The sequence below is a fragment of the Callospermophilus lateralis genome, chromosome 7 (genome assembly GCF_048772815.1).
Source record: "Callospermophilus lateralis isolate mCalLat2 chromosome 7, mCalLat2.hap1, whole genome shotgun sequence".
Taxonomy (NCBI): domain Eukaryota; kingdom Metazoa; phylum Chordata; class Mammalia; order Rodentia; family Sciuridae; genus Callospermophilus; species Callospermophilus lateralis.
In genome coordinates, this window is record NC_135311.1 from 15,056,240 (window position 1) to 15,128,328 (window position 72,089).

Below are 72,089 nucleotides of genomic sequence, written 5' to 3' on the forward strand. Positions count from 1 at the left end.
TTTTTAAAGTGATTAGTAGAAATAGAAAATTAAGTCATATGCCCTTAGGTAAGTCAAATCTGTATATCATTAAAAGGTAAAAATGATCATTCCAACAAAGATATATGAGAGCAAATATAGGAAGCTAAAGATTACTTCAAGAGAGAGACAGAGTATCTGAAAAAAAGTCAGAAATCCTTGAAATTAAGGATACAATAAATTGAATAAAAAACTCAATAGAAAGCATAACCAACAGACTAGATCACTTGGAAGAAAGAATGTCTGATAATGAAGACAAAGTATACAATATGGAAAATAAAGTTGATCACATAGTGAAGATAGTAAGAAACCATGAACACAACATACAAGAATTGTGGGACAGCATCAAAAGACCAAATCTAAGAGTTATTGGGATAGAGGAAGGCACAGAGTTTCAAACCAAAGGAATGCACGATCTCTTCAATGAGATAATATCAGAAAATTTTCCAAGCATGAAGAATTAATTGGAAAACCAAATGCAAGAGGCTTACGGGACACCAAATGTACAAAATTACAACAGATATACACCAAGGCACATTATAATGAAAATGCCTAGCATACAGAATAAAGATAAAACCTTAAAAGCTGCAAAAGAGAAAAATCATATCACATACATGGGGAGACCAATTCATATCTCAGCAGATTTTTCAACCCAGACCTCAAAGCCAGGAGATTGAGGAACAACATATACCAAGCCCTGAAAGAAAATGGATGCAAACTAAGAATCTTATATTCAGCAAAATTATGCTCTAGATTTGATGATGAAATAAAACACTTCCATGATAAACAAGTTAAAAGAATTACAACTAGAAAGCCTGTACTACAGAACATCCTCAACTAAATATTCCAAGAAGAGGAAATTAAAAACAATGATGAAAATCAATAGAGGGAGGTATTACACTAAAGGAAAATCTAATCAGAGAAGAAACCAAGTCTCATTAAATACCAAAAATAAACAAAAATTGCTGGGAGTACAAGTCATCTCTCAGTAATGTTAATGGCCTAAACTCACCAAGCAAAAGACATAGACTAGCAGATTGGATCAAAAAAAAAAAAAACAACAATATGATGCCAACAATATGCTGCCTCCAGAAGACTCTCTTATAGGAAAAGACATACACATACTGAAGATGAAGTGTTGGGAAAAATCATATCACTCACAAGGACAGTGGAAGCAAGCAGAGGTTTCCATCCTCATATCAAATAAAGTAGACTTCAAGCCAAAGTTCATCAAAAGGGATAAAGATGGACATTACATATTGTTCAAGAGAACCATACAAAAAAAGAAACAATTGAAAAAATTGACAGAACAAAAAGTTGGTTCTTTGAAAAAATAAGTAAAATTGACAAAAACCCTTAGCCATGCTAACAAAGAAAAGGAGAGAGAAATGGTAGTAGGACTTGGAGACATGACCTGCCTGGAACATGCTAAGCAAGTACTTTGCCACTAAGCTACATCCTCAGGTCCCAATGTAGCAAATAAAGAATTTGACACAATAAGTGAGATTTCACATTAAGCCCACCAAGACATCTCAATTTAAGAAACAAATGGAAAAAAAACAATAAAATAATAACAGTTGGTGGTAATTCAGAAAAATTGGCATTCCAATAAATTTCTGGGAAATGTAATATGGCATATGGTGTATACAGTATACAGTGTATACTGAAACATTCAATGTTTCAGTAATGCAACATAGAATTATCACATGACCTATCAACTCTACTCTCAGTTCTATACTCAAATGACCTAAAAATATACACACAAACACTTGCATATGATGTTCATGGCAGCACCATTCATGTTAGCCAAACGTGAGAACAATCCAAACCCATGAACAAAAGATTGGATAGTCAAAATGTGCTCTGTATACATATACATGCCATGTAAACTAAGCAATGCACATGCTACAACATAGATAAATCTCAAAAATGTTAAACTAAGTAAACAAAGCAGTGTGAAATATATATATATATAGCATAATTCCATTCAGGTGAACTATCAAGGATATGTAAACTCACAGACTCAAATGAAGTGCTGGTTGCCAGGTGATGGGAGGGCAGGGGGAAGAGTGTTCACTTAATAGATACATGATTTTGTTGTAGTTATTAAAAGATTAATAAGAATATAAAAATATTCAACAGCAATAACATGAATACTATTATCAGACTTTAAACTCAAAATCAAACAAACAAACAAAAAACCCAGAAAATAATGAAAAAAAAAAAAGCACCTGAAAGTCTACTTAGTTGTAGAGAATATCAGCTCTTGGTGAAATAAAGGCACTGAGGATCTATACATTCCCTTATGTACTCTGGATCCCTGACTTAAATCTTGGCTGGTAACTCCAGGAATTTGAAGCTTACTATATATCAGGACGTATTTCAGTTTCCTTATATAATTTAATCCTTACCTTTCTCCAAGGTCTTACATTCTGCTTGGAGAAATTCTCACTTTTTATATTAATTTGCTATCAGTGATTGACCTAGTATTACTTAACTACTAAGTCAATCCATAGCTCTTTATATTTTTCACATTGAGACAGCCTCTTAATAAGTTGCTCAGGGACTCACAAAGCTGCTGAGGCTGGCCTTGAACTTATCATCCTCATTCCTCGGCCTCCTGAGCCACCTGAATTACAGTCCTGTGCCACCATGTCAGGCAGAATCATGCTTTTACAGATAACTAAATTAAGAGAGATTTTTCAAAGTTTGCCCACTATGCAGACCAGGGATATGACTACTTATATAAATTCCAAATTATTCTTTCATCTATGATGATAAAAATTTTGTTCTGGGTTGTTTCTATATAAAAGAGGAGGGAAGAGGCAATATTTCCAAAGGGGCACAAGGAACATTTTGGGTGTGATGTCAATGTTCACTGTCTTGATTATGGTGATGATTTTATTATTAGATATAAATATATAAAAACTCAACGTATTGATAATTCTATATGTGTTGTTTATTGTATGTCAGTTTTACTTTTTTTGTTAATTAATGAAAGATCTGAGGAGTTATACCAACAAATATCAATGACAAACAAGGACAGGAAAACATGTTCAACATCGTGGATCACACTGAATTGCAAGTAATGCACCCATAAGCATGGCTGAAATTCCAAAATCTTACAATACAAACTGCTAGGCAAAGGAAGAGGAACAAGACCAATTTTTATTTATGGCTAAGGGGATCACAAAAGTGTACAGTCCACCTGGAAAGAGAGTTTGGCAATTTTTTTTTTGAGAAGAAAAGAGAAAGTTTGAGTTTATTGTTTATATATTATCAAGCAGACATTTGATGACCTGTAGAATTAAAATCATTCAACAGACATTTCCGGTGATAGGCACAGAGTAGGCAGCTCTTCATGAGGTGATTTTCTACTAAAATGAACAGCTTAAGGACAGGTTGCCTTACTGCAGGCTGGAAGGCCCTGCTTCCTCCCATGGTTAGATCTCAGTGGACAGAGAATTTGGGATTGCACATTGCTGATCTTGGTAGAGCAGAGTCAGGCTTCTGCTTTAAGGACTGAGGTTCAGGGCAGGACAGGTCCATGGTCTTCAAATAGTGGTGCTCTGTGTTTTTCTAGACTTCTTCTATCTTACTTTCTGCCCTAGGTTGTGTGGTAGGGGATGTTGATTAGTTTGCTGAACAGACACAAATATTTTCAGCAAAGTTCATGGCATCTCATATCCCACATTTCAGCCAAATGTTTACATCAGACTCTGGCTCCAGGCTGGGGCCCCCTTTCAAAATGAGGCACTTGGGACTTGCCCTTATTTCTTGTGCTTCCCAGTGAAGACTATGTGTCCTCCTCCTTCTACAAGAATTGAGTGTCCCCTGGGAGCAAGTAGTCTTACTGAATATGCAGGAGGCACTGAGCATGCTTTCTGTTCCAACCCAGAGAGAGGAGACTAACTTCTAACCCTGCTTTGCTCTGAGATTGGCTCACTGATATGGTGGGCATTTGGCTTCACAGGAGACTGAAGCTGTCTGAGCCAGGGATATTTCTAGAGCATTCGCTAAACTTTCTGAAGTTATCAGTGTGGCACAGGCACAGAGGGGTGAAGATAGAGAGGATCTGGAGATCAGCAAAGAGACAGTCAGCTCTCCTTGCTAAAGAGAAACAATAGTTCTGTGCTCATGAGATTTGTGTCCACAGGACAGGGAGCTGCCTAGATAGCAAGTTCTCACTTCCCTGAACGGACATAGGAGGCTGACTCTTCAGACAAAGAAGAAAACATTGGAGAACAAAGTGAACCAGCAGAGGAAAGATGACAGATGGAGTAGAGCCAGAAAACTAGAAACAGTTAAGAAATTCCTGTCCCACCCAGGCAGTCCTATATGCAATCTGATGGTCACAAAGCAAGGATACATGAAAAGATACAACACTGGGGGAGGAAGCCTATGTTTTATTCTATGTAAGGAGAAACTGTAATGAATAAATGGACCCACTATCTAACTCAGTTCACTAGAACACCCAACAAATTACTCTGACTTTTGAACCCTTGGGCAGTGTGCTGTCAGAGCTCTTCCTTCGGAAAGTGATCTCTCAGGAGCTGCCTATAGACCCTACCCCTCCAACTGTCCATCTCCTGCCCAGCAGTGGGAGGAATGGGTAAACCAATGGGCTCCTCTTTTCCTTCAAGCTTTTTTAGCATTTCTTTTTCAGAGGGAGATACTCCCAGTGAATATTTTTATGCTGCAATACAAATTATGTCTATACACGTTTAACTCTGACCCAAGTTCACCTGCTAAAAATCTTTCCATTGTTGGATGTTTGGAAATGCCATAGCCATCCTATCACTACGAGGGCAGTGACCAAAATCCTGAAGATAGCACAGCAGAAAGATGAAAGAAGTTGGACAAGCAGCTCATGGAATCCTCAAAACTCAATGAGCTCTTCCTGTATCCATCACTTCCAGACACAGTCGTTCATCTATAAAATAACAAATCTCCTTAATACAGGGGGAATTTTTTTTTCCCCAGAAGAGATCACTTTTCCTAAGAACTATATGCTTCCCATTTATTCTCAGTCTAAACTATATTGAGACATTAAGATGTGCTGCTGTAATCTAACATTGCCAACCTTCATGGCCATCCCCTAAACAGTCAGGAGAGAAAGGATGCATACTGGGTGGAGAGGCTCCAAGTCTCTGCTAGGTAGGCAGCTGGGTCTGACTACAAAAAGAACTTTCCTACCTCAACCACACCCTTACTTAAAAATCATATCTGGCATGCTCACTCTCCCCTGATGAATGACCTACTTTGCAAGCTCTGTGATAGTTATTTTCATCTTCCATCTAGCAAAGTGTATGATGATAGTTAATGAGCACTTTTGAGAAGATTTTGTTGCATAGCTAAGTGGAGCCACCTGCCTTAAAGTTCAGGAGAGATCAAGCATGAGAGTATCTGAAGTAAATCCTTTGTTTTTAAGCTCCTGGAAGATTGCTAGGCTTTTACATTGGACACCGACCTGCGGCTGACCAGATGCTTGCCTGGGAGGCAATAGGGAGAAGAGAAAGGAAGATGATAGGAACCAAGCAAAGAAAAGGACAATGGAAATAAAGACAGAGAAGAAATGAATATTGTTTTAGCATCAAAGAGGGGAGTAGTTGCCCTTCAGTACTTGTCATTTACTGAACTGGAATGTGTTAAGATCATCATCTTTAGCATCCAGGTAGCATTACTCAGTAGTTAATTAACAGAACATTAAACCTCTACTGGATTTTGGAACAGGACCCTGGACAACCTCAAACTCAGCCGCTCTTATAGCTTCCATCTCCAGTTCTTTTAATCCTGGCCAAGACAGTGGCCTTCGATACTTTCTTCCGGTCATAAGCCAGGCCGAGGACAGCCATGCAATCAATGAAGAACGTGGTAAAGTTGATGTGCCAGAGGTACTCACTGGCAGAGTAGTCATAGGGGAAGGTGTGGTGGTAGTTGTGGAAACCCTCGCCCACAGCTCCCAGGGAAACCAGGATATTCTCCCGGGAGTTGATATTCTTGTCCTAGGGGCGGTATCCATAGAGGTGGGCAGCACTGTTCACCAGCCAGGTGGCATTAAGCACTATGGTATATCGCAGTAAAGAGGCGACTTACAAGCTGTGTGCAAAGGTTTCACCCCAACAAAACCAGGGCACCAGTGTGGGCAGGGTGAAGCACATCAACAGAACAGCGGACTTGTAGTACCTCCTCTGGAACATCACCAGCTTCTCAGCTTTTAGGTCAGACAGGTCCAGGGTCGCCCCCTTCTCTTTGACAGCTGGGTGTTTGCGCACCAGCAGCCAACCCACGTGAGAGAAGAAGCAGCCGCGGGAGAGTTGGGAGGGTCGGCATGTGTTTCTGAGAACTTGTGGTGGGCGCGGTGATCTCGGGCCCATTCATAAACATCATTCTGGAACGCCTTGGTGTTGGCAATGATCAGGAAGAGCCTCAGGGGCAGCCGCGCTTTGTAAGTTCGGTGGCTCCACAGGCGATGAGCTCCGGCTGTGATGCCCAGGCCACTGATTAAATAGTACACATAGGCCCAGATCCAAGTGTAGAACTTGCAGGTGGGAACCAGTATGACCCCAGACAGGGCTCCCAGGTGCAGCAGGCCCATGAGGATGATGTTTCTCCAGACATACTCAAGCTTGGGTGTGGGGCCCTCGGCATCCTGATAGCTGTGATCATACAAATCATCTTTCATTTCAGGGCGAATGTCTTCTGCTGAGTAAAGGGACATCTTCTCCAATTTCTGTTCTCCATCATGGAGACCCTCATTTGGAGGTGCTCTGATGGTGGTGGTGGTCACATAGGAGCTGGAGATCTCCTGCAGCATGTGGGCGGGCATCTGGCTCTCCGGTGCTGGGATCGCCCTCCCAGGGCTGAGGCTGCGGAGCAAATTTGGGGCAGCTGAGACAGAGGATGGACTTCGGCTCAGGGTCCGCTGGTGCCGGGCGTCGCACGTGGATGGCTGTGCAGGCCCGACCCCTGTGCGCTGATCGCTCTGGGCTCGGAATTTAAAGGGAAGAGTTAGCCTGGGGCGACCGTTTCCTCAAAACTCTTTGATCTGCTGCCAAAAGGGACCAAGTGAGCAGAGCTGCCTGGCCGAGACAGCCCCGAGTGGAAATAAGGGCGGGGGAGGGGACAGAAAGTCGAGTAGCTCAGCCACCGGATCGGCAATTTTTTTTTAAAGCCGCAGTATTGCCATATATCTACAGACCACTTCACATACTAGGTATTTATTTATTGGAGTTGAAAGCTGGAGTCCACACAAAATTCTGCATGCAAAGGCTGATGATTTTTTGATTGGGGATGTGGCTCATTGGTAGAGCACTTGCCTAGCAAGCATGAGAATTCAGGTTTCATTCATCCCCAGTCTCTCTCTCTCTCTCTCTCTCTCTCTCTCTCTCTCTCTCTCACACACACACACACACAAAATGTAACTTATTTATTTATATTTTGCAAGAACAGAAAGCAATAAAGTTATCCTTTGGTAAGTATTTACATATTATTAATCAAAAATGTACTCATCAATAAATTGAAACGATTCAGCCATAAAACATTAATAAGCAAACAAATATGGAAAGATGAGGAGGCATCTTAAACACACCTCGATTAGAAAAATAGCTAGGATAAAATGCCACATCTATGTTATTCTGAGTATATGACCCAGACAATAATGAGATTTATGATTGCCAGAGACTCAGGGCAACTAGGAAAGGGAAAAATTGGAGGTGTTTGGAGTACTGAATCTATTCTGTAACATACTATAATGGTGGCTATTCTAGATTAGGTTTTTTCCAATACTTAAACAACTGCATAGCTTGGCATCATTGTGAACAAATGTAATCACAGCAGATTGGGAAGCTGAGAAGAGACAGGAAGATCACATGTTCAAGGACAGACTCAGCAACTTAGAAAGGCCTTAAGCAACTTTGAGAAACCCTACCTCCAAATCAACCAGAAAAACCCCATTCATCATGAGTTCTTTATTGTCTTCCTCATTTTCTCTTCTGCTTTCTTCTAATCTCCCACCATTGCTACCTTCCTGGCTTTATTTCTAGGACAAGATATCCCACAACCCTCTCCATATTTTCTTCTCACAACCAAAGTATTTAGACATCAAAACTCATTGCTATTGGGATTCATTACTTGGAGCTGCTTCATCAGACAGATCTGAAAAATTCATATTTCCATGCACGAATAACATTAGTTGGTTTGCTTCAGTTATTTTATGTAAGATCATAGCTATTTGGGGTACATGAGAGCCTTTAGACTTGTTTGCTATGAATGCTGTGCACAGTAGCCCAGGTTCCTCTGACCTTAGAAAAGGAGAGCTAGAAATTGAGAAGGGTTTGATGTGTGTAGATGCTCCATTGTTTGGGGCATAAATATTCATGATTGTTATGTCTTATTGATGTATAATTCCCTTAAGCAGTATGTAATATCCTTCTTTGTCCCTTCTAATTAACTTTTTAAAAGTTTTTAGTTGTAGATAAACACAACACTTCTATGTGGTACTGAGGATCAAACCCAGTGCTCCACACATGTGAGGCAAGCATTCTACCACTGAGCCACAACTCTAACCCCTATTTCTAGTTTTTAGTTTGAATTAGTTTCTCACTTGATTGACTATTCTTTTAGTGTAGTTCCTACAAAACCAAAAATCAGGTTTTCAATTTTTTTTTCATTTCATCTTTATGGTATATTTTGTTTAGAATGTTCTGTAGTGCAGGCTTTCTAGTTTCAAATTCTTTGAACTTTTGTTTATCATGGAAAGTTTTCATTTTATCTTCAAATTTGAAGCTTAATTTTGCTGGATTTGGGTAAACCCTTCTCGATATCAAGAATCAAATAGACCACAATTTAATAATACTGGGTAAATTTAACATGCTTCTGTGACCACTGGATAGATGCTCCAAACAAAAACTAAAGCCAAAGAACTAAAAAATACAATTGACAATGTAGACTTAACAGACAGACTATTTTGTCCATCAATGACTGAATACACTTTCTTAGCAGTCAATGGAGCCTTCTGTAATATAGACCATGTTATGTAAGCTATCACATATGTTCACATACAATTGTAATATTACCTTAATATATTTTTAGCATCCATAGGATTATTTATATAGCTCTCTTTCCATTGATATTAATTTTTGGGTTCTTGCTTTTTTCTTGATTAGATTTGTTTATCAAATTTTAGCTGTATTATTTCTTATTTTATATATTTTAAAATAACTGACATGTGGGGGTGGGGTTTTATATATCTTATGATGATTGATTTCTGATGTAATAAATCACACAGAAAACTCAGTCCTCATGATTTCAATTTTTTTTAAGTAATGGGAATGCTTTTTATACTAATTATATTGGTTACATACACGTTGAAACTGATCAAATTGCATACTTCAAATTTGTGCATTTTATTTTACTTCAATTTTAATAAAGTTATGAGAAAAAAAGAAAAGGAGAGCCAGAAACACAAAAAGTTTTTATCTAGATGCTGCATGTTTACCATTTTTTGAGAATGGAAGAAGTATTATCCTTTCCTTTAGGAATGCCCTCTGAGCAAGACAGGCTTCATATACAACACCAAAATTACCAGTCTACTGAGAGATGAGCTAAAGCTCTCTGTCCATATAACCTCATCTTGAAAATCTCAGTTCCAAATCTGAGTGGAAGAGAAGCAGTGGAGACTCTAAGGAGGCATTGGAGGAATGCATTTTGACATCTGACTTTTACTGCTTCATAACCAAGAAACAGATATTTATTCCTAATGTACTACAGGACTTCTCTAAACTTCCATAGTACAACGATTCATGTGAATTTTGATTATATTATTTTTAATTTATATTATAATTATAATTTATAATATCACAAATGTTATTGTCTTAAATGAATGATTTTTCCAGAATAAAGATTCATAAGGTGTAATAATTTAAAAGGTCAGTATTTTCTAGCTTTACATTACTTTTTAGAACTAGAGATATTTAAAAATCACTTTTGGAAATTCCTAAGCTTGGAGACTCATCTGCTAAAACACATGAAATAAGAGACATTGCATTCTTTAAAATGGTTCTTGGTACACTATATCAGAATTACTTTATCTTGCTCTTTACTACATCTTAGATATTCAATGGAGGTGTATTTAAATTTTTAAAATATCCTAGTGATGCAGGGAGACAGAAAAATAGTATAATAAACTTAAGTTTGTAATAAAATAAAATATACTATTTTTTTCATGGTTTGGCATACTGATGATATTAGAATATACAACCCAAAATTCTGGTTACAGTTTAGGATTTCATATATCAGAAAACATTGTTTATTTATATCTAATATGGATCTGGAATGCCAATATTTTAGTTGATCTTGTAGCTTTAGTGTTTTTCCTTATGAAGACACAATCCTTGAGAAAGAACATAGAATTTGACAACAGAATTTTCCAATACTAGTGTTTGCTTTTATGTAAATACATTGAATTTTGTAATTTTAAAAATACCAAATATATGAATACAGAGTAAAACACTAGAATAAATTTAAATTTGTGATCAAATAAAAACATGCTACTTTTTATGACATGACAGAGTGCTATTATCACAAACAACCACAGGCTCATTTAAATGGATATTGCTAACTTCCCCCTCTATTATAAAACTTTTTTTCTTTGATACCTAAAATTTTTTAGAATTCTTTTCTTCTACCAGCTGTTTTATGAGCTTTAGAGTTATTCTTTACTAATGTATAATCATGTAAATATTTCATAAAATTCTGATAATTTTCAATAAGCAGAATTAACTGAACATAACTTTACTAGGTACATATATAAATCTACCACAGTGAAGAACATAATCAAATAAATTAACAAAAGTGGGGTCCCAGTTAGAATGAGATATATTCTATTCCATGCTTGTATAATTATACCAAAGTGCATCCTCCTGTCATGTATAAGGTACTCAAAAATAAAAAATGCTTATTTTAATTTTTAATAACTTTATTTATTTTTTTTAATATTGTGCCAAGGATTGAACCCAGAGGGTCACAAGTCTTAGGGAAGCATGCTATCACTGAATGATAACTCCAGCCCCTTGCTTATTTTAAATTTATAAATGCTTCTAGAACTAAAATTGATTTAGTATAATTTTAATGAATTTTCTGCAGTAAAGAAGAGCAATTTACAATAACCTAGAGAAACTGTATTTTCTTTTTCCATGAGAACTATTTTCTCTTCTATTTTTCATCCAAATATTAACTGATGGTGTTCTAAGTTAAATTTTTTTCAAAAAAAAAAATTTTCCAAGTGCAGTTTCAATCCAGTCACATTTACCTATTCATGATGGTACATAAACCAAAACCTTCAGGAATTTGTTTGATTTAGATTAAAAAGAAAATGGTAACTAGATCATAAGAGTGGAGATATTTTGCACACTGGTTTGCAACTATCTAAATACAGCCATCGGTAGGAGAATGAGTCTAAGTGTGAAAACATGGGCAGATTTTATAAAGAAGAAACAATACCTTGGGTGTTTCAGTGCCTCAATGAATACGATAAAAAAAGAGTCACATAAAGAATGTCATACAGGCCGCGGCCAGGCTCTGAGTAGCTGCGGCGGGGCGGCCCCGGGTGGGGACGGGGCGAGGGCCGGGCCGGGGCTACAAGGGGAGTAGGCGCCGCCCCCTGCCCACCCTCCGCCGCAGCCGGCCCGGCCCGCGCCGCTCCCTCGCAGCAGCCGCCCCCAGCTCCGCCGCCTCGGCCCGCGTGGACGCCCCGGGCGCCCCCCGACGACGGCACCGGCCCACTGGCAGGCGGGCTAGCTGGCGGCCGCGCCCGCCGGCACCGCGGGGGTTCAGTGGCCCAAGTAAATGGAGCTCGGCGATCGGCGCCGGAGATTCGCTAGCCCAGCGCCCTGCGCGGCCGCCCGCCGCCTCCCGCCAGCCGGTCCCGACCCGCCGAGCGACCACCGAGCCGCGCCTGAGCCAGCCGCGCGGCAGGAAACGATGAAGGGGGACACCAGACACCTCAGTGAAGGAGAGGGCGCCAGCTGAAGGGAGGACTCCATCATTCTCACCAACGGGGCCAGCAGTGACCAGTCCTCAGACTCCAAGGACGCCCCTTCGCCCCCATCCTGGAGGCTGTTCGCTCACCAGAGATCAGAGGCCGCAGATCCAGCTCCCGCCTGTCCAAGACGGAGGTCTCCAGCCTCATCAGCTCCACTCGGGATCTGACAGGGGAAGCAGATGGTGAAGGAGAAGATGGGGACAGCTCTGAGGCTCCTGTGATGCCAAGACTCTTCCGGGAAACCAGGACCCGCTCTGCAAGCCCAGCAGTCCGGACCCGAAATAGCAACGACAGTGCCTCCAGTCGGGAGAGGTACAAGTCCTTCCCACATCCCACCCAGGGCCGCCAGGGCCGCAGTCACGTGGACGAGTCTCCCGTGGAGTTCCCGACTACCAGGTCCCTAAGGCAGCGGTCAGCAGCCTCGCCAGGTACGCCGTGGCCATCCCCGTCCACTCCTTACCTCACCATCGACCTCACGGAGGACGATGTGACACCACAGAGCAGCAGTACCCCCTGTGCCAGCCTAGCTGAGAGCCAGCAGGAGACCTCCCAGGTGTGCGAAGAATCCATGGCCGTTGGAACCGTGAAGCACGAGGGCAACGTCAAATATGTGAATGACGTCAGGAACATCACCAAGAAAAATATGGAAGAGCAGGGTCCATTTGATTTGGTGATCGGTGGAAGCCCATGCAATGACCTATCAAATGTGAATCCTGCCCGGAAAGGCCTGTATGAGGGCACTGGCCGACTCTTCTTCGAATTCTACCACCTGCTCAATTACTCACGCCCCAAAGAAGGGGATGACCGGCCTTTCTTCTGGATGTTTGAGAATGTTGTAGCCATGAAGGTCGACGACAAGAGGGACATCTCAGGGTTCCTGGAGTGCAACCCAGTGATGATTGATGCTATCAAAGTTTCTGCTGCTCACAGGGCTAGATACTTCTGGGGAAACCTACCTGGGATGAACAGGCCTGTGATAGCATCAAAGAATGATAAGCTCGAGCTGCAGGACTGCTTGGAATTCAGTAGGACTGCAAAGTTAAAGTGCAGACAATAACCACCAAGTCCAACTCCATCAAACAGGGGAAAAACCAACGTTTCCCTGTTGTCATGAATGGCAAAGAAGATGTTTTGTGGTGCACTTAAGTGGAGAGGGTATGTCACATTCCTCATTGAACTATCTGTTATCTGCAGGAGAAAATCAGTCACAAAATAATGTCCATAAGAGAAACCCACATTACCTTGAAGAAGGGAATTTCTGTGACTCTCTCCACATACCAGATTCTGAAAACCAGGGAGATACAGATATTTGTTTATACCTCTAAAATCTGCAAGAATTATGGTTAAGAATCCAATGAGAAAAATTTAAAGCATTCCCTCTAAAATTCAAAAAAAGTAAAAGGATGCCCTTTTATGCCACTTCTATTCAACATCCTCCTTGAAACTCTATCCAAAACTATTAGAAGAAAGAATTAAAGATAAATGAATAGAAAAAGAGGAACTCAAACTATCACTATTTGCTAATGATATGCTTCTATATTTAGAATATCCAAAAAAATTTCACCTGAAAAACTTTCTTGACTAATAAATAAATTCAGCAAAATAGCACAATATAAAATAAACACCCATAAACCAAATGCATTTCTATACTTAAGCAATGAATCCACTGTAAAAAAAAAAAATAGGCAAACCACTTCATTAACAATGACCTCAAAAAAGAAAAAGAAAGAATAATATAAAATACTTGGGAATCAATCTTAAAAAAGAGGTAAAATACCTCTACAATGAAAACTACAGAACAATAAAGATAGAAATTGAAGATCTTAGAAGATGTAAACATGTTCCATGCTCTTGGATAGGCAGAAGATCTTGGTCAAAATGGCAAATCTAACAAAATAGTTATACAGATTCAATGCAATTCCTTTTAAACTCCCAAGACATTCCTCATAAAACTAGAAAAATCAATCATGAAATTCATTTGAAAAATAGAAGAGCCACAATAGTTAAAGCAATTCTCAACAAAATGAGTGAATCAGTAGGCATCACAATACTAGACCTTAAACTATACTACAGAAAAATAGTTTATAAAAAAAAGTACCCAAAGACATGTAGACCAATCCATACTAGTTAAAGGTGCCAACAACATAAATTGGAGAAAAGACAACCTGTTCAATAATTGGTGCTGGGAAAACTGGAAATCCATATGTAAAAAGATGAAATTAAACCTCTGTCTCTCACTGTGCTCAAAAATAAACTCAAAGTAGATCAAAGACTTAGACAAGAGAACAGAGACCCTGTGCCTAACAGAAAAAAAAAAAAAAAAGAAGGTCCACATTCTCATCATATTAGCTTAAGAACTGATTCTTGAAGAAGACTCCTAAAACACAAACAGTATAATTAGGAATCAATAAATGGGATGGATTCAAACTAAGAAGCTTATTCTCCACAAAGAAAACAATCTATAACATGAAGAGAGAGCCTACAGAATGGGAAAATAAATCTTTACAACACACACATCAAATAGAGCAGTAATATCCAAGATATATAAAGAACACAACAAACTTTAATGCCAAAAAGAGACATAACCCATCAGTAAATGGACTAGGAAACTGAATAAGACACTTCACAGAAGAAGAAATACAATTGATCAACAAACATAAAAAAGACCATCATCTTTAGCAATTACATAAATGCAAATCAAAGCTATTTCAATATTTAATTTCACTGCAGTTATAATGGCAATTATCAAGAAAACAAGCAATAGTAGTGTTCATGTGGATGTGAGAGAAAAGATACACTCATACATTGCTGGTGGCCACATCAATGTAGAGTAGGTCAACTCACAGTAACTAAACTATGGAACCAACATAGGTACCTTCAACAGATTATTAAATAAATAAGATGTGATATCTTTGCCACCCTGTAGTTCTTTTTAGTGGTTTTCAGAATAAGAGGTTCTGCCTTTCTTTTTAAAATAATCTCTTCCAGAAATCCATGTCATTACATTTCCCTGATTTTCTATCTCCTTAACTGGATGCCCTCATTCTCTGTCTCCTTCATAGACTTTTCTTCTCCATTGCTAAATATAGGTTTCTCTGAGCTCCAGCTAAGAGAAGAGCTCGCTCTACTTGTATATCTTCACCCACACTCAGGGTCATGCTCAGTCTCATGGCAGTATTTTCTGAATTCCCCTCCCTCCCAAATATACATTTTTTTCCCAGTCCTCTCCTGTCACCTTCAGACATGTTCATGTGGATATCTAGGAGAAATCACAAACATCAACACAAAAGCCATCCTCAAGACTAGCACTCTTTTCCCTGACTCATGTGGTCTTTCTGCCCCATACAGGATTGGGTATCAGCAACTACCCTAGAGTGCTCAAGTCAAAAATTCAGCAATTGTCCTTGGTCTTTTCACCATTACACTCACCCCAATCCATCCCCAAACCCTGCTTATCTTAAAGACAATATTATAAACATATATATGTGAGAGAGAGACAGAGAGATACATATATTCAAAATTATAAATATATAAGTATACAATTATATGTATATTAAATATCTAAAATATATAATTATAAATAAATAAATCAGGTTAAGATAATTTATTCCTATTACCAAGTCATGCCATCATGTTATATCATACATATTCTATTGATAATCATATCCATAGGGACAAGTTCTGCTAAATGGCCACAAATTCTTCTCATTTGGCGGCCCCCGCCACTGCGCCCGCGCCTCCCGGGCTCAACCGCCACCGCGCCCGCCCCTGCTTGGGCGCGCGGACCTTCCCATTGAGGGCTTGGGCGCGCGGGGACAGCCACGCTGGGGGCCCGGGCGCGCGGGGACACTCTGTGTCCCGAGGCCGGGCGCGCGAGGAGCTTGTTCCCAAATGGGTCGGGGACTTCCCCACATTGTCCAGGGAACGCGCGGGGACACCCCACACCGAGGGCTCCGTGCGCGGGAAGGACGCTCTCGGGTGGGTTGGGGACCTCCCAGGACCTGGGAGCGCAGGGACCCGTCCCTGGGCGGCCTGCCTTCCCCCTCTTGGCTCGCAGTCCTAAGGGCCCGGGTCCAGCGGAGCGAATGGCAGCTGCGTGCGGGGCACTCAAGTCCCTGGCGCCGCGCCGCCCCTCCGGAACCGACGAGCGCGGCGCCGAGCCGAGGGGGCGCTGCGCGCGGACTGGCCGCACCGGAAGTGACGCGGTGACAGTCCGCGGCCGCTGCCATGGCTCACATCAGGATCAACCAGTACCTGCAGCAGGTGTATGAAGCGATTGACACCAGGGATGGAGCATCCTGTGCAGAGCTGGTATCTTTCAAGCACCCTCATGTTGCAAACCCACGGCTGCAGATGGCTTCTCCAGAAGAGAAATGTCAACAAGTTTTGGAACCCTCGTATGATGAAATGTTTGCAGCTCATTTGAGGTGCACCTATGCTGTGGGGAACCATGACTTCATAGAGGCATATAAATGCCAGACGGTGATAATCCAGTCATTTCTGCGGGCATTTCAGGCCCACAAAGAAGAAAACTGGGCTCTACCAGTCATGTATGCGGTAGCCCTGGACCTCCGTGTGTTCGCCAACAACGCAGATCAGCAGTTGGTGAAGAAAGGAAAGAGCAAAGTTGGGGATATGTTGGGAAAAGCTGCTGAGCTACTGATGAGCTGCTTTCGAGTCTGTGCCAGTGACACTCGTGCTGGCATAGAGGACTCTAAGAAGTGGGGGATGCTGTTCCTGGTGAACCAGTGTTTAAGATCTACTTTAAGATCAACAAACTCCATTTGTGTAAACCCCTGATTAGAGCCATCGACAGCTCCAACCTGAGAGACGATTACAGCACTGCCCAGAGGGTGACGTACAAGTACTACGTTGGACGCAAGGCCATGTTCGACAGTGACTTTAAGCAAGCTGAGGAGTACCTGTCGTTCGCCTTTGAACACTGCCATCGCTCCAGCCAGAAGAACAAGAGGATGATCCTCATCTACCTGCTCCCTGTGAAGATGCTGTTGGGCCACATACCGATGGTGGAGCTCTTGAGGAAGTACCACCTCATGCAGTTTGCCGACGTGACCCGAGCTGTGAGCGAGGGCAACCTGCTTCTGCTGAACGAGGCGCTGGCGAGGCACGAGACCTTCTTCATCCGCTGTGGCATCTTTCTCATCCTCGAGAAGCTGAAGATCATCACCTACCGGAACCTCTTCAAGAAAGTGTATCTGCTGCTCAGAACACACCAGCTGTCTCTGGAGGCCTTCCTGGTCGCCCTGAAATTCATGCACGTGGAGGACGTGGACATATACGAGGTGCAGTGCATCCTGGCCAACCTGATATACATGGGTCACATTAAAGGCTACATATCCCATCAGCATCAGAAGCTAGTTGTCAGCAAGCAAAACCCATTCCCTCCGCTGTCGACCGTGTGCTGAGGCTTGCAGGACCCTCTGGGCAGAGAGTGGCTCTCATCTGCAGCTGTCTTGGGCTGCAGTCAGCTCTGGGCTGCACCGTTCTCTGCAGCTGGAACCTTCTGGGTGCCTTCCCAGGGTGCTAAGACCAGTTTGCCCACACCCTGAGCATCCTGAACCCCTTGGCGCTCTGTGAGCGGCGGCAGTGTTGGGGCTCCTGAGGGAGGCCTGGGGCCCGCAGCTCTCTCTGCTTCCCCAGTGTTGTCACAGAGGCCATCTTTGTGACTTTTTGTAGCTCTTTCTATAAAAAAAGGATATTTTGAGTTGTTATCTTCTAAGATATATCTATTTTTATTAAATCTGAATTTTCATGTGATTGAAAAAAAATTCTTCTCATTTCAAGGACTCAAAAGCTGCTTTTGCCAAAAAACACTGATTATTTACTTAGGTCTACAGATGCCCAATGGACAACTACAAGTGAGATAACACTTGGCATTTCTGAGATATATTTATTCTATTTATTGGCTCATAACAATCACAGCATAGAGAAGAGAAAGAAATACCTGCAGTATTAGTAAGGATTCTTGAAACATCCCAGGCACAACAGGTGTAGGAAGAGGCCATGACTGAATTGAAACCCTTACTCCACTTCTGACTAAAATTTAAAAAAAATACACACACACACACACACACACACACACACACACTGGGTAGTGAAAGTAATACTCTTTTTCTTACCTGGATGATTAATTTCATAATGCAATTAATGAAGATTTGTAAGAAAAAAATTAAAAAGCTGCTTGTAGAACAAGTACTGAAGGGCTTTCTAAAACAGATGTGTAAATATTCATAATCAGTCTCATTTCATCTCTTTAAACAACAACAACAAAAAAACCTACCACCACAATGTTCTACCATCTGTTTGATGGTACACTAAGCTAAAGACTTAGCAGTATTTTTACTTCAGTAGATCATTAGAAATGAAGCACTCTTTGGAGTTAATCTGCAAATTAAAAAAAAAAAAAACTCATGAAACTAAATGATATTTCATTTTATACCCTTTCACACTTCTTGAATGAACATTATCTTATAAATGAAGCTACATCACAAAATTTATACATATTTATTTGCTATCAAGTTAAAATGATTATTTCTCCAAATTATGCTGTAATCGATAATAATTAAGAAGGAGCTTACTTTAATCTACCTCCCCATCCCTAGTACAAATTTCTCTCTAGCACTTCTGACACCTTCATCTGTCATACTGTGTTCAATTCTGCAAACTTCTGAAACATCTATATACAACTCTGAGTGGTATCTTCCAGAATGGTTCTATAAAACTCCTCACTAACATTTGCTCAGCCTAACAATTTCTTAAGACAATGAGATATTGATTCTTTATTTTTTTGTTTCACCCAAACTTGAAAATCATCTGTTATAATTAAAATTAATATAAATTGAATATCTAAATTACTTTTCACAAAACAAATAAAAGGCGATAGCAGTTATCACATTTTCTAAGGTCATTAGTAATTTTAGAATTTTTAAATATGACTTTTACATGTATTTCAGGTTTGTATTCCTGTTTCAATAACAAAAGCAGAAATACATGCTAAATAAGCTTAAAAATAGTCTACATTAAAACAGTGTTTTTGTAGGCCTAGGTGGACAAGTGAAAAAACTGGGCTTAAAGAGGAGATTCCATGAGTTTAAAGTTAGGGGAGGAAAAAGTTTATGCCACAATTACTTTCGTAATTTCAATTAAAATCTATTTAGTAATTGTCTTAGAAATATCTCTTTTGAACAACAAAACAAAACAAAAAGCTTCTTCTTACACTTACAAAAAAATTCTTCATTAATCTTTACATAAGTGCAGCCACTTGGCAGCATAAATATATTTTACCCCAAGCTTATATCATTTCATGATTCTTTTGGAAATTGTCATCCTTTACACGTTTATATTCAGAATATTGTCTTTAGATTAAATATAACTAGTTTTAAAATATATACTAAATATTCTTGTTAACCACATAAATCTCCAAATGAAGAAAACCTGTCTAGCATTACACAAATATCTTGAATGTGAGATAGGCAAGAACACCTTGAAATAATGCTTAACTAATCACAAAGTGACAATTCTGTAATAGATTGCTGCTATTAGACAAAAGTAAATAAAACTGTCATGATAAGATAAAAGAATAAAGCGAAATAAGCAGTAATTACTGTTTTGTCATTAGAGAAAGTAATATCCAACACAGCTCAATAAAAAAGGAGGGAAAGCCCATAGCTTTACAAAGTAGAGACCTGGTCAAATCAGTACTAGAAGCTAGACACAATTCAGGGATAAGAGTGACACATAAACATCTATCAAAGAATGGAACAATGGGCTGCAAAGAGAAGACAAGTGTTTTTAGGTTCAGGGTATGCCACATACTGAAGAATAATATCACATGGGCACTGGCTGAAAAATAACCAAGCTATTCTCAAAACAGCTCTTTATTAAAGACTGAGTTAGTACTTAAGTGAAGATATTCTTTTCAAGTCATTGGTAGTCTTAATTAGGTCACTTAATATGCAAATGGTTCCAGCAAGTATAATCAATTGTGTCTGAAACTTTAATGTTTAGAGCAACTTAAATTCTAAGGACACAGAGAAGCCCAGGAAAATGTCATGCAAACATGGAGACAGAAGATGACAATCTACATGTCAAAGAGTGCACCTCAAAGGAATTCATTCCAGAAATTACCTTGATATACAAATTTTAGAATTAGGACAACTAAATTTCTGTGTAATCTCATCTGTGCATTGTCTTACAACAGCCCTGTGAAACTAATGCAGCCCATTTGGACACACATACACTGTCCCTGCCCCCTGGCTGAATGAATATACAATTGGATCACATCACCTTTCAACAGCATTGAAAGGCTGACCTGCTGCAAGAAAAGACATGTCTTACTATAATATTCTTAAGGTATGCAAAAACACAGCTCCTGACCTGATGGGGATATAGAGATTTATGGTATGGCACAGTAATACAAAATATATACTATTTCACCTCCTTCATTAGTGTAACTCTCACTTCTCTTTGTGTCAAAACTTTCCTGGTGAGGATGTTTGTATATAAGTTTTGTAAAAGGACTAGGAGGCCAATGGAGTTGACTGGTACATAGGCTACCTGGGGCATGTGGCTAAAACAAAAACAGTGGTAAAGTTCTAAAAGTTTAGAGAAGTCCCCATCTTGGGTATTTGTTCTGGCATATTCTGGCCATCTCTGGGTTTTTCCTGTGGAGACAATTCTCCAGAAGGCTCAGCTAACCTCAGACCACAGAAGTCATTGTGGGTTTTGTGGTGTACTTGCTCTTTCCACAGGAGACAGAATTAAAATGTAGCTTTTTGATGGTCTACAGGAAGCTCTGCAAAGACTTCGTCTTACATGTAGGACAACAATTAACATAACCATCATGGCTGTTTCCACAGGAGTCACTCCCACTGAAAATTTTTAATACACAGATTAGAAATAGACGAATATATGCATAGGCCTCCATACATTGGATTACAGAATAAGGTCTTTGGATAATTATTTCAGTAGAAAAACTAGAATCCAATATTTAAATATCCACCCTACCACACATGTCCTGATAACCTAATTCTGTCATTTCAGGTGCCCACAATTACTACCCTCCCCCCCCCACACACACACACAGAAAGGGAAGGTCAAAAGACTTTCCACCTGTGATCCAAGATAAGGACTTGCCTGGATTGCTCTTCTCTGGACTGCTCTCTTTTACCTGTAAATACCTCCTGATAAATAGTCATATTTGTGGGCTGCCTTGAAATTCCCTGCTCCCTTGGATCCCTTCACCTGCATATCAATGCAGCAGGTGTGCAGTCCCTTCTGCTCCTCTTTGCATCAGTGTGAAGGCTGAGACAACATGTAAATATTCTCAGGACAGTTTTGTGCCTAGAACCCTGGAAGTTTGCATACATCATAAAAACATATTTTTTTATTTTGGGCATCTCCATTTAAATGAGCTGAATAATGCACCCTCTCTGGAATGTGTGTGCCTGGTTTTCAGAGTTCTAAGTTTGGTTCTAATGCTGAGAAATTGAGGTTGATCCTTCAAAGTTTCATTACCTTGGCCACTTCCTATAATAAGACCACCACAAAACATTCTTTAGAGTGCTGAATTTTTATCTTTTTATCTGTATAAAAATACACAAATGGATGTGGTCTTTTATTCTCTTGGGAAGTTGTCAATACATCTTGTAAAAGGACTATAAGGCCAGTAGAGTTGACTGGAACATGGGCTACCTGGGGCAGGGAGCTAAAACAAAAACAGTAGCAACAGAAAAGAAATATTAAGTCCCCAATAAACGCTGACAATGACGTGTGCACACTTTGGTGAAGGCTTCCGGCAGGTGTGGCAGGTGCCCTAGAGTAGACTTGGACCTGGATGGCAACATTAGAGCTTGATTTTTTTCTGAGTTTAATCTGGAGGCAGAATAAGAAGATCAGAACAGAAGAGACATCATAGAGCACAGACATTGTACAACCCAACTGTCCCTGGGCTCCCTTGCTCTCTGGTGAGGCATTTTTTGAGAGAAATACCTGTGGTGGCCACATGATGGCAGTTTGCAAAGACCAAAGCAAACCTGGGCATTCTGTCTGGCTCCCACCACTCACCTGGATCTTGGGACCTGGGCACTCACCTGCTTTTCTACAAAAGTCAAAAATACTCTGCCCAGAGGTGCATCCATAATTGCAGCTGGATACTCTGAACTTTACAAAAAAAAAAAAAATCAAAACAAAACAAACAAACAACAACAACAATTAAAAACAGCATTACTAACTGCTCACCTCTGGCAGCTTGTTTTGATGCAAATAGAGCAGATCTGATTCAAAACAGAGTTCTGTATCTTGCTCCCCAAATATCAGGGGTTCAAAAAAATCACATATTACAGACAAGACTTATTGTTAAGAGAGGGTCAAGGATCTCTCTTTTCAAGGAAAAAAAGAATATTTGGCTTTCATTGTGAATTCAGGAAAACTAATCCCAGATTTTTTAAATTTTATGAATAACTCCATACACATACCAATAAATAAATACATAACCAGGCACCCTGCTCCTCTCTGCCCTAGTTAAATGTGGGCTGCCTTGAAATTCCCTGCTCCCTTGGATCCCTTCACCTGCATATCAATGCAGCAGGTGTGCAGTCCCTTCTGCTCCTCTTTGCAGCATCCTGATCTTCTACCTAATTATTTTCAGGCCTGAACACCTTTGGCAGACTCCACTTGGGGAGAGATTCAGAAAATTCTGGAATAAACCTAAAGACATTTCATCATCATGCTATGACACTATCAATTTCTTTCTATGTTCCTATTCACTATTTTTTAATTTGTTTTATTTTAGTTGTTCTTAATTAAATATGACATAGAATTTATTTTGGTAAAATTATATAAGCATAGGAATTCTTATTTATGATTCATAATTATTTGGGGCTGGGTCTATAGCTCATCAGTAAAGTGTTTGCCTCATACATGTGAAGAACTGCATTCAATCCTCAGTACCACAAAAAATAAACAAAATAAATAAAGATATTGTGTTCATTTAAAAAAAATAATTCATAATTATTCTAATTATACTATGTTTAAGTATAGAAATGCATTTGGTTTATGGGTGTTTATTTTATATTGTGCTATTTTGCTAAATTTATTTATCAATCAAGAAAGTTTTCAGGTGAAATTTTTTGGATATCCTAAATATAGAAGCATGTCATTAGCAAACAGTGATAGTTTCAGTTCCTCTTTTTCTATTCATTTATCTTTAATTCTTTCTTCTAATAGTTTTGGATAGAGTTTCAAGGATGTTGAATAGAAGTGGCATAAAAGGGCATCCTTTTACTTTTTTTGAATTTTAGAGGGAATGCTTTAAATTTTTCTCATTGGATTCTTAACCATAATTCTTGCAGATTTTAGAGTTATAAACAAATATCTTTATCTCCCTGGTTTTCAGAATCTGGTATGTGGAGAGAGTCACAGAAATTCCCTTCTTCAAGGTAATGTGGGTTTCTCTTATGGACAGTATTTCGTGACTGATTTTCTCCTGCAGATAACAGATAGTTCAATGAGGAATGTGACATACCCTCTCCACTTAAGTCAGGCAGGGATTCAGGTTAATTTCTTTGTGAAAAGGAAAGTGTGTGAGGGTCAGCACAGTGGGCCCACTGTATAGAATTATTCCCTGAACCTCAGGGTCCCACCACTCACATCTGTCCTCTATTATTTAGTAAGAAGTAGTTTAGCGCAAGTCATAGTATGATTGATCCTTGGTCCAAAAGACTGGGCCCCATAAAAATATGTTTCACCAGAGAACTGGATAGAAATATGGTTTTTCAGGCTTCATCCCAGCCTTACTATATGAGACTCAGAGTGGCTCACAAATCTTAATATTCATAATCCATTTAGTTGTGTGCTTGGGGCTGAGAATCTATGCCCTGATTTTGTCTCTCCTCCAATAACAAGGTTTTTTTGTTTGTTTTTTTACTACTTTATAAAAAAATATTATAGTCTCAATAAGTTACACCTCACTAACCTGCATCTAAAATTGTCTAGTTCCAGCCCTGGTGTACAGACCCTGAGATCCAAGGGGCTGGGTGTATGGAACCCAACTGCTCAGATCTTCAGGGAATCCTGTTGCAATATCCCCATTTAGACCCTCAACAATACCACCCACAGCTAATTGTCAAATCCCTGTAAATGTTTTGGTCTTTACTTCTCTTCCAGAGAAGAAAGCAATACCCAATCTGTTGTTTAGGAAGATTAAAGGGGGCTGAAGTTTTGGCTCAGTGGAAAAGTGTTCTCCTATCATGCATGAGGCACTGGGTTTGATCCTCAGCACCATATAGAAATAAAATTAAAGTTTTATGTCCACCTAAAACTAAAAACATAATTTTAAAGGTTAAAAAAAATCTCTAAAGGCCATATAACTGCACTGTAACCATGATTGTGTGGACAATGGTTTTCTTAAATGAATATTCTGGATCACAATGTGCAGATCCCCACGGTTGCCCAATAAAACCACTAGATAGTGGTGGGTGCTTTGCAGGTGGATCTGACTTCTCTTTGTTGCTCCCATCAGAGTCTCTGAAGTGTTCCTCACTGAGGGAGATTTTACTGCAGATAGCAGGAAGTGATATTAAGCCAGAGTCTTTGACTACAGGGAACAATGGCTATAGGATTTTAATCGAATTTTTTATTTTTTTCAGAATGTTACAGGTCCTCCTCCCCATACACGAGAGGCTGACAATTTCTCTACAGCCTAAAGTCCTGGTGGTGGCAGAGCTATGGTCACAGGCCCTAATAATACCAATCTGGAGGAGGAAAGTGGAGACAGGATATTTTCTTCTCATGAAAAGTATACTATGGTTTTATGAACACCCAAAACATATGGCCTGCCTTCTTTGATGCTTTAAAGTATTGATTGAGAAGGTAAATGAGAAGGTGGAAAGATAACTCAAATTTGAATCTTGGGTCCAAGTCTAGCTCTACTCCAGACTATTGTGGCCTTTATCTGCTCCTGTGCCTCTTCTGCAACCCACATTTTCATCCATGGCAGAAGAGGCTGTATGCAACAGGAACAGTGCTTGCACAATTCCCACATCCCAGGAGCAGTGCTCCTCCTTCCCTCCCACTTCTGGCAGCCCTTTGTGTTTCCCAGCACTAAGATGGGAGGGCTTAACAGAAAGCAGAGGCTTGGGTGCCTCCCCATGACTAAAACCCAGGGGTACAGGTTACAGATGCAGTTGCCCTGGCCCCTTTGAGAAGCTTTATATGTTTGACATTGTAGTAAGAGTGCCTTGGGTTTGTTTTAATCAGGTATGGGAGACTCACATGAACACAGGGACTGTCACAGAGATCTACAGTTTTCCATAAGCAGAAGTGCAGAGCCATTTGGGAAGCTTCAGGATTGGTCAGGAGATGAGCATGTGGAAGGTGATGGAGAACGTGGGAAAGAGAATTTCTTGTATTTGTGCAGGACGATGAGACAGCATAAGTGAATTTAGGGTTAGTATGTTATAATTTTAGTTATCTTTAGGGAGCATGGACCATCCCTGGTATTCTGGTACCCAACATGCTGTGATTAGATCAAACAAAGACTGGCCTTGGATGGTAGGAGCACAATAGGAAGGAAAGTGGTGGTATGGAAATTATATTGTTTAATTTGCACATGGTGAACAACTTGGGGATTTGGCTAACTATCGCTAAGAATTAGCTCTCTCCAAAAGGTCATGACTGGGTGCAGTGGCCAGTGCCTAGGTGCAGTGGTACATGCCTGTAAACCAAGTGACTCAGAGGACTAAAACTGGTTTATTGCAAGCTCACGGCCAGCCTGAGCATTTTAGAGAGACCTTGTCTCACAGTAAAATTTTAAAAACACATATAGGGATCTTGTTCAGGTATAGTAGAACAACTGTAGAATGCTCCCAAGTTAAATCCCCAGTACCTTCCTCTGCCCCCAACATACACACCCCCCCCACAAGCAGTCTAAGAAGTCATTCCCTTCATGGTCAGCAAAGCACCATTGTCGAAGAAAGAGAGTCCCAATAGAAAAAGGCCTTGGTAACACAAACACTGTTTATTTCCACAAAAAAAGGACAGTGACTCTGTAGGTGTTTCTGGCAGCCTGCTGTCTGCCCCCTCAGTCAAGGGTCTGTGTTTATAATCTTCTAGGTCACATGCTTCATGGACCCTAAGCAACCTTGTGGGTGACCGCAGAGCAGCAAGACTCCTTGTTTTAATTGAGTATCTTCTGGTGAGGCATGAAGCTTGGCCAGCAGAGCAGAGAATTCTGATGCCAGTCAACAATCTCTCCTCTGTCCTTTGATCCTCAATTTGTCACCAAGTGATACCTGTCTGGGATAAGCTCAGGATGTTTGGGACAATGACATACTATTCAGGTAGAGAGAAGAGGACAGTGGCCTGGATTTGCATGGCATTGCATCTCACTGGAGGTTTATTCTCTCAGATGGCACTTTGGAAGGGGAAAGTGAAGCACCGAACAGAACACTCTGGAATGTGCAGGATCAGAAGTGAAAGGTTTTCTTTGTAGGTGGCAAGATAATGTCCCAGGCCACCAGCTCCAGCATGGGGCTGCAGATTCTGATAGCCTGCATGTTTGTGTGTGTGCATGTATGTGTGTGTGTGTACGTGTGAATGCAGGTGAAATACTCAATGTGCATTCTTGGGATAGAAGAGGTGGAAAGACTACTTACTCAATGGGGTTCCTGCTTAGGAAGAATCCTGCCTGTTGTTCAAGAGGGGCATCTGTCTCGGCATTGATGACTGACCTGGGACTGGTAAGCTTTGGGAAGGATGGTAGAACCCTTTAACAGAGGTTTAGTAGCACCACAATCAGGCCCAAATTAATAATTCTCCTGCTTGCAGGCTTTAAGTTTCTTCTGATAATATGCTGTGTGTCTCCCTCTGCTCCTTCTTTTGTTTCTTTCCTCCCTTCCTCACCTACTGGGAGACAATAACTGTGCTTAAAGCACTGGGGAGAAAATAATAAATTAGAAAAATACTAGTTCTTTTTTGTGTGGATTATATGATCTACCCAGGGTTTCTGAGCCTTGGCATGGTTAAACTTAGAGACCAAAGACTTGTTTTTGGTAAGGGGCTTGCCCATCATGATGATGTTTAGTAATCCTATTCCCTACCTTGAAAATCAGAAATGCCTCTAGAAGGCCCAATGTCCACTGGGTGTGACCACTGCCATGGCTGAGAACTCTGAGCAGTGAGGCACGAAGCTTAGTCCACACCTGCAGTGGAGTTTGCATGGATGTCTCTGTGTCTACTTGGGGTCTATTCACGGTCTGCTACTGCTCACAGATTCTGGGTTAGTGGGACTTGCAGGCAGTTTAGTGCACACCTGTTGTGAGAGAGTAATTGACCAGAGGCTATCAAATAAAACCATCATCAATAAAGGCACCATCTTAATATTGTGAGACTATCATGCAGATATTTCTGTTACAGCAAAAGTCAGTAGAGGTATCTGTGCTCTATAGCACTATGGTGATCACTTAGTAACTATAGCTATTATCATTTGGAAAAAAAAAAAAACTTTTAAATGATGCAATTGTCCAGACAGACACACAGCAAATACTGAGTCTGACTACCACAAAACCTGAATCTCTTTTTTTTCCTTTTTTGTGAACATAAGATCAAACCAAGGTGCTCTCTACCACTGAGCCACATCCCCAAATCTTTTTTAGAGTTAGGATCTTCCTAAGTTGCTTAGATTCTTGTGAAATTGCTGAGGATGAATTTGAACCTGTGGTCCTTCTTCCTCACCCTCCCCTGCTGCTTGGATGACAAGTGTGTACCACTGTGCCCAGCTGAAGACTGAGTCTTCCAGAATCCTGAGAGAATCTGAAGTACTGCAGTGGAAGACATTTCCTCATACTTTATTAACTGTCAAAACCATCATTCCCTGGGAAGAAGCACGCTGAAGGCTGAGCCAAGGATGAGTCCAGGGAAAGGTTTCACTTTCTGAGCTTTCATAGTGTGGCTGGGGATGGACCTGCATTTTCCTGGGTGACACAACTGTATCCTTATGAGAGTTGCTGGTAGGATGGACTCACCAGTTCAAATGCTTTTCATTGACACCATTTTTCAACCATTCTTTTTTTTCCCAAATGTAACAACATTATGGATTTGTAAAGTGTGCAGAGCAGCTATGTTTCATCAGGTACTGGATCAGTGTTCTCTAAAACAGATGTCATATATATATATGCAACCAGATACAAAGACACACAGTGCTTCCCCTGGTCTGTCTAGTAAATGCTATATAGTATGTTCAGGGGTGGGTGAAGGGTAGTGTGCTTCACTCTCATTTGTGCACACCCTCTGGAGGCTCAGGGGCCTAGGGGTCATGGACAGGACTCCTGGTATCTATTCAATGTAATCATTCAAACCCACTACATGTGTGGATTTAACAACAGGATGTGTTACATTTTGCTGTTCAATATCTTTGTTTTTCAGTCATCTGGTTTCAAACTTGTAAACTCTGCATATGATATAGAAAGCTAAATTATGTCATGCAGGACATTTTAAAAGCCAGAATCTGATGCCTGAAGTGTGACAAAAACAACTCTTGAATGTTTTTATGGACACCAAATCCTGAGTAAAATTTTGTATCTAACTGCAGAGCAAGAGACATTGACTTCTGGATGTAGTGGTGCATGCCTCTCATCCATGTAGCTTGGGAGGTTGATGCAGGAGAATCGCAAGTTCAAATCCAGCCTTAACAAAAGTGAGGCCCTAAGCAACTCATTAAAATTGTGTCTCTAAAGAAATACAAAATAAGGCTGGGATGTGGCTTAGGGGATGAGTGCCCCTGAATTCAATCCCTGGTATAGTACAAGAATAAAATGAATAAATAAATAAATAAATAAACATCAACAAAGGACCATACTATCCATCTGAGGTTATGGAAAAAAACTTTGATGTGATCATAGACTTTAGTCATAAGATAGTTTTATTAATGTGTTGGTTTGGTACAAAAGTGGCCTTTAAGTTCAAACATAGCTTTTGAAAAACAAGATTATTTTAATTCAATCAATACAGAGTGATTGAGGAAGGGACAAGTGAACTGGAGTGGTTCACAGGAGCAAAGAGGCCCAAGGTTCCAACTGTGCTCCCTGCTCACTTCCATGGGCTCCTGGGTCATGGCTGGTTGGGCCAGTGTGGGGTTTCATGCAGTCAGCTCTCCAAAACTATCTCGGGGCAACTGTAATTTTTCTTTGCAGTCTGAAATTTCTGGTGACCAATAAGGTGTGATCCCACAAAAAATGACTTTTACAGTCTATATGTATGTGAGGATGGTTTGAAGTATGAATCACCTGTTGCGTGGTAACACTTGAAGCATACTTAACACTTTGCCGCATTCATTACATTTATATGGCTCTTATCTAGTATGAATTTTTTGGTGAACAATGAGATTTTTCTAATAGAAATAGCTTTGCCACATTCTTTGCTTTTGTGTGGTTTCTCTGCACTATGAATTCTTTTGTGTTGAGAAATGTGTGATCTTTGATAAAAAGCTTTGCCATATTCTTTACACTTGTATAACTTTTCCCCAGTATTAATTCTCTGTTGTTGAATAAGGCATGATCTTTGATTAAAAGCTTTGCCACAGTATTTGCCTTTGTATGGCTTTTCTCCCATATGAAGTCTCTGAGGTTCACTAAGGAATGATCTTCAATTAAAAGCTTTGCCACATTACTGACATTTATATGGTTTCTCCCCAGTATGAATTTTCTGATGTTTACTAAGGCTTGAATTTTTATTAAAAGCTTTGCCACATTCTTTACATTTGTATGGGTTTTCTCCAGTATGAATTATCTGGTGTCTAGTAAGGTTTGATTTTTGATTAAAAGCTTTGCCACATTCTTTACATTTGTATGGCTTTTCTCCTGTATGAATTATCTGGGGTTTTAGGTATGCATTTTTATTAAAAGCTTTGCCACATTGTTTACATTTGTATGGTTTCTCCCTAGTATGAATTCTCTGGTGTTGTATAAGGTATAATCTTCGATTAAGTTTTGCCACATTCTTTACATTTGTATGGCTTCTCTACAGTATGAATTATCTTGTGTTGATTAAGGCATGAATTTATATGGTTTCTCCCCAGTATGAATTTTCTGATGTTTACTAAGGCTTGAGTTTTTATTAAAAGCTTTGTCACATTCTTTACATTTGTATGGCTTCTCCCCAGTATGAATTTTCTGGTGTTGAGTAAGGTTTGATTTTTGATTAAATGCTTTGCCACATTCTTTACAATTGTATGGCTTTTCTCCATTATGAATTCTCTGGTGTTGAGTAAGGTATGATTTTTGATTAAAAGCTTTGCCACATTCTTTACATTTGTATGGCTTCTCCCAAGTATGAATTTTCTGGTGTTGAGTAAGGTTTGATTTTTGATTAAATGCTTTGCCACATTCTTTACAATTGTATGGCTTTTCTCCATTATGAATTCTCTGGTGTTGAGTAAGGTATGATTTTTGATTAAAAGCTTTGCCACATTCTTTACATTTGTATGGCTTCTCCCCAGTATGAATTTTCTGGTGTTGAGTAAGGTTTGATTTTTGATTAAATGCTTTGCCACATTCTTTACAATTGTATGGCTTTTCTCCATTATGAATTCTCTGGTGTTGAGTAAGGTATGATTTTTGATTAAAAGCTTTGTCACATTCTTTACATTTGTATGGCTTCTCCCCAGTATGAATTGTCTGGTGTTTACTAAGGTTTGATGTTCGATTAAAGGCTTTTCCACATTGTTTACATTTGTATGGTTTCTCCCCAGCATGAATTCTCTGGTGTTGAGTAAGGTATGATTTTTGATTAAAAGCTTTGACACATTCTTTACATTTGTATGGCTTTTCACCAGTATGAATTAGCTGGTGAATAATAAATCCTGAGTTTCCACTAAAAGCTTTGCCACATATTTTACATTTGTATGGGTTTTCTCCAGTATGAATTTTCTGATGTTGAGTAAGGCATGATTTTTGATTAAAAGCTTTGCCACATTCTTTACATTTGTATGGCTTCTCTCCAGTATGAATTATCTGGTGTTGAGTAAGGCATGATTTTTTATTAAAAGCTTTGCCACATTCTTTACATTTGTATGGTTTCTCCCCAGTATGAATTCTCTGGTGTTGAGTAAGGTGTGATTTTTGATTAAAAGCTTTTCCACATTCTTTACATTTGTATGGTTTCTCCCTAGTATGAATTCTCTGGTGTTGTATAAGGTATAATCTTCGATTAAAAGTTTTGCCACATTCTTTACATTTGTATGGCTTCTCTCCAGTATGAATTACCTGGTGTTGAGTAAGGCATGAATTCTGATTAAAAGCTTTGCCACATTCTTTACATTTGTATGATTTCTCCCCCGTATGAATTCTCTGGTGTTGAGTAAGGTATGATTTTTGATTAAAAGCTTTGCCACATTCTTTACATTTATATGGCTTCTCCCCAGTATGAATTTTCTGGTGTTTACTAAGATTTGATTTTTGATTAAATGCTTTGCCACATTCTTTACAATTGTATGGCTTTTCTCCATTATGAATTATCTGGTGTTGAATAAGGTGTGATTTTTGATTAAAAGCTTTGTCACATTCTTTACATTTGTATGGCTTCTCCCCAGTATGAATTTTCTGGTGTTTACTAAGGTTTGATTTTTGATTAAAGGCTTTTCCACATTGTTTACATTTGTATGGTTTCTCCCCAGCATGAATTCTCTGGTGTTGAGTAAGGTATGATTTTTGATTAAAAGCTTTGACACATTCTTTACATTTGTATGGCTTTTCACTAGTATGAATTAGCTGGTGAATAATAAATCTTGAGTTTCCACTAAAAGCTTTGCCACATATTTTACATTTGTATGGGTTTTCTCCAGTATGAATTTTCTGATGTTGAGTAAGGCATGATTTTTGATTAAAAGCTTTGTCACATTCTTTACATTTGTAAGTTTTCTCTGCAGTATGAATTCTCTGGTGTTGAATAAGGTGCGATTTTTTATAAAAAGCTTTGGCACATTCTTTACATATGTATGGTTTCTCCCCAGTATGAATTCTCTGGTGTTGAGTAAGGCTTGATCTTTGATTAAAAGATTTCCACATTCTTTACATTGGTATTGCTTTTCTCCAGTATGAATTTTCTGGTGTATACTAAGGTATGATTTTTTTAGAGAGAGAGAGAAAAGAGAAAGAGAAAGAGAAAGAGAGAGAAAGAGAGAGAGAGAGAGAGAGAGAGAGAGAGAGAGAGAGAGAGAATATTTTTTAATATTTATTTTTCAGTTATTGGGGGACACAACATCTTTATTTTATTTTATGTGGTGCTGAGGATCAAACCCAGCATGCAACACATGCCAGGTGAGCGTGTTACCGCTTGAGCCACATCCCCAGGCCCTAAGGTATGATTTTTGATTAAAAGCTTTGCCACATTCTTTATATTTCCAGAATTTCTCTACACTATGATTACTGTAGTTTTTAAAAATGCTTGAACAACACTTAAAGACATTTTCCCATTTCTTATATTTGTAAGGTTTATCTTCACTGTAAAGCCTGTGGATTTTAGTAATGGATACATTTTGAGTAAAATGTTTTCTACATCCTTTATTTATGGAGGCTTTATCACTGCTCTGATATACAATTGAGGAATCTTTAAATGCTTTTACATATTTTTGTAACTTGTAGGGATTCCCTCCAATATTAATTCTCTGGTGTTCAGAAATGCTTGCAGTTTTACTAAAAGTGCTTTCACATACCTTATATCTGTAATTTGTTTTTTGGTTGTGAATGCTTAGATAAATAAATTTGGGGCATGGGTTAAAATCTTTCTCACTTTTACCATTGTAAAGCTCTTTAAAATGATCATATGGGTGTTTTCTAGGATTTAAATAAGAAGTAAATTTTAATGAGTTTTACAGAATTAATATTGTATTACACCAAAAACAAATGTACTGCAAATTACCTAGGTTAGAAACATGTCTATAGATATTGAAAGATTTATCATAAATATAGAGGTCTCTCCAAGTATCTACATCTGCTATGGCTTAAATGATAAGACAATTTGTCTGTATTGTATAGAAAATCAACCCCTTATTACTTTATAATAAAGGCAGATTAGAATACTGCAATTTTATATTATCAATCTGTAGACTTTTATCTAATGTGCACTCATGTAGAGATTATTGAAAGTTATAAAACATAATTGATTTTTAAGCATTTTATTATTGTATTGATTTTTTTTCATTAAAATGCCTATTTCTAAATACAGCATCCCTTTATGTTCAAAACACTAGAAAAATTAGGGATAACAGGAAATTACCTCAACATGGTAAAAGCTATACATGCTAAGCCTCAGGCCAGCAGAGTTCTAAATGGAGAAAAATTGAAGGTATTCACTTTAAAATCTGGAATAAGACAGGCATGCCCTCTCTCACCACTTCTATTTAACATAGTTCTTGAAACACTACCCAGAACAATTAGACAGACAAAAGAAATTAAAGGCATAAATATAGGAAAAGAGGAACTTAAATTAGCACTATTTGCCGATGACATGATCCCTAGCAGACCCAAAAAGTTCAACCAAAAAAACTTTAGAACTATAAATGAATTCAGCAAAGTGGCAGGATATAAAATCAATACCAATAAATCAAAGGCATTCCTGTATATCAGTGACAAATTCTCTGAAATGGAAATGAGGACAACTACTCCATTCACAATATCCTCAAAAAAAAAAAATAATACCTGGGAATCAACCTAACAAAAGAGGTGAAAGGTCTATACAATGAAAACTACAGATCCCTGAAGAAAGAAATAGAAAAAGACCTTAGAAGATGGAAGGATTTACCTTGCTTATGGATTGGTAGAATTAATATTATTAAAATGGCCATATTACCAAAAGCACTTTACAGATTCAATGCAATTCCCATCAAAATCCCAATGACATTCCTTGCAGAAATAAAAAAAGAAATCATGAAATTCATCTGGAAAAATAAAAGACCCAGAATAGCTAAAGTAATTCTAAGCAGGAAGAGTGAAACTGGTGGTATCGCAATTCCAGATTTTAAACTATACTATAGAGCAATAGTAACAAAAACATCATGGTATTGGCAGGAAAACAGGCTGGTAGCTCAGTGGTACAGAATAGAGGACACAGAGACAAATCCACAAAATTACAACTACCTTGTATTAGACAAAGGTGCTAAAAACATGCAATGGAGAAAGGATAGCATCTTCAACAAATGGTGCTGGGAGAACTAGAAATACATATGCAACAAAATGAAATTGAATCCTTTCTCTCACCATGCACAAAAGTCAACTCAAAATGGATCAAGGAGCTAGGAATCAAACCAGAGACTCTGCATCTAATAGAAGATAAAGTTGACCCTAATCTTCATCCCATGGGGGCAGGCCCCAAATTCCTTAATAAGACACCTATAGCACAAGACTTAAAACCAAGAATCAACAAATGGAACGAACCCAAACTAAAAAGTTTTTTCTCAGTAAAAGAAATAATATGTGAAGTGAATAGGGAGCCTACATCCTGGGAACAATTTTTTACCCCTCAAACATCAGATAGAGCTCTAATCTCTAGAGTATACAAAGAACTGAAAAAGTTAAACAACAAAAAAATAGATAACCCAATCAACAAATGGGCCAAGGACTTGAACAGACACTACTCAGAAGGGGATATACAATCAACCAACAAATACATGAAAAAATGTTCACCATCTTTATCAATCAGAGAAATACAAATTAAAACTACTCTAAGATACCATCTCATTCCAATAAGAATGGCAGCCATTATGAAGTCAGACAACAATAAGTGCTGGTGAGGATGTGGGGAAATAGGTACACTCATACATTGCTGGTGGGACTGCAAATTGGTGTAGCCAAATTGGAAAGCAAAATGGAGATTCCTTGGAAAGCTGGGAATGGAACCACCATTTGATTCAGCTATTCCCCTTCTCAAGACTATACCCAAAAGACCTAAAAAGAGCATACTACAGGGACACAGCAACATCAATGTTTATAGAGCACAATTCACAGTAGTTAGAATGTGGAACCAACCTAAATGCCCTTCAATAGATGAACGGATTAAAAAATATGGCATTTATACACAATGGAATATTACTCAGCACTAAAATGTAACAAGATCATGGCATGTGCAGGGAAATGGATGGCATTAGAGCAGATTATGCTAAGTAAAGTTAGCCAATCCCTAAAAAAACAAATGCCAAATGTCTTCTCTGATATAAGGGGGGTGACTCAAAATGGGACTGGGAGGAAGAGCATGAGAATAAGACTACCACTAAATAGGGAAGAGAGGTGGGAGGGAAAAAGAGGGAGAAGGGGAGTTGCACTGAAGATGGAAGAAGAACCTCATCATTATACAGAATACATGTATGATGCTGTGATGAGAAAAAGAAAAAAAAAGTGTGTCACATTAGATTAGATAGAGAGAAATGATGGGAGGGGAGGGGAGGAGTAGGGGGGATAGGAAGGGCAGCAGAATAGAATAGACCTTATGATTGCTGTATGTGTATAGGTGATTCTATGACCAGTGTGATTTTGCAATCTGTACGATTAGAAAAATAAGAAATTATATCCCAATGATTCAAATGTATGAATTGCCAAGATCATTGTAATGTCAGTTGTAGCTAATAAAAAAAATAAAATTAAATTTAAAAAACTTGCCTATTTATAAAGCCGAGCAAACTGGTTGAATCTTTATTTTCCTGAAGATATTATAAAGGTGCAGCTTCATAATGGCTTGCAAATATCACATATATATGTAATTTGATACATGTTTTTGAATTTGAAAATATTTTGAATGGTAAGTTTTTTTTACACAGAATACAAAGTAGTAAAAAGTTTATGATTACAATAATGTAATTAAAAGTTTTAACCAAATAAAAAGTGACTGGCACATTTGAGTAGTCAATCTTTTGAGATGTTTATAATAATTTAACCTGATGAATGCTTGGATAAATAAATTTGGGGCATTTTTGTGTAATTTTGTGTAATTTTCTGTATAAATAATTTTCATGTTTTTTTCTTCATTTAAAGAATTTTTAAAATTTCCTTCTCTTTCAATTTCTATTTCTTATTTAAAATTAAGCATTACATGTCTTGTTATACATACCTTCTCTTTATCAAGTTTTGCAAAAAACATTTTATTTCTTGCTCTCCTGAAAATTCTTGGTTTTGATTAGAAGTCATGCCTGAAAAAAAAATTAAAATAGCAAGTTATTCCGCTTACTACACTATGATGAATATACTCTGCAAATATATAAAATTTTATAAAGTTGGGGGGATAGTCAGAGAACAGTATAATTCAAAGCCACTTTTACTCAAGATCTATACAGAGTTTACTAGAATACACTGACAAAAGTTGTGAAAACTTTGAAAATCATCTTAAAAATTTATAGCACCACAGATGAGGACAACATTCAAACTGATTACTATTACCACAACAATATCAAATCACAGCCCTTCACTTCAAAATACTCAGACTCCACCTGTGACACAAATGTTGCAGGAAATGAATATCTCTTACTTATTTGTTATCTCTTTGGGGTTTGTTTCTTAAGATTGAACACAGGAGTATTCTATCACTAAAATATATCCAAGACACTTCTATATTTATGCTTTTTTTGAGACACTTTATCAGAAAGATGCTGAAATTTATTTCAAACTGGCATTCCACTGCCTCAGCTTCCCAGTTATATGGAATTACATTGACATATCATTGCACATGACCTGTTTTTGTTTCCTTTGTAACTTACAAATATTTTCCAAAATGACTTTAATGATGTAGTTTAACAGATTTTAAATATAAAAATTTCAATGAAAATAATAGCTCGTATAATAAAAGGTATTATCAACTCAAGCAAACAAAGAATATAACACTAGTAATTGAGAGTTAAAAAGTTGATGCTGTTAAATAACTAAGCAATGCCAAATAACTACTTGAAAGATATTTAATAAAATAAATAACAATGTAGAAAATTGAAAGAAATTCAGAAAAAAATAGCAACAGAAAAAGCAGAAATTATATACTAAAAATATTTTTTTATAAAACAATACCTCAGGCTGGGGACACAGCTCAGATGGTAAACACTTCACATGCAAAAGGTGGGGCTTAATTCCTGGCACCACACACACACATTTCACACACACACACACACACACACACACACACACACACACAGTCTCATACATTAGAAATTTGAAGAATATATTAAAGGCTAGAATTAATTAAAAGACACAGGTAGGGCTGGTTAATGTAGTGTATGACTGTAATCCCAGCATCTGGGGAGGCTAAGGCAGGAGGATTATGAGTTCAAAGACAGATTCATCAATGGTGATGCATGAAGCACCTTAGTGAGACCCTGTCTCTAAACAAAATACAAAATAGGCTGGTGATGTGGCTCAATGATTCAGTGTCCCTGAGTTACATCCTCAGTACAAATAAATAAATGAATAAATAAATGACACAAGTTAATAAATTTATACTCAAACTTTTGAAACTCTTCAAGAAAAAATTTTGATATGACTGAGAAAAAGAAATTTTAATTATAATGATATTGTTTTATGGTTAACCATTGATTTCTTTGCAGAAGTCTTCCAGAAAAGAATTGGAGCATAAAGGTATGTATGTTGAAAGAAAAAGAAAATATGAACCTAGAATACTTTATCCACCAATATCATTTTTTAAACAATACAGGCTTTAGATATATGCATATTCAAAAATGACTTTACTTCTTGGCCTGCTCTAAGAGAAATAATCAATGGAATCTCTCCAATAAAATAAATCTGCACAACAGCAATGATAAAAAATTTGAAAGCTTATGTGAAAAAAAAATATATATATACATATACAAATATATATTTTATTTTACTTTCATTATTGTACATAAAACATTTGATTCTACTATAGAATTTGGAAAACTAAAGCGTAAAAATTATCATAATTCTTTGTTAATCAGCACAAGTTAGAAAAGCATGTGTGAAATCAATCATAAATCATGGCAACACATGTAAAGACACGGATTATCTTAGAAAACCAAAGTTAATTCAGTTTGAAACATAGTGCAAAGTAAGAAACTTTTAAAATTTCTTCTATAGTAATACATGACAGTAGAACATATCTTCATATATTATACATTCATAAAGTATAACTACCTATTTTTGTGGTGGTAAATTTTGTGGAGTTACACTGGTTGTGTATTCACATAAGAACATAAGAATGTTATTTTCAATTTATTCTACTGTTTTTAAGTACTTTTATGTAATTCCAAATAATGACAAAATAAATGTCAAAGATACAAAAATAGGAAAAAATGAAATATCACTATAAAAATTTATGAACTACAAATTAAGGCAGTTTTTTAATAGTAGAAAAAAATATAAGAAATAAATAAAACTTGAAAACTACAGAAGTAAGTTCTTCCTCATCAGTAACTTAAGTACAAATAAACTATTTTGAAAAAACCTAATCAGAACACAATGTGACTAACAAGATTAAACTTAAAAATATGTTAACTGTTTCAGATGTAAATCTACAGAAGATTGTCTTTAGATATAAGGTTACCAAAAGACTAAATCAAAAAGATATAACAAATATTACATTCAAAATTGCAAAGATTATAATACTATATAAATAAGAGACAAAGTAGATTATTATATAAAGATAAATATGACCAATCCTGGGAATACATTCATAGTGAATATATTTGTAACACAAACATATTTTTCATATATAAAAGAGAACACACACTAAAAATTCAACATCATAGAAAGCAACAAAGCAATAGTAGGAAACATCAATTCCCAATTAATGCAAACAAACAAAAAAATAGCATTGCATTAGTACCCAGGGAATTAAAAAAACAAAAACTTCAAAAAGCATTAAAAACTAATTAGGTTTACAGAGGCAATCTTCTCTATAGTGTATGGAATATTATTCCAAAGAGATCAGGTTAAAAGCACAAAACAAATGTTAAAGATATTAAAATATTGAAGTTGCTTTCTAAAATAACACAATAAGTTCCAAAACAAAAGTGAAAGTTATCTTCAAAATTTATGAATATGAGTTTAAAGCCAAATTCAGTGATTAAACAAGGCCCTAAGCAACTTAGATAGACACCGTCACAAAAAGAAATATAAAAACAGCTGCCAACCAGGCATGGTAACACACATCTGTATTTCAAGCAGCTTGGGAGTGTGACAGCAAGATTTTGAGTTCAAAGCCAGCCTTATCAAAAGAAAGGTGCTAAGCAAATCAAGGAGATCATATTTCTAAATAAAATTAAAAATGGGGCTTGGGATGTAGCTCAGTGACCAAGTGCCCCTGAGATCAATCCCCAGTACCCTTCCCAAAAAACGTGTTGTTGATGTGGCTTAATTGTAAAGAACCTCTGCTAAAAAAAAAGAAAAAAAAAAGAAAAAAAATCCTATAGCACCCCAAATAATCTAAGCAGTCCATGTAATACCAAATAATCAACATTACTTTTGTATAAACAATTCTGTGGAATATCCTGGATGCATCAATAACTAAACATATTAAAATTTTTTTATAAACTCCTTCCTGATATAAAAATAATAAAAGCTACAATATTCAATATATTTTGAGGGTAACTGAGAAAGCCCCGAATAAGAAAACTGAAAGTACATCAATTAGCCCTCAACTTGATGGTGAAATTAAAATATATTTACAGATCTATTCTCATTAAAACAACATTCAATAGAGACCAATGTGGCAAGCCAATCGAATATCATTTCACATAATTACATGAAGGCAATTTGGAATGAACTATGAAAAGTTTTCAAACTTTTCAAAGATAAGAAATTATATAATATTTACAACGGTCAACTTTTAGTACAGTGTGTTAAGTGAAATAGTAATTGACAAAAAAAAAAAATAACAGGTAATTCTACTTATGAGAGATATCTACTGTAGCCAAATATACAGACCAAAAGGAATAGCATCAGGGATGAAAAAGTATTCCAAAGGAGCACTTGTTTGGATGAAAAATGAACTTACTTTTTAGTTGATCCAAACTTTCTAGAAAAAAAAGTTACAAAAAAAATTGAAAGAACACTACTGACCAGTAAATTTAAAATATATAAGACAGTAAATTCAGGAAAGTTACACAGTTTTGATCACAATTACAAATTTGACAAATATATAAAAGTTAAAAAAATTGTAAAAATCTTTATGGTACCTTTAAAAAGCTAAAATCTTACTCCTAGACAAAAGAACAGATTCATATATATAGAGATGATGAATATGCCATTAATTCTAGCTACTTGGAAGGCTGAGGCATGCAAATAAAATTTTAGCTTTAGCCACTTACCAAGAGTCTATTTTAAACTAAAAGCCAAAAGGGGGTGATGATAAAGGTAAATATTATAAGAACCTCTGAGTTCAATTTGCAGTACATATACATGTATATAACAAAATTTATATATATAGAAACTCTGAGTTCAATCTGCAGTGTGTATATATATACATAACAAAATTTAGATACATTACATGAAGAAGCACAAGAACAGGGTAAACAATCAAGGCACTATATATAAATCATAAATAAAACAGGGGTAATATTTATACATGTAAGTAAAAGTATAGAAAACTTGATTGAAAATTGGCACATGGTTCAAGTGCAGTCTAATTTCACCTAATGTTTTCCTAAAGTGACAAATTATGATAATTTCTATTTAATCATAACATATAGATATAAAAATAAAAACAATATCACTGATGTGAGAAAAATAATGAAAACACTGAAGCTGTCTAAAGAGTGAAACTCAAAAAAGACACAAGAATTAGAGTAATGTAACCCACAAAATTCTGAATAATTGTATTACAATAGAAATCTTTCTTTTAATTATTTTGTAGTTATAGGTGAACAGAATACATTTATTTTATCCGCTTATTTTTATGTACGCTAAGGATGAAACACAGTACCTCACATGTGTGAGGCAAGCCCTCTGCCACTAAACTATAGTCTAAGCCCTGAAAATTCTTCTTTAAACCACATTGATCAGCTATACTCACATAACCACTAGGAGCAGTCATTGTGAATTACTGCTATTCATTACATAGCAGAATAAATTCACAGAATGTCCAGTATAAGCATTCATATAAAGCTCTGATGAGAAAAATTTGAATGAATAAATATTTAAATTATATTTAAAAAACTCTTCTATAATATTAATATATTATGGTTTTACTTAGAGGTATTTGGAAATTAGCAGATTTTCAAGGGAGCCCCTGAATACAAATAAGTGCCAGGTTATGCATATCCTCACAGGCATTGTGGAATATTTTGTAGGGATTCTGACTGTGGAAATATACAGAGAATCATCCCTCTGGTGAGCAAATTCCTAGGCCAGGGGTAACAGGCACTCTGTTTCCCACACTTAGAATGCCCTGGAATTTTCCCTAGGAACTAGTAATGTAATTAAATGCATGTGCAATACCAAGCTGCTATGGCAAAATGCTCTGCTCAAAAAGGCTCTGCACTAGAGTCTTATCAGCCTCAAACATGATCTCTGGAAGACAGCTCCTGAGAATAAAGGAACTCTCTCTTTTTTTATAAGCACAATGTTTCAATGAACCTGAAACTCTCTACATAATAGTAAGTTTATACAATGGAATTTCTTGAGAGCTATACAAAACTCCTAAGTTTGCACATTGCAATTTAGTATATAACTGAGGAATAAAGTGCATAATGTTGCTAAATTTCTAACCTGCCTAGTAATAAAATGACAATATGTAGTCATGATGCCAATGACCTAAATTAACCTATTGATACAAATAAAGCTTGGCAGCTTGGCCTCTTTGCCATTATGCCACCTTTCCTCCCTCTTGTCTATGTGTCTTCTTCTTCTTCTTCTTCTTTTTTTTTTTTTAACTTTCCTGCAATACTTTGTTAATTTGAATGTAGGGAGATCACTGGAGGAAAAGAAGGAGCTTAAATAATTGATTGCATGGTAAATATAGAGCATGGAATGCTCTTTATTGATTGCAATAGAAACAAACCTAGGCTTGAAAAACTAATTTCTGTTGGATTTTAGCTTATCAATTAACATTTTAACATGTGAATTCCTCTTTGACATTTGGACCTTTTGTCTGTACTCTTTGCTTCATTGATTTCTACCCACTTTGATATGTCTACTGTCAATTTTCTCTTCAAATCCCAAGGTTATTTCTTTGGGGACAGAAAGGTGACCAAGGATTACTTCCAGAAAGTAAAAATTTTTGATGGAAAATTTAATGTGTCACATTTTGTTATTTTCTTGGTAACTACAGAAGTCTTCTTAATGTTGTCCTCATTAGGAAAAAAGAAAAAGAAAATACCCCATAAGATTCTACACAATTATTTTCCATTTTTTTCCCCAGGAAAAAAACACTAAAATAATTTGAAACCATTTTCATTCTCTACATTGTGACCACTACTTAGAAAAGATAAATTAAACATAAAAAGGAAAACCTTCAACATTTTCTTTTTTACATAAACAAATGCCAATCTTTGTCGTAAAAATAAGAATCTAAAACTTTTTTCATGCAGAATAGAAATTGCAATAAGACACTCTACACAGTTTAAAAAAATAATAATCCTTGGTTTTGAATTAGAAATTCTGACTTAAATTTAGGCTCACCAATAAAGAGTAGGTTTCTACAGATCTCTAACATCACATCTCCATATAAAGTCTGCTGAGAAGGGTCCAGGCATTTCCATTCTTCTTCAGAAAAATCAATGATCACATCACTTAATGTCAAAGGTTCCTGAAATAAAAATGAGTAAATACATATCACATAAATTATATGATTAGTGACATAGTATTTATTTCTCTTAAAAAATGTACTGAGAGTTAAAAGAAGTGTCTTTCACATATAGTAGTGACCTCATCCATTCAATAAGATACTTTTTTGTGGTGCTAGGGATTGAACCCAGGGCCTTGTGTATGCAAGGCAAGCACTCTACCAACTAAGGGATATCCCCAGCCCTAATAATTAGTTACAAGCAGCAAAATTGGTGGATAAAGTTGGTATAATGGAACCCAGGGAGCAGAATGTGTGAAGTTAAACACTTAGTGGAAAAAAAATCCAACATAATCCCAAAGGATGAATAATAGTAGCAATTAGTTATTGAATATTCAAAAGAAGTACAAACAAACAAAGCAATGATACTTGAAACATGCATAGCAAAATTATAAGTAATAATTTTACTCATACAACAGTGGTCACCTCAGTGACCATATGAGATCACTAAAGACACACGAAAACATCCATCAGTCCACATATTTATTTGAATGGTCAAAGTTGTCTATCTTCTCATATTTACACATACCATAAAACAAGTACTGTATTTAAAAAATTACTTTTACTTCTTCAGACCACAACATCACAACTCACTTCTAAAACAATAGAATAAAAATTTTAACTATCAAACTATTACAAAACACTTAGGTCCTTGGGTCAACTTGAATTACATGGCAAAAAGTTATAAAAAAATTAAAAAGCAAATTAAGCGAAAGACTGTTAATCTCTCAGTTTATAAGGAAACTGACACATCAGTTTAACATTCCCAGATTTGGATAACCACTCTCACTGTGAAACTCTATCTCACTGTGAAAATGTATCCTCATTTCAAAGTAGGAAGTGAGAGAATACCAAGCAGTTAACAAAAAAATTCTGAAAGGTTCTGGCACCCTAAATGCCTCCCTGAAAGCATAAAAATACTACTTTTTCCAGGGTCTCAATTATCACTAGTGAATAAACACATACGTGAAGTTAGTTTAAGGTTCTGATCTGTGATGTCTTTTTTCTGTATTATTATTATTATTATTATTATTATTATTATTATTATTATTATTTAGATATTTAACCCAGGGGCACTCTACCCCAGAAAGGCATTTCTAGAAGTTTCAATTTTTTTTTTTTTTTTTAATTTTGATAATTGGGCTCACAAAGTTGCTTAGGGCCTCTAAATTACTGAGACTGAACTCAAACTTATTTCTTTCTACCTCATTTTTCCACACCATTGTGATGTGAGGTGTGTGTCACCACTCCTGACTCTGCAACTGCTTTTGATACCAAATACTCAAATTTGCACAACAACCATTATTTCAACAATTAGTAGTCCAATAATTCATTTATGATAACATTTAGTACAGATCCCACAAGGTTAAGGTTCACTCCTTTCAAATTTTACTAACTGAGGTACCAGTTTCAAGCCCCAGAATAGAAAAACATTTATATTTATGATTCATTTTCTATAATTTAACATCTCAATATCTACATGCTCAGGTTACATATTCTGAAAAAAAAAAAAAGAACACGCTTGTGTATACCAGGTTCTTATAAATTATATAAATCAGGAAGTTGACAATTGAAAACTTGCATAGAACATAAAAAATGTCAGAGAAAAATTGGACACTATATAGGCCATTTTAGGAAACAACTTGTTGAAGATATTACCTCCAATTTTTCTGTTCTGCTACAGCAGTGAAGAGCCCCCTTCCCATTATGATTTAGAAGATCCTCACTATTTTAAATATGCTGATTCAGTTACTCATTCTGCATATATCCATTTTTTTCATCAAAAATATTTAATTGAACACATTTGCATTCAGGGGTAAGAACAAAATATTTGTAAAAGAAAAAATAAAAATGAAGCCTAAGTTTCTTCTCTATGTGAAATCCTTAGAATATTGAGCCATCACATATCAGCCAAAACCAACATATATTCAATTTTCTTAAAACTCTTAAAATACTTATTCATTGGCTACAGGGTAAGGGATCCTTCATTTGGAATTTTGATTTATTTATATTTTTGATACAGGAGCATTCTACAACTGAGATATATCCTATGCCTTTTAATTTTTTTTTCCTTTTGAGACAGTGTCTCACTAAGTTGCTACACTAATCTTGAACTTTAACCTTTCTCCCTCAACCTCCAGGTAGTTGTTATTAGTGGCATGTCCTAATGTTCCCAGAAAGATATAAATGTTCTAAACTCCTTTGGTTCACCTGCTTTTCACTTTTTTTTTGCCTTTTCTTCTAAAAAACAAGCTCTTGACAGCCTAAGATTTTAGATGCATCCATATATTATATTTTATGAATTTGAAGTATTGCAATATAGATTTAGAAAAGAAAAGCTGCTTATTACCTATCTCTGAATTTTTCCAATCTGATATTCTAGAAATAGCTCCACAGCAATGAAAACTATAGCCACAGATAGAAATAAGATCTAACTTAACCTTCAATAATGTTCTTTTACAGGCTCAAAAATTGACCTTAGTTTGAATACAATTTTATTCTAAAATTTGTCTCTATCATTTCTCTTTGAAAACATTTTTTATATCTTTCAAATATTAGTGATAAATTACATTTCATAGGTAATGAAATGTTAAACAAAATGAGACATATTTACTTAAATATTTGGTTACCACCCCAAACTTGAGGCACTACATTATGTCTTTCAATTAGCACATAGTTTTTCTTTGAAGACTTCTGAACAAACACACTAGGATTTTTTTTTTTTTTTCAGAATTCTTGGTACAGTTTATTTTCCTTTCAAATTCTGGCACCTTATAATCATTTTTCCCGAGATGAGTAAGGAAAGGGAGGACAAAAATAATATTTGCCTTTATTTTAAGTTACAGACATCTAAATAGATCAAATATTCCAATATTTGATCTATTTAGGTGAAACCTATGAAGAATATTCCTATAATATCTAGAGTATCCAGCTAGTCCAACAAGGTGCACCATTCCCTGATTATAGGCTGCTCTGTAGGAAGGGAGGGTTACGCACAAGTTGGTATTCTGTAGGTAATTCAACAAACATGGAAGCTGTGGGCACCTTGGGTCAGTTTCATGTAATTTTTACACCATGACCACTCAAAGACATGGCAGATACTGAAGAGACATCACACTCTAAAGTTTCTTAAGGGGCCCCTAAACTTGCTGTCTATTCTTATGAAAGACAAATAAACAAAAGGTTCAAAGATTTGTTTTTAATTTTAATACCAAGGATTAGACTCAGAACTGCCTACACACTGAGCATCATTCCCCTCCCTTTTATATGTATATATTTTTATTTTTAATTTATTCATCCTCTTTTTTCATCTTACTAAAATGCTGAGATTATGAATATGCATCTTCACACCTGGAATTAGGTACAAACACTTTTTCAAGTACAGGTGACAGGGGTTCTGCTCCCCAATTCAACTGAGCGGGCCACACTATTGCTGGCATTCCGCAATCCATCATTGAGGGTGTCAAACAGATCTGCGTGTTCATGACCATCCCGTACCTGCCCAAGCCATCAAGTTCTCCAGTCATCTTTGCAGGTGGTCAGGACAGGTACAGCACAGGCAGCGACAGTGTGAGCTTTCTCCACACCACCCCATCCATGTGCCTCAACCCTGACCTGGAGGGACCACCTCTAGAGGCCTATACCATTCAAGAACAGTATGCCATTCCACAGTCAGATTTGACCAAGCTGCACCAATTGGCAATGCAACAATCTCATTTTCCTATGATGCATGTCAACACTGGATTCAGTGCAGGTTTGGATGTATCTGCTCAGACTACTTCTTATGAACTCAACATTCCAAACGATTTCATTGGCTGCATAATCGGATGTCAAGGTGCCAGAATCAATGAGATTAGTCAGATGTCTGGGGCGCAGATCAAAATATTGAACCCAGAGGAAGGATCTACTGATAGGCAGGTTACCATCACTGGATCTGCTGCCAGCATTAGCCTGGCTCAGTATTTAATCAACATCAGGCTTTCCTGGGAGATGGTTGGCATGGGGAGCAGCTAGAACAATGCAGATTCATCCATAATCCCTTTCTGCTGCTCACCACCACCCATGATTCATCTGTGTAGTTTCTGAACAGTCAGCGATTTCAGGTTTTAAATAGTTTGTAAATTTTCAGTTTCTACAAACTTTATCATACACTCGTGATTTTTTAATTAAAGCATTTTAATTCCTTTCTCTGTTCAGATGTTAATGCTGAGATCCATATTTCAGTTTAGTTCTGTAATGTCAGGAATTTTTCAAAAACATTGAGATGGACTGGAGCTTTTTCTTTGTGAATAGAAACTGGATGTCACAGTGATACATGGGGGTTTTAGTCCTGTTGTCTTCCTGTTATTTTTGTACCTTTTATCCCTTACAGGACCCTGATTGGGTTTTGAATAGAAGCTTTATTGCAATTAAGATATTTTCTCCTGTTCATCACTCCCATGTTTTTTATTCACCCTCAATTGTTTATTCCTACAACGCTGTATTTAGTTGCTCCTTGTGAAACCTTATGCCCAGATTGAGGATTAGACTTTGCTAGTTCTTAACTGGAGAATAGGTGTGCAGTCCCATGGTTGGAGGATGCACACATACATATACATGGAAGCAGTTGACCTGTATCTGGGATTCACCTTCATGGGAATATTTGTCCTTGTTCAAGCTTGCATATTTTAAATGAAAAAAAAAAATCATTGGAATTGTCAAGCTTTATTCTTTGCCATGCAAAATTTTAGAACCTTGTGGAAAATTGATTTGGTACTGCCTACATAGGTACACCTTAATGAGCCATCAGTTCTACTCTTAGACACTAAAATATTCTGAATGTTCCAACAGGGAGGTGCCACTGCTGCCTTCACCATGAAAATAGACTGCATCTGCCACCACCTTCCACTGTCCATATTCCCTAAGTTGGACCCTGGTTACCAAGATTCTAATGAGCCTATGCCCAGTCCCACAACAATGTCGGAGTCAAGCATAAGGTATGTGGCATAGTTGGGAATCAAGGATCTGAACATGGACACAATGGAAGAAAAGGCAAAGTGGAATGAGTAGAAGAAAAAGTGGTGAAGGAGTAAAAGAATGGATCTGAGGAGGAAGAAGAAACTGCTAACTGTGAATTAGATGAGAAAAATGTTGATCACAAGCAGGAGAAGACAGGAAATATGGTGGCAGCATGACACTTACTCCAGTGGCCTCATATTAGGCATCTCCTAAAACCCAGAACTTAATAGTATAATCAAACAAGGATGCATACACCTGGCTTCCTCCTCGTAGAGCTCTACCAGAGATGTCACACTCTTTTTCTTTCAAGATGAATAATTTCTTCCTCTCCAGGCACTGCTCATCCAACTTAAATCTTCTGTTGCTCCATTTCTAAACCTGTTCCATCTGAGCTCCCTCAGGTTGTCTCCAGTAGCTCACACCTAATCTTTTTTTTTTTCTTCAACCCATCCCACCACTCCTTATACTCTGGAAACCCTCATAACTGAACTCTTAATGCTCCAACCCTGATATTTTGAGCTACCCCTCTTTTTTTCTGACTCCTGGATCACTCTCTGATTTGCTCCACCAACAAAACATCAAGTATAATTGGTGTAAGATTTTGTTTCCTACACAATAAGCTACATATTTTACTCATTTTTGTTGTATAATTAAATGAATAAATTATCCCACTCTTCTTGGAATAATACTTTAAAAGAACTAGTTGGAGAAAAATAGTTGAAGTTACCACTAGGGTGACTGGAGGGTATAGTAAAAGCAAGAGGACACGAAGCTGTTCTCTGTGGCATCATTAATGTTCTATTTCTTAATAGAAATAGTAGCTACATAGTATGTTCCTCTTGTAATAATTCAGGATCTATAGAGTTTTGATGCTGATCAAGTATTTGCATTATTAAATAAGATCAAGTTAATTTCATAAAAGCTGGTGGGGAAGAGCATAAGGGAGAGACTAAAAAATCAGGGTACTAGAAATTATACTATTAAATGATTAATTCAAAATAAAACTAAGAATTCATTAGCTAAATATCGCTCTCAATATTTTGAGAAAGACAATTTTTATAGGTATAGACTAGAGGGAAAATACTAACAAAGGAGTAATATTTAAACATATTAACAGTGAATATAGCATAGAAAATGTCAGTAATTCTAAATGTTACATTGAGAACACATCTAAAATTAAAAGAGCTCTGGTAAATTTTACAAGTAAAATTTTTATATTATTTATATATTATATACTTGTAAAATGTATGGTATGTATGATGCCTCATTTAATGGAAAATACACCATAAGGTGATTCTGTTATTTTGCTAATGATACAGGATACTAGCAATGATAAAAGGCATATTTTAAGTGAGGGCAATGTTGCAAATTTAAATGAATAGTAGCTTCTGACTTTCTCTCCATCCATGAATACATTAAATGGAAATATTATGTTTCAAGTTCCTCTTAGGCAAAGTAAAAAGAATGAGTTGAAAGATTTATATAAACTGTACAACTGGGAAAATATCTCCCACTTAGATGATTTTAGAAAGCTGGGGTAGCCTTGGGCCTCAGTCCAGCCTTAGGCAATGTGCTATGTAATTGGAACAGAATTAACAACAGCCAGTGTCACCCCAAGAAGAGGAATATTGGGACCATACATATAACACCCTCTCTCTAAATAGTTTTCTGTGCTTTAGATCTTAATTTTGCTTTTGCTGAAGAAGGATCTTCACATTTATACTACTAAGAACACAGAAAAAAAAATGATACTTATCTATGTTCATGCAAGGGCATCCATGGGCTTAAAATCCTGGGATCAGGACAGAGAAATAAAATCACAAATAATTTGGTTTATGCATTTGTGGGTGTTCAGAACAAAGAGCTCCAGTCTCCAGTTTGTACCTCTAAAAATTCCATGACAGCCAATTTTTCTCAGCAGGAAAATTTATCTTCCTGACTAATGTAATCTTTAACATCTTCCATTCAATGGAAGAAACTAGTTACCTCACATATAACAAAGCACTCTGAAAAGGAAAGGTAGGAGGCTTAGGCAGAGGACCCCAAATAGAAAGGCATTCCAAATGCTCAAGTTCTGGGAGTGAAGCTAACTGATCATTTGCAAATCTCCCCTAGATCACAAACTATGGGTTTTACATTGATTTGCAAGCATCTCAATGGGCTGCTAAAATCCCAAGCAGTAGTTCAAAGAAGGGATTAGAAAGTACATATATTTGTTAATTCCCAGAAAGGTTTTTACACACTCATTCTGTAGATACTTGACAGACTGGACTCCACAATCTTCCCTGACATATTTGATGCACAAGTCAAATAGTGTACACCTGTATACTGAGCACAAGTGTTAGAGTAGCTTTTGTCACCAGGCACAGTCGCATGTGCCTGTAATCCCAGCTTGGAAAGTTGAAGCAGGAGGATCTTGAGTTCAATGCCCAGCCTCAGAAAAAGTGAGGCACTAAGCAATTCAGTGACACCCTATCTCTAAATAAAATACAAAATAGGCCTAGAGATGTGGCTCAGTTGTTGAGTGCCCCAGAGTTCAATCCCAGTGCATACACCAAAAAAGAGAGGGAATAGTTTTGTCAGTAATCTAATACCAAAAAAGAGTCAATAAACTATGGATCTTGGAAAAAGATAACCCTTGCACACTGTTGGTGAAAATGCAAGTTTAAAAAAGTCACTTGTGAAAATAATGTAAACCCCTTGAACTACTTAAAACAGAAATAATATATAACACGGTTAAATTAATTCTGGGTATAAATTCAAGGAGTTAAAATGAGTAAGTCAAAGAAATTACTGCATGTCCATTATCATGTAGCAGTATTGCCAGTAGTCAAAGAATAAAAAAAAGACTTAAGTGAAGAGTGTCTCAGGAGTTTTATTTCAGGTGCAAGGGATCCAACTACTCCCCAGATAATCTCCACACTATATTTCAGACTGCTTTCTCTTGGCAGGAGAGGACACAGAGATTCAAATGGGCTATACACTCCAAAACTATATAGACACGACACCGTTGGGTAGCTCAGAAACAACTGACCCAGGAGAAAGCATGAGAATGACATGAGGACATATCATCCTGCCAGGTCTACAAAGGGAACCCTACTTAAATACATTCCAGTAAGGTATCTGTGTCTCTGGAAGAATAAGAGAGGACAAGCATGAGCATTTAATTACAAAGTATCAAGTGATTCTTCTCTCTCTATCTCTCATATTAAATTCTCACAAACAGGAGGATACAAATCCCATGAACAGTGCCACCTAGGACTTGGGTTGTGGCTCAGAGGTAGAGCACTTGCCTAGCATATGTGAGGCACTTGGTTTGATCTTTTGCACCACATAAAAATAAAATAAAGATGTTGTATCCACCTATAATTAAAAAATAAAATGAATATTATGAAAACTGTGCTATCTAGTGTTAAAAAATATAGTTACAAAATAATGTGTCTATTTGAAATATGAAAAACAGTTTACCATGTTGTGGAGTAATAAATTTGGCATTGGGAGTGTGAACAGAAAAATGAAAAAAAGAGAATTATATTCTGAGACCATAAAAAAATAAAACTAAAGAAAAAGTTCAGCCTTCCAAATTTGAGATCCTGCTTCCCAGACATATAGAAAGCTCAGGAGAAAAAAGCAACTCAGTTACCTATATATCAGCAACACTTTTATGAGAGAAAAAAATTACATCTGGATTTGGGATTCTCTCCTGATGATCATGCCAATCAGCATCACAAAATCTGAGGAGATGCCACGCTTCCAGAACAAAGCTGTCCACATACACTTCAGGTCATGCCTGAAGATATCGTGATTCTTTAATACAGAATGTTCAGACTTTCAGCTGCTGATGCATTTCCCACTGAATTGGTCAAAGGAGACTGAGAATGAACTTCTCTATAAGATGATTCATTTTTGCATATACTGGAGATTATGTTGGAAAGTTCCCATCTACCAAAACCACTTCCAGCCATAGCAATTGCTGTTTGAAACTTCTTTCAAATGGTCTCCCTTTCCAGTGTACAGATGCTGTCTCAAAACCCTGCACAGTCACTATTGCCTGGCTTTCAGTGTGCCTTGCATTCTCCATATAGATTTTTTATCATCTGTGTGGAAGCAGAACCTGGGTTTCCTGAGCATTAAGAAGGAAGCCTAGAAATGGATCTGAAAGAATGGAAGCTCCAGAAATTAAAACTTGATCACACAGTGTAAACCATACCTCTAGTACTTATCATATGTTGGATCAAACAATTATCACCCAAGAGCAGCTGATTGGAAACTGCTGCCCTCTTAGTCTGAATCCGCTGAGCCTACTTTCCAAATGACAGTAGATGGAATCAACTCCAGGAATGAATGAGGCCAGAATGAGTCAAGATAGGTAGGTTCTTGGGTGCACTTACTTCGCTTTTTTTTTTTTTTTAAGATGATTAGAATTGAGTACAGATAGCAGATTTTTAAAAGGTAAGTTTTTCCAAAAGTGATGGAGTCTAGCCTTACAGTAGAATATTTAAATTAAGCCTTTTATATATGATAATATCAATGTATGAATTATATGCACACATATTGTTAATTGTTGGAAACCATATAATGGGCAATATATTTTTTTAATTTAATTTTTCTGATCTATTTTCTAAAAAGGCAGTTAGAGCTCTCAATTGGGAAGCATTCCTCTAATGTCCGATATAAATAATATGTTAGGCACAGGTGTAGTTTTTAACTAACTTAGTATCTACAATAAAAAGACATATATGAAATTTATTTTAATCACAAAACTGAATATATCAAGAGTACTATTATTATGTGACAAATATTAAATTACTAATTAAGAATATATATATATTTAAAACTACATCCTTGCAACTCCATCTATTTTAAGGCTCTGGCACATCTTAATTCATAGTGGTCACATTCCATTTTGAGAATATGGCTCCTCTGACCTTGGGGAGTCAAACAGCCTGGCTCCTTCATTCCAAACAAGAGGTGTGAGAAGACACTTTTTCATCAATTCTTTTCCCAAAACCAAACAGCAAGAGTGGCACTGTCCTCAGAAAGAGAAGGAAGACCAAACAAGACAGGGTTCAAAAGATACTGATTTTTTTTTCATTCTATGTGATGCTGAACACAGACTTATTAACATTTCAGATGTCAGCATAAAAGAGAAGAGAAAGTTCCAAGAGTGGGTGTCTCATTTTGTATATCTTTTCACAGCCTTGACTCTGAAACTTTAATATATTAAAGAAAAACATCTTATTTTGCAACTTAGCCTTTGACTTAATGCCAGGCTGTGATATTGTTTCCTCACTTGGTATGAGGTACTGTGAGAGTTTCAGCATAAATCTGATGTGTACATGTCTGCATGAGCTAATAGTACCTCAATAATGGTCCAGACTTAGGGAAAAAAGAAAACAGTAACAATAAGGCAACTGCTGTTTTCCACAGAATTTTCTCAAGGTATGTGACAGAATCCTGGTTTCCAATTATAATTGATGGATGAGTCACTCTAAAGCTTATTAGACCATAATTGATCTGGTTTATTAATTCATGCTGGTCTTATTGTTTTTTTTTTTTTTTTCCTGGTAGAAACAGTTAGCTGATGACTGTTGAACTTCAGAGGGTTACGTATCATCTTCATCAGGGCACCTTAATTCTCTGCTTTGATAATTCCTCCTCTAATGTGGGCTTGTTATTATGGACACAACATGATTTGAAAAGCAAAATCAAAAGAAATCAAGATCTTTTGAGTGTAGGTACCTATTCATTTTCATCTTTAGAGGTTCCTATGAGCCACAATAAATTAAAAAAATGGCAGGCAAGGAAATGCATGACCATAATCTAAGTGGCCCAGGAGACTAAGGCAGGAGGATTGTCGAAAATGTTTAAACTGAGCCTCAGCAATGTTGAGGAACTGAGAAACTCAGTAAGACCCTGCCTATAAAAAAAATACAAAATAAGACTGGGGATATGGCTCGGTCGCCAAGTGCCACTGAGTTCAATCCCTCATACTCCAAACCTCCCCCACTCCACCCCCCAAAAGAAAGAAATATTAGATTTAAGGACTTGGAAACAGGTTCTGCATTTTAACATGTGAAGATAAAAAATACAATACCTAGTTTATAAATACAGAAAAGAAGGAAAAATCGCTGATATCATGCACTGTATATCACACTACCCTATTTTAAACATGAAGCTTGTATAATGGTTTGAAGGAAAGAAACATGTTCAAATATCCACAATTATTAAGAAGACCAGGTAGAATTCAGAATCAACTATGCATGACTCTAAATCCCAAAGATTTCCACTAGACCACATACTACATGCACATTTTCTCACTCTCTGAGGTTTTGGATGGAGACATACCAAAAAAATCAGGATCTGTGTCCATATTGTGTACATCACCAGTGGAAATAATATATCCAAGAGTATTCTTCTGAAACTTCTAGAAAGTACTTGGAATAATTTTGAGAAATGGCTGATGTCTCAATTTAGAAAATCAATAATCAACGATACATTTTTATGAGAATACTACAATACATTCCGCAGGCATGGTGATAAATTCTTCTTTGGAAATTCTAGAAAGAGAATACTTCATCTGTGTCCCAAAAGTGCTAAAAATAAAAATTTGAAAACCCATAAAAGAGAGTGTAGAAGGACACAGCACTTTTAAACAAGATCCCAAAGAATGCACTAGAACTTTCTGATGAGATTATTATCTGGGCCTTTCTATATAAGAAAATGAAGCTACATGGAACTTGAATCAATACAAAATGATTTTTAATGGACATAATTGGGAAGTACATTCCATGATTATAATATATATGCATTGATAGGATACCATTTTAAATAATCATCATCATCATCTTAAATAATTATTTATTGCAAGAATTATTCTAAATATTTAACAGAGAAAAATATAAATATGAGTCTTAGTGAAATGAAATGAATACAAATTAATAGTAAACAACTAATAATTTAAATAAAAATAAATTCTAAGACACACCCGATGTAAGTAAAGCCACCCCTGTCATGAAAGTAGTCCCTGGTATACAGATGAAAATTCAGTTCCAGCTATCAACTAAAGGAGCCACATTTATCCTAAAGTTTCCTGATTACTAACACTTCTGTTAGTGAGAATAATTTTCAATAATACAGGTGAACAACATTTAATCTTTGTGAAATATTCAGCTAACCAAGAATGGTGGCACAAACCTAAAATTCCAGTGGCTCAAGAGGCTGAGATAGAAAAATAATAAGTTCAAAGACAGTATCAGCAACTTAGTATCTAAGCAACTTTGGGGGATTCTGTCTCTAAATAAATATAAAAAGGTATGGGGATGTGGATCAGTGGTGCAGTGCCCGTGCGTTCAATTTCAGGTACAAAAAAAAAAAAAAAAAATTTCCTTTAAAAATGTTGTGCTTCAATTTTTCCTCAATAGTTGTTCTTGTGTATGTCTCCTAAAATTAAGTAAAAATTACCTATTTGTTACATAGTGTATCTTATTGTCATTGATATATCCTATCACCTTAAACATTATAATTATTGAATATTCAGGTAGTGAACATATGAACAAGATAGAACAATTCAACAATGAAAAAAAATTGAAAGTATATAAGTAAACTCCACACCTCTGGTCAATTTAATTTTGACAATTTTGTCAGAAAAATTAAATGGAGAATAAGTAGTCTCTGCCTTAAGCAAGATCGATATAAATGAATATTTATGTTTCAAGTTATGTTATTGGATTTAGATGAGATTATGTACAATATTTAACATGAAATGTATTTTACACTAGAATATAAGAGCAAAAACTATAAAAATTAAGAAGAAAGCAATTACATATTTATAAATCAGATTTAGCTGTGAAGTCTTAGTTATGCTTCCAAAGTAAAAATAAGAAATAAGAAATTGGACTTGAAAAACCTTCTGTACAAAAAATAACCTCGACATTAAAGTGATGACATAATTATAAAGTTTTCCTTTTTGTTTTCAAAGAACTATTTGTTCCAGTTTATAACCTTTGCTAGAGGGCAGTCAATCCTCCTTATTGAGAAGCTGATTGAGCCCACAGCCCAAATAATTTTTTTTCTTAGGCTTTCACACTCCAGTGCCAAAATGCACACTTCATAATTACCCAACGATAAGAGTCTCAACCATTGAAAAATGTCATACATCCCAGAGACCCCCAAATATTTCAAGCTGTTAAGTCAATGATAAGTCTAAAATCTAGATGATTCATAGCACTTGACATGTACAAATTGCTGACACAGTTCTAATTGGTTTTAGTTAGACCTTTGAATAAACCACTATTTTTTGGCAGTATTTTTCTGTTTCTTTTGCCTATCCAAATGCAACTGTCTTGCATTATGTAAAAAAAAAAAAATAACATTTGCAAAAAATACCATAAAGTGGATCAATATCGAAGAGAAAAAAAATGTCATATGCAGAAAATTAAAAAATTCATGCCTCTTTAATACAAAAGTAAAATTAATTTGGTGCTTTCTTGGTAAAATAAAGAACTACTAGATGAACAAGCATTTACCTCTGAAATACACCAAAAGTAACTGGAGGTGTGTTGAGACTGTCATTCATATAAAAATATTTAATGCTGAACTATTCACAAGAACCAAATTGTAAAATCAATGCAAGGTAAATAGATAAATGGAAACATGTAAGTCCTCACATTAGCATATTACTCAGCAATATTATCTTTGTGTTACTAGGAATTGAACTCTGGGCCTCATATATGCTAAAAAAGCACTCTACCTCTGAGCCATTATCCCAGCTATATTGAACAAGTATGTTTCATGAGAGCACTAAATGTTACAATGAATGTGTACATGGAAACCTTAAGCTAATTGAAAGTAAGAAGAAAAACTGTAATGTGTTTTACAATTAATATTATATGTAATTTTCTAAACAAGTAAATCCATGAAGCGAAAACACAGATTAGTCATTGCCAAGAGCTGTGTGAAAAAAAAACAAACAAACAACAACATTAACAACAAAAAACTGGTGGTGGGCACTAATTTGTTTCCATCTAAAATAGTTCGTGGAACTAAATGTTGGGGATGGTATACATGTGAATATACTAAATGATAAATAATTACAAACTGAGAATATTTATAAAGTTAATCTTAAGTTCATGTAGACTTTGCAGGAAATGAATAGATAAATAATTTATGGAATGCATAAAGCAGGCAAAATACCAGCCAGAAAATAGGGAAATAAAAATGTAACTGATATTGTTCAAAGAAGCACTGAGTTTTCATTATGAGATCCACTTGCATTTATGTGAATATAATATGGCTTTTTTTGGTTTTCCTTTGTACTTTATAATTTGTGATAAGTATATACAAAACCTATGTCTATACATCAACCACTATTGTAAAATTTTCAAGTTGTAAAGTTTTTAATATACTTATGTAAATAAATATGCATTTTTTGTGAGTGTGTGTGTGCATGCACTGACTGAGATGAAACCCAAGATCTTGCACAAGCATGGCAGGTGTTTCAATGTTTTGCCACAACCCATTTACAAGTGTGCATTTTTAATCTTGGTTGCTTCTCTCTCTCCCTCTCTCTCTCTCTCTCTCTCTCTCCCCCTTTTTCTCTCTCTCCCATTCTCTCTCTCTCTCTCTCTCTCTCTCTCTCTCTCTCTCTCTGTCTCTCTATCTCTCTCTCTGCCTCTCACTCCCTATCTTTCTCTCACTCTCTCTATTTTGTATTTTTGGGACACAGATGGCACCCGGGGTCATTTACCACTGAACTACATCCCTAGTCCTTTAGATTGTTTTTACAGTGACAGAGGGTTTTTCTAAGTGTATTAGGCTGGCCTCCAACTTATAATCTTCCTGCATCAGCCCTCAGTCCTGGGATTACAGGGATGTCTTGCCATATCTGTCTATTTATCTCTTTTTGAAAGGATATCTAATGCCAATTTGAACTTTGTATTGTATATATTTCTTATTGCTAAAATGAACTTTTTATCATGTTCTAATTAACATTCTGCTAATACTCTATTGATTGTTGTTGCTGTTTTATGGCTGAATAAAGATTTCACATGATTAACCACTATCTTTTACTACTTCACACATGTGCTTTCTTGTTTTGCCTATTTATTTTATATAGAATATAAAACTGATCTCCCTGCTGATTAGTGTGCTAGGTCTCACATACTTCTCAGTTCTCTGGGATCCTCAGCCTCCTCACTTCTGCTTTTGCTCTAGTTCACTGTTGGCAATTTCTCTTATCTCTACTAGTACATAGGTCCTGGGTCTTACTCTAACATAGCAAGGCACAGGTCTGTGTGAAAACAAAGAAATTAAAAAATCATCTTTATCTCATGACAATGTTTCAGACAGAAGAAATTATGCATAGGAACAGTCAGATTTATGAATAAAGAGTTACAAGGCATTTACTAAACAAAAAAAAAATGAAACCTGAGAAATAAGATCCTGAGTATAAAGTTCCCTGACATGTTATTTACACTTTAGTTATATAAGTAATTCAAATAGATGCAAATAACACAATTTATCATACATCTGTAAAACTGGCAATTTTGGAGGCTGAAGCCAGATTATTAAAAATGCAAAGCCAACTAAGCAAGGTCATTCTATTTCCAATTGTGCTCTCTTAAAATCTCATAACTGTAGGGGGAACAGTGGCACACTATTGTAATCACAGAATGTTGAAGGTTGGGGCAGGAGGATTACAAGTCCAATTTTAGCAACTTAGTGAGGTCCTATGCAACATAGAGAGACCCTGTCTTAAAATTGAAAATGCTCAGGCTGTGATTCATTGGTAAAGTGTCAATGGGGTCAATCACCAAACCTCTAAAAAAATTAAGACCCACAATTTATAAAAAAAAAATTAATGAATTATCTAATAGTTGTTTAAATTACAAAATCAGTACTCAGTACTCATGTGAAGAAATTTGGCCTACACATTGTTTAGCCTCACTTTTAATTTCTACTTGAAGGAGATAACTTACAGTTGAGGTACATGATATATATTGTAAATAACTGAAGAATTGTAATCCCCTGAGACCAGAATATATACATTACTTCTAGTTCATTATCCAGTTTCATGAGGCCTAATTATAATAGTATAGGTTTAATAACCAGTGTTATTAACAAATATTAATTTAGTAATAAAATAAAAAACAAATTTGAAATATGTATCTTGCTTCAGATATATATACATATTGCTCAGCAAGCACCAATCATGATGGTGTACATCTATAATTTTAGTAAGTTGGGATGGTAAGCCATCCAAATAAGTACAAGACTCCTAGTTATGATGGTGAATTTCTGTAATACCAGCGGCTCAGAAGGCAAAAGCAGGAAATTCTCAAGTTTAAAGGCAACCTCAGAAATTTAGTAAGACCTTAAGCAAATTAGTAATTTCCTGTCTCACACACACACACACACACACACACACACACACACACACACAAAGCAGTGTATGGTGGTGCATGACTCTCAGTGATTTAGAAGATTTAGCCAAGAAGATTCCATGTTCAAATCCAGCCTCAGCAATTTAGAAGAGCTATAAACAACCTAGTGAGACCCTACCTAAAAATAAAGCATAAAAAACCTGGGAATGTGGCTTAGTTGATATGTACCCATGATTCAGTGCATGGTCTCAAGAATTAAAATAAAGAAAAAGAGAAAAGAACAAAACTAAACAAGAAAAGTTTTTGATGTGATTCAGTGGTTAAGTTCCTGTGGGTTTACTTCCTGATACTTATAAAAGTATAAAACCAATTGGGCAATGTAGGCAGAGATAATATTGTTCAATTATAGAACACTGCTACATTTGACCCCAGTACAAAGAAAAAACAAGAATAAGAAGAATAAAATAAAGAGCCTCACATTCACTTAAGTCAAATCCACCGTAATTTTTAAAAATTTTATTATTTAGTTGTCGTTGAACACAATACCTTTATTTTATTTATCTATTTTTATGTGGTGCTGAGGTTCAAACCCAGGGCCTCACACATGCTAGGCAAGTGCTCTACCTCTGAGCCACAGCCCCAGCCCCAAAGTAAATTTGTTTTTTAATTAATTAAGCAATCAGTGCCTTAGTTAAGTTGGTAGACTTACAGAATTTACAAGAGTTGCTCCTGCACATTCAATAAGAGAAAAGCTGGATTAACTGAAATTGAATGATAGTTTTTCTCAGCCCATATGAGGACTATCCATTGATGAATAACTAATGTGGCACCAAGCCCATGGTAGACTGCAACATGTACATGCTGAAGCTATTGATTGCACCCTGAAAAAAAAGTGTAAATTGGTAAAATTAAACCAGGATTTTTGTAACAAGCCAACTGTGTGTGTGGGGGAGATGGATAAAAATGTTAAACACTCTATTTTTTACATGTTTTTCTTTAGAAACCCCAAAATATGTGTCAAAGAATATAAGGAAGAATACTGAGAATGCTTCCCACATGGTGTGAGGTGTTTGTTGTTTTTTGTTTTTAATTTTTCTGTACTAGGAACATATATTCTAAATATACAGTTTTATATGTTCCTTTCAATATCCATTAAGAAATAGAAAAATGTGTATTTCTATTGCCTTTTATACTTTTGTTTGTACCTTTACTTGTCTATTTTCTTGATCTACATTTCTAGACTAGCATTTATAAATAGTTGGAACTGTTTTTTGTTGTTGTTGTTGTTGTTGTTTTTTGTTTTTAGTTTTTTTTTTCTGTTCATTAGTTCTGTTGGGCTAAACTTTTATGAATATCTTCATGCTGTCATGCTAAAGTTCTCTCAAAAGACCATATTTTAATGAATGTATAATAAATAAATTATGACTATGTTTCTAATGGACACATTGTAGCAACACATTAATTACTAAGCAGAATTAAACTAAAACAATTCACAATCACCTATGAAGTAGTCACATTACTATGTTCTTTATAGGCTTATCAGATGTGATGATGACTGGAATAAATAAAATTAAATGTTTCTTTTTTGGATGAATCAAAATTTTGTCCTTGGCCTACTCATCATAAAATGACAAATTTGAGTACAAACACTAAAAAGTATTTGGGGGTCAAATAAGATTGAAGAAATATGAGCTCATTTATTTTTAGTTACAGCATAGCTACAAAAATATTACATGTTGTAAAACACTGTCAAGGAACTGACACTAACATAATGATATATCAAATATTTAATTTAATATGTAATATATAAAAATCATAGAGAAACATTACCCCCCATAATTGCTACCACAATAATAGTTATATACTGAATGGAAATATATTTCTGTTAGTGCAATACAGTTGTATTTGCAAGTTTAAAATAACATCTAATTAAAAGATGCAAGATGTAGCTGGGCAAGGTGGCACACACCTGTAATCCCACAAGCTCTGGAGACTGAGGATGAAGGATTTCAAGTTCAAAGTTAGCCTCAGCAACAACAAGGCACTAAGCAAATCTGTGAGACCTTGTCTCTGAAACAAATACAAAATAGGGCTAGGTATGAGGCTCAGTAGTCCAGTAGCCCTGAGTTTAATTGCTAGTTATACCCACCACCAATCAGAGACTTTGATGGGAAACTTTGAAGAAACCAATAACAATGAGGTAGAAAAGTAGAGAATGGGACCCTAAAATTGATCAAACAACATTCACTCAATGAAACAAATGATAGAAAACTAGCCAACAAATTGACCAAGTTTAAATTGAGTAGGTTAAAAAGCTAAAAATGGATCAGCCAATCTCCAAAATATAAAACAAAAGTGATCAAGATATGTATAACAGTGTAAAACCTCCTTCTCTGAAAATCAGTTTTTTTTTTAGTTCCAATAATAAAATGTATCCCTATTAGGATCATAAGGAAATAATACTTAAGGAAGAAGTTACCAGAAGTAACTAAAAGCAAAGAGAACTTTTGAGTGTCTAGCATAAAGAGATATAAAGAGAATAGTTTACCAAAGAACACCAATAGGTTATATCACAAAGAAACTGTTATTTTTGTTTTGTTTTGCTTTTGTTGTTTTTTGTTTTGTTTTGTTTTTGGTGCTGGGGATTAAACAGGGCCTTGTGCATGCAAGGCAAACATTCTACCAACTGAGCTATATCCCCCGCCCAAGAAACTGGTACTGAGAAATGAATCACAAATAAACTTACATACTATTCTGAAATTTAAACCTGCCTGATCAACCTGTTTCTGACTCTCAGAAAAGGAAGGGAAGTTTCAATCATGTTTTATAGCAACTTTGTTCAATGGACTCTTAATTACTACTTAATGCTGATCACATTATCATGATGGAAATTTAAGTACACAGATTTAATTTGCAGTAATTTCTGATTTTTAATATAGTGAAAAAAAAGAGAATTAGACACTTATTGGAATGAAATAATCAGAAATTATTTCTTACAATTTTGGATTATTTAAATACAAGATGTTCACAGTGTGAGTGACTGTGAATGTACAAATTTCAAAGTATTTCAAAATGATGAAATAGCCATACTACCTATGAAAGCTCTAAGAGAAAATTATTCCTTTTCATTTTCTCAAATCTCATGGCTTCTAGTATTCCTTAGCTTGTGACCACAAATGCTTTTCTTCTGAGTTGATTGAACACTCAAAACACAGAAAACAGGTAAGCCCTCTCACAGGGAAGATGGTAGTAATACAGCAGAGAACTACCCTCGAACCTCACAGGGTCTGAGAATCATATTATATCATATGGAAGACCCCCCAATAGACTGGCTCTTCCAAATATTGTTTGTAAAGATCAGAAAAGTCAGTTCGTTAAACAAAATGAGTGAAATGATTCTGTGCCTCTGTTGGCGAGAATAAATTCTAAAACAGCCACAAAAGTGAGTTCAGGACTGGGCATTACAAGACATAGCTGACAAAATCCTGAAAACAAGAGAAAACAATAATTCAGAAAGCACTTTACTCTCCTAAGCTCATTTGGGAGAATCAAATTCAGATGAACAGCAGACGACAGAGGCATATCCAATCAGATATAATAGTATCTTTTTTTTTTTACTAAAATTTTATTATTATTTCCCATAATTATAGAGTTCTAAATCACTTCAATTACTAGTTTCTTCATCTTTTGGATGTTATCATTACCTTGTACATACAACTCATATAGCACACTGAATTTACCCCTGCATTTATGAACTTATCATTTATCTTTTTCTCGATATAACTGTATATGGATGTGTATATTTTTATCCTACATTTCCAAGATTCTGCCATAAAAATTTCTTTGATACCACCTCCCTGAAATGCATTTTTGTCATTTTAGTTCAGTACAACTAAATGTTCCATTTCGTGTAGTTGGGAAAGATGGGGCAATTTCAAGTTTTCCCTATTTGACTAATTATCCACTAGAATTAAAGATCAACCTCAGTGCCCCCAGAGGATTTAATTCTCACTCACCCTTCTTATACATAGTGTTTTATTTTTTATGCAAGCAGCAGTAATTGTATTTAAAAGGTGAGTAAAAGATTCTGAGATGCATATGGTGCTTTAGAGGTTCCCAAATCCCTAGGGTGGTGGTTCTGACACCACATTACCACTGAAGCATCTTGATTGCATTCCATCTTGGTCACTGGTACCATGCTTCCACTGAAAGTGATTCATTAGTTATGAGTGTTGTTCTTTTTCTGCCCTCAATACTCTTGGAATTGTGGGGATTGGTGATAGGTTTAGAATCATAATTTTCAACACACTTATCATAGACTCATTTGATAAAAAGAGAAACCCATATTCTAAGAAGAAGAAAGAAGACCATTTACTAAGTCCTAAAGAGGTAACAGAATAAACTCTGGGAATAAAATGGTAGTTAGTCATTCAATAAATTTACTACTTACTGAGGAATACCTTATGAATTACCAATTCGACTTCTAGATGGGAATAGTTAAACACAGAAGCCATTCACCTGGCTCTTTTACTTGGGAACTGTGCAACAGTTACCTTTTTTTTTTCTCCCCAAATTTTATTTCTGCTTCCAAAAACACTACCCCTCTACCCTCATGATGCCATTGTAGACTTGTTGCATCTGAACCCTTCTACTGCTCAAGTTTTTTCTTATTCTTTATTGCTCTTTTCCATCCTACGCCCATATATTCCACAATTTTTTTTTTAAATACTTATTTTTCAGTTGTAGTTGAACACAATAGCTTTAAGGATTGAACCCAGGGCCTCTTATCTGCTAGGTGAGCCCTCTAGAGCTGAGCCAAACCCCCAGATCCTCCACAAATACACTTATGTAAATAATAATAATAATAATAATGGCATCTATATACACAGTATCCACCAGTCTTACATTCTGCTCCATCCGTTTTCTGCCTTGTGCATGAATAATTTTGAGATACCCTCCATTCAGACAACAATAGTGCAGAGTGCTCAGAATTGGGGTAAAATATATAGAAAATTAGAGGTTGATTACACAACATTAAAGCTATATATAGTGGAATACCTCTAAAGCTGAGGACAAAAAGAAAATTTACAGACTTTCATAGTTAAAATTAAAGTCCTAAAATTAATAAAAATTAATAATTTTGAAAATAAAATTTCATAAAAAGGAGAGTAAAGGGCAGAACATACTAAGCAAAATTGAAAATTTTAAATACACACTAAATGTACATATGCACAGAGTGTCATGTGTGGGTGCTTCCAAATGACAAATTCAATTAGAAGAGAGATGATTAATTGATGTATAATAATAAAACATTAATTGTATTTAATGTAATATATATGTACCTGTACCAAATATGCCTCAATTAATGATGGGTATTCATTGCAAGAAATGCACTCTAAACTTCTTTGTTTTTAATGTCAGAGTAAATAATGACATATAGATTATTGTATTACCAAATGTTTAGTCTACATATTATATTTATTTGAAATACATCACTGAACAATAGACGATTTCACCACACATTGTTGTATAGTATGAATTTATAGAAATATGTATATACCTTATTGTAATATAAATAAATAGACTTGTGTAACTAACATAGAACCTTTATTAAGAAAACTAAAAAGAAAAAAAATAGTTGAAATTTAGAGAAAGTTTGCAGTGCTTTTCAGAAATAGAAATATGACTTTTTTTTTCAAAGAAAAACCATTGGGACAAGGAGATTTTTTTTTGGAGAGTGGCAGAAACTATATTATATGCTTTCTTAATACCAGAAAAAAAACACATCATTTTCAGAAGTAATATATACTTCAATATAAAAATAAAATATAGCTGTGAATGGTATTACACTTACAATCTCAATGACTTGGGAGGCAGAAGCTGAAGAACCAAAAATTCAAAGAAAGCATCAACAATTTAGCAAGGTCATGACCACCATCAGAAAGTTCCTGTCTCAAAATAAAATAATAAATGGCCTGGGTATATGGCTGTGGCTTAAGGGTATACACCCCTAGGTTTAATACCTAATATATATCTGCAAAACTATAACAAGGGATTTCTTCTAGGTTGAGTGGCACAAGCCTGAAATCCCAAAACTCTGAAGACTCAGGCAAGAGTATTGTGAGTTCAATGCTACCCTTACCAAATGAGTCACTAAAAACCGCAGTGAGACCCTATCACTAAATAACATATAAAATAATACAATAATACTGGAGATGTGATTAATTTGTCAGGTGCCCCTGTATACAATCCCCAGCATGAATAAAAGGGATTTATACCAAAAATGCCATAGTACATGCCTCTAATGCCATCTATTTGGGAGACTAAGGCAAGAAGATTAAAATTTCAGGGTCAGTGTGGGCCATTTGCTGACAACCTGTCTCTATATAAGTTTAAAAAAATGGCTGGGGATGTTAATGAGTGTAATGGCAACCTTGGTTTAAATCTCAAGAACCACAAAACAGACCAGTTATTTACTTTCAAAAAGTTACACAAATATGTTAAAAATTTATAAGTGTAGCAACATTAAAATAAAAATTTTGTTCATTAAATAGTACAAAGTTGGGCTGGAGTTGTGGATCAGTGGTAAGTCACTCACCTGGCACATGTGAGGCCCTTGGTTCCATCCTCAGCACCCCATATCAATAAATTAAAAACATAAGGGTATTGTGTCCAGCCACAGCTACATAATAAAATATTTAAAAACAAAACAAAACAACAACAACAACAACAACAAACATATAAAGAGAAGTGACAAAATGGAAAAACACTAATAACCTCACATAAAATTAAGCATGTTTAATAAAAAAGGAAATGACACTTTTGGTTGGAAAAAATGTTCAGAAATTAAAACCTCTCAGCATCTTAACAAATTAGAAAAATACAAACTAAAATCAGATACAAAAAAAATTACACAGTATTGATCAGGACAAAAAAATTATCTTGAATTAGAGAAGGAATGTATATTGCTTATATTTTTTTTAAAGAGAGAGTGGAGAGAGAGAGAGAGAGAGAGAGAGAGAGAGAGAGAAAGAGAATTTTTTAATATTTATTTTTTAGTTTTTCGGCAGGTACACCATCTTTGTTTGTATGTGGTGCTGAGGATTGAACCCGGGCCGCATGCATGTCAGGCGAGCGCGCTACCGCTTGAGCCACATCCCCAGCCCCGCTGCTTATATTTTTTGTGTATTTATTTTATATATATGATATTCGTCAACCAGAAGCATAGCCTATAGAAATTACTGTGCTTCTGAACTCTGATAATATATAATTACATGATAGCATAAGGTTACGACTATGTTAGCCCATGCAGTTGAAACCAGGGAAATAGGTTCAAAGAGGAGGTACATTCAAAATACTATATACTATATAAGTTTGAAAACAAAATTGCTTTTTTGAAATGAGACACATTTTTAGTTTTATTGAAGTTGCACCACCTTTCTCCACAGGAAAATCTTAACTGGGCTTCTCCAGAAATCTTCACATTGGCTGATTTTAGGACTGTCAGCAAAAGAGTCTCTACAAAAGAGTGCAATGTAGATAAACTTCTAATTTTCATGTTTCTCAGTTTTACTTGACCACTGGCCAGGAAAAAATCAGCACTCCAGGTGATGGACACCCCTTACTAGTTTCTCACAAACATGTATCCAGTAGAGTAGTTTGTAAAAATGTGTAAGCAAAGCCTCTGGCCTTGAGCTGGGGCTTCACACAGATGTCTACATTTCTAAGAAAAGAGAAGTTACCAATTGGGCTCATGGTAATAGCTGGAAGGTGAGGAAAGAAAGGGGAGAAAAAGCTCTCTTCTTCTCAGGTACTGTCCTTGAAGGGTTAACTTGCCCAGAAAAGTGAAAGAAAAAAAAAATGCTTTTATGTGACTTATGCAGTCTGTGAACTTCTGAGCCCCTCCCCTTATATGCTGGGTATAAAACTAAAACTACCTGAATTCAGGGTTCAGGGGATTGATTGATTACAGCAAAAGCTGTGCCCTCTGAGCCTGGCTATATAAAACTGTTTCCTTCTATCTTCTGTGCCTTGCCTTGTCTGTTTCTACAACATCATCATAACCAGTTTAATTGACAGAACAAAATATTACATAAGTATTACATACAAGTGATATCTATATAACATATCACATGTATAGAAGCTTTCAAATACAACATATGCAACTTATCACAAAACAAAAATTTGAAGAGGTCATAAAATGCTCCATTATACACACCATGTGTGTAAATAAAACTCAAATTACAAAATAACTACTTATCTCAGTTAAATATATGATATCACCCCATTAAAATTTTAGCATATTTAAAATGTTTTTCTAAAATCTTTCTAGGAAAAAAATATGTAAAGTAGCCCAAAACCTCGAATTTTGAAGCCCAAATAAACTTACTATTGTTTTGTGACATCAATGCTTATTATGAAACTACATGCAATAATACAAACAATGAATCATAAATTAACCAAACATGAATCCATACATATGTCATTTTTTGGCATTGTTAAGAGCAATAGAAAGGCCTAAATAAAACCATCCATATTAAAAATAATATTAGACATGAATGGTGAAATTATCCAATCTGAAGTTGGAATTTGGTATTAGTAGCGAAGTTCACTATTAGAGTGTCTGTGCAGAATGTGCAAGGTACTCAGTTCCAAACTTAGAAACACAATAAAAGGCAGATGTTAAGGGGGGTTGATGTTGAAAATAAATCAGAATATTAAAATTCTGCATTCTCCCTCCATCTATAAATACATTTAATAAAAAGCTACTCATGTTCCAAGTGTCTCATTGACAAAGTTATAAATGAATAGAAAGACATAAATGCATTTGATAATTTATAAAATATCTACCATCAATCAGAATGGAAAGCTGGAGTACACTGAATATTAGTCTTGTCTTGAGCAAAGCACTGTATTTGGGACTAAATCCCCATTGGCCAACATCACCCACAGTAAACAGAAATGTAGGAGAAGTGATATACAAGTGTCCAAGCAACAGAAAATATGGTGATTTCTAGGAGCCATGAAAGCCTCTGCAAGTGTTTTATCAGCTGGGTTCTAGGCAGGATAAATAGCCAAATGTCAAAGCAGTTAGTTTATCTCAAAAAGGCATTTGCCAACATATTTTCCCAGTGGCTGTTGCTGTCAGAAAATATTCTCCCTAGTTTGTATTGTGGATGTAATAGGGGGATATACAATAAAAAAGCTGGTACCCTGAGTGAGATTTTAGCACTTCATGAGAAAAGCCCCAAACCTGCTCACCCCAGTAATCAAGCCAAAAGTATCAATTGCTCTAAAAAGAGTTTGCTTGTACACTGAGTTTCTCAACTTGAACATATTTTGTTTAAGTTACTATGTTCTGAAATTCCAAGCTCTGGAAGCAAAGGTGACTGAGCTTATGCAAGTCTACATATTGAAAACCAATGAGTGTACATTGTTTTTCTAGCAACTTTATGGACTATGATACCCAATAGTGGTTTAGAAAAGGGGTTAGAAACAAGAAATCCCTGTTTATTCAAACAAATCTTTGCAGAATACTCCTACTCTGGCTACTTCACATAAACTTGCCTGCAGGATTTAATGCATGAGTCCAATAGATTACCTGCACTCTCTTCAGGGCTCTTAGAATGGCATTTGGAAAAATCTGAGACAGGTATAGTGGCAGAGGCCTGTAATCTCAGAGGTTTAGAATTGTGACCTGAAAGCCAGTCTGTGCATCTTAGCAAGCCTCTAAGAAACTTAGTAAAACCTGTCTCAAAATAAAACATAAAAAGGACTGGGGATGTTGCTCAGTTCCCAGTACCAAACCAAACAAAAGCAAACAAATATATTACAGGGATGTCAGACTACATATACATGTAAAAATATTGGTGAAATATAAAATTAATAAATATGCTTTTGAAAAAAAGTGTTAAGGTTCTTCAAAAGCTTAACATAAAAATGACATATATTCCACTAATAATAATTTTGGATAGCAAAGCAAGGCTGCACATGCTTGTGCTCCCAGTGGCTCAAGAGGATAAGAAAATATGATCTTAAGTTCAAGACCAGTCTCAGCAATTTGGTAAGGTCCTAAGCAAATGAATGAGACACTGTCTCAAAAAATAGGAACAGGTTGGGCTATACCACAGTGACAAAGTGCCCATGGGTTAATCTCATGTACCTAAATAAAATAAAATAATAATAAATCTGAGTTTAAAAAGCCATAAAATCCAGTAATAATATTTCTGGGTATATATCTAAATAAATTTGAAAACTTTTCTCAAAAGAAATAACTGCAGTGCTAAGGTCTGTAAACAAGTCAGGATGGCACCTGGTATTTTGCCAGAGAAATGTTAGAGTCTGTAAACAAGTCTGCATGGTGCCTGGCAAAATGCCAGAGGGAGTGGTTTATGAAGTAACAAAAGCGAGCCATTAAGTGTGGAGATTCCTTATTGGTTGACTGCTGATTCTATTTTATGCTAATTAGATAAGCTGTGTAAAATGTATAAATATCACTCAGGTCCTACAATAAATGGCTCTCACTCCTGCTGCATCAACTTACACAAGTTATTCGTCACCCCCCGGATATTTTGCTGCAGCCGCCCCCCGGCAGATGGTGGCCTGTTACGGGGAGCCCGGGGACACTCGGGGGTAAGTGACGAAAAAAGCTGCCCGTCCATAGATAGGACGGGAGCAATCTGCTCATCCCTAGGCAGATAGGGCAAGAGGAAAAATGGCCATTTCGAGAAAATGGAGAAGATTGATACAGCATGTTTGTGTCTTGTTTTGTCTTGAAATGTTGTATTGTCTTTGTGATGAAAATATGGAAGGAGTGAGAAGTAAATTGATAAGGGAAAAAGGCACCCCAGTGGAACCAAGAATAGTTAGGGCATGTGTTGATAAAAGCCCAGAAACTCTAGTCAGAAAGAAAGAAAAAGAAAGTTCAGAAGAAGAAGGATTATCAAGAAAAAAGTTGCAGCAAAAGGCTATTACTGAATGCTTTTCGATACCGGAGGGTGCGTGAAACGACAAGGCGGCTGCCACCTGCCCAAGCCGATCAGGGCGCAGCAAGAATTTTCCAAGCGGCAGTTGCAGGCTCTTCCCCACCCCCCTGCCTGGGGGAGTGGATCGCCACTGTGAGCCCAAATCTAGACCTGACCCGGAGGCACAGTCTCGCAAGCTTTTGCTCCCTGTGCCTGGAAGCAATTTGAGTCTGGGACTCTCCCCAAGGCCATCTGGGGCTGCCCGGGATGCTACAGCCGGCAGAAGATGCTATTGGCATCGCTGAAGTTTGATCATTTTCAAGGCCAGTAACTACAATGGGTCTCCCACACCTGGAGGCTGATGAGTAATGAGTACTATTAAGGCTTATTTCAAATTTAAAAAACCTTGAGATAATGTACTAAATTGTTCAGAAGGTTGTTTTCTTAGTAGAATGCTACAGGATTTTCTTTAGCCATCCGGAGTTCCTGCCTTCGTCCCAGTGCCGATAAAGACCAAGGTGAAAGAATTTACAGTGTTGCTGAGAACCGGAGGAAACTTCGGCTGAGAACTCAACGAGACTTCGGAGCTGTTGCTGTTTCTGCTGCTGCAACTTAAGCTAGCTGCCTGCAGAACTTACCTGGACTGTGATTTACCTGGACTGTGAGTTAATCTATTGAGACACTGCTTTATCTGGACTGAGATAACAAACTGTAATCTACAACAAATTGTAACTCAGTATCTTTGCTAATGGTGTCATTGCTGGTATAATTTTTCCAAGGGCTTCTTGCATGGAGCCATCAATTGGCTTGATATTGTAACATTTTGTATCCTCCCTTTCTGTTTCTAGCAGGTTATTTATGGTGTTTCTGTAAAAAACACTATGGTCCTTATTTAAATTAAACAAAAGGGGGAAATGCTAAGGTCTGTAAACAAGTCAGGATGGCACCTGATATTTTGCCAAGAAATGTTAGAGTCTGTAAACAAGTCTGCATGGTGCCTGGCAAAATGCCAGAGGGAGTGGTTTGTGAAGTAACAAAAGCGAGCCATTAAGTGTGGAGATTCCTTATTGGTTGACTGCTGTATCTATTTTATGCTAATTAGATAAGCTGTGTAAAATGTATAAATATCACTCAGATCCTACAATAAATGGCTCTCACTCCTGCTGCATCAACGTACACAAGTCATTTGTCACCCCCGGTTATTTTGCTGCAGCCAGCCTGCGGCACTGCAGTTCCATTTTCATTGTAGCTTTATTCACAGTACTCAATAAAAGAAAAAAAAAATTAACTTTCAGTCAGGCATGGTGGTGATAGACCCAACCTGATCTTTTCTTAAATTGGGAGCCATCTTGCCACAAAGCCATGAAAAGATAATTTTAGCTTTACTATAAATTACTGCAAATTCTGAATCTGCTTGAAATGCCTGCCCATGCCTTGAACTCACAAATGCCTGGCTCTCTGACCAGATAGCAGCCCTCTCTGAAACTTTAGTGACACCTCATAAATATTGGCCTTCCCTGGCCAGACAAGGACCCTCTCTGAGGCTCTAATGGTCCTCATAAATTCTGATATCGGGGCCATCAAAAAATGTAAACTACCATTAGTGTGATGCTTGTCAGAGTTCTGTTATCTGTAACCCCCTTTGTGTAACTTTCTGGGCTATAAAGCTGGGCTGCAGGAAAGCTGTGGCTGCTTTCTTGTTCCCCCCATTTTGGGAGGGAGAGGCAGCCTGGCCGGTCAAAATGATAAGCTTGCTTTAATTTGATTTTAATTGGAGTCAGTGGTCTTTTCTTGTGTCCTGGTCTAACAGTGGGAATGCTGGTAATCCCAGGGGCTTGGGAGTCTGAGGCAGGAGGATGGAGAGTTCAAAACAGCCTC

General features: G+C 36.5%; 1 protein-coding gene and 4 pseudogenes across 1 annotated transcript; 3 read left to right on the plus strand and 2 right to left on the minus strand.

The window, feature by feature from the left end:
- Positions 1-5,678: 5,678 nt before the first annotated feature.
- LOC143403739 (acyl-CoA desaturase 1 pseudogene) lies at positions 5,679-6,931 on the minus strand (annotated as a pseudogene).
- A 5,069-nt stretch (positions 6,932-12,000) lies between these two features.
- On the plus strand, positions 12,001-13,237 carry LOC143404040 (DNA (cytosine-5)-methyltransferase 3B pseudogene; annotated as a pseudogene).
- A 3,051-nt stretch (positions 13,238-16,288) lies between these two features.
- Positions 16,289-17,657, plus strand: LOC143403662 (PCI domain-containing protein 2 pseudogene; annotated as a pseudogene).
- Positions 17,658-30,123: 12,466 nt separating this feature from the next.
- LOC143404041 (uncharacterized) lies at positions 30,124-32,142 on the minus strand. Its single transcript, XM_076862404.1, has 2 exons — positions 31,342-32,142; positions 30,124-31,173 (listed from the first exon to the last, which is right to left on the minus strand). Exons 1-2 carry the CDS (start codon positions 32,140-32,142, stop codon positions 30,124-30,126), a joined length of 1,851 nt encoding a protein of 616 aa, XP_076718519.1.
- A 13,751-nt stretch (positions 32,143-45,893) lies between these two features.
- Positions 45,894-47,051, plus strand: LOC143404042 (poly(rC)-binding protein 2 pseudogene; annotated as a pseudogene).
- The last annotated feature ends 25,038 nt before the right edge of the window (positions 47,052-72,089 follow it).

Bases quoted from the DNA above. Each gene is read 5' to 3' on its own strand.
- LOC143404041 (XM_076862404.1), bottom strand. From the start codon at position 32,142: ATGTGGAAATCTTTTAATCAAAGATCAAGCCTTACTCAACACCAGAGA. The intron at 31,174-31,341 runs GTAATTCATACT...ACTCAACACCAG, and splicing joins CATGCCTTACTCAACACCAG to AGAATTCATACTGGGGAGAA.